Genomic DNA, 72,089 nt, shown 5'->3' on the forward strand with positions numbered 1-72,089 from the left:
TCGTCACTCTCTATTTTCAGAAACGAACCCCTTTTCTCGCTATCCAGATCTGGACAACTGCGTGCGCTCTCGAGACCAAGGCCCCACGCACGCATACCCCCTTCCACCTATCTCAAGACGCACTCGCATGTACCTGGCATGCTAAGGCGGTCCTACATGTATCTTTAATGCCCCCTCGCGCCCTCATAACTCAACTAAGGCAATCGTGACCGATTCTATTTAGGGTGTGATTCTAACCAATCTAAAGTTTCAACGCCGTCGTTATCTAACTTATTCCGTGCGCAATACAAAACGGTCAAATGCCTTAATTTTACTGAACACAAATTATTCAGAACGTACTTTTCAATTTCTTATAATAGGACTATCATACAAATTAATTTTATTTTATTTTTGTGGTAGAAAATGCTAGAAATAATTATCGTGATATATTATTACTAACAATAAAAAATATTTGGTTGGCAAATAAATAATACTGATAGGCTCAAAAATTGTATAATGACTCGTGTTTATCACCCGTTTCCCAACCAATATCTGTAGCTTTGGCATTTTTGAAATGTTGTAAAAGCTTATGATCAATTCTACTCTCGATGTATTCTTGATGAGATTAAACTTGTTGTATGGTTTTTAACGAATTTGTTTCATCAGAAATACTTTGATTGTTTTCGTGGTCTTTCGTTTCAACACACTTATTATAATCAACTTAATTCGCTTCAAACGGATATAAACCGCAAGCTTTAACACTAGAAAGACGGGAGCTTAGTATATACCTATATTGCCTGAAAGCAGTCAAAATGACTGCATTGTGAAAAAATAACTAATGCGCAAAGAAATTTGTTTAACAGTAATTTTTAATATATTTTATATCACTAACAGTCATATAACAAGTTATTAATAAGTATTAACAATAAAAAAAATGTATTTCAGTTCGAAAAAAAATAATTTATACATTATCTGGACATTTTAAGCAAATAAAAGTGCAAATCTTCTTGGATGTACATCTTCCGCAAACATACTTTTTACATTTTTGACAAATATTATTTGTTTTGTTATTGTGGCAAAGTCGTATTTGACAAATTTTTCGTTTGGTAGAATCTGTTGTATTTGAAGATGTTGCAGTTGATACTTGTGGGTCTTCCTGTTGTGATGAATGTTTCTCTCTTTCAGTTGTGTAATCGGCGGAAAGCTGTTCTGCTAATTGAAACAGGAACTGTTTTCGTTCTATTTGTATTCCGGTCACTTCTTTATAAAGGATCCAAGCATTTATTGCAGCCAAATCTAAAATGTTAAAAAATATTTGGAGGGGCCATCTACAAGAACTAGATTTCACCGTATATTTTCTGGCCATTTGATCTGTCATATCAACTCCAAATTTTGTTTTATTATAAAACTGAATAAAATCTGGTAACATTTTTCTATTACTTTTATCAATTTTAACAAATTCATGCCTGGAACTTAGAACAGCTATTCTTGTTCGGTTTGCTTTTATATATTGTAAGGACACAATTTTCTGATCTATATAGGAGAGTGGAAAAACGAGGCATGTTATCCTTCGATTGTTTGGCTGCTTTGGGTAATTCTCTTTTATTTCCTCTAATAGTTTCAACTAATGTAGTTTTTTTGTCCAATAATTTCGTCGCTAGTGACATGCTCGTAAAAAAGTTGTCGGTCGTGACACTTCTTCCACAGCCTGTATATGGTTCGACAAGTTTCAGAACAACGTATTCGCTTAGAAGAATTGACGATGATCGTTGTTCATCTTTCCCCAAGTAAGCAAAACCATTCAACACGTACTTGCTAGTAACGTCTGATGCAAGCCAGAATTTGATGCCAAATTTATTCGGTTTATTAGGCATATATTGTATAAACTTGCACCTAGCTTTTGTTCGAGATAATTGTTCGTGAACTGTTATGTTTTGCCTTGGTTGATAGCAAGCTTGACTTTTTTCAATAAACTTGTCCCATATTTCTGAAACCAAGGCAAATTTATTTGTTCGGATGCGTGTACTTCTTTCAGTCGGTTTGTCAAAACGAATAAATCGTAGAATTTGCTTGAACTTATCTCGGGACACAGTTCTTCTGAAAAATTCGGGACCCAACTTGACTGACCATAAAAAACTTAGTTATGAACCAATTACGAACTGGTCTTTTCCAAGCAGTAAAAATGACTGCTTTTCGGCAATATAGGTATAACACACATATATACCAGAAGTGAAGGAGGGGGGGGGCAACAACAATGATTAATTAACCCATTTATATGTTGTAGAAAAAGTAACAAAATTATAAGAAGCTGTGTCATTATTTAAATAATTATTTTTTTAATTGAAATACAAAAGCAGTCAAAATGACTTGCTTAGGCAATCTAGTGTTAAATCCATTCTTAATATAGTAGTCGTAAAATCTTCTTCAGTAATAAGTTTATGTAAAAAAACTGGAACGGTATGTTTCTGAACATCAACATTATTATTTTGTATACGCCAGTTTTTAATCAAATTTTTCCATCGTTGTTTCCAAGGAAAAAAAACGTCCTATGGTTGTAAAATATGCGTGGAGTGAAGAAGAAAACAACACAAGATAATCTGTTTTTCCTTACAAAATTTGCTCAGATGAATAGACATATGAGAAACATGGCCTACCAAGAAAACTATCACGAGAAGTTGAATTTTATTGTTCAGAAGGAATGGATAGAAAACATTAGTAAAATATTCGTAAAAAGATTCACTTGTCATCCACCCATTCTCGGATTTTTTTATGCCCTAATCTTTTGGAGCTGAGTCAGCGCAAATCTAGTAGTCGTTCATACTTAAAAGTAGTCAGTGATAGAGCAAATTCTCTCGCAGCGTTTACATTCAAAAGTGTACTAACATTTTCTTTCTCGTTTCCAGCAACATTATAAACAGCTTTGCCCCTTTCTGCAGACTAGACCACCTTTTGGTGACAGATGTACCGCCGTTTCGCGGTACAACGCATAAAAAATAATTTTTTATTACTACGTTATCTTTTCTAGTCTATTTATCTTAATTATTTGAATATTGAAAATTAAAAAACATACGTTTGGACATCTTAATAAATTAAATGAATAAAGACGATGGCCAAAACTGGATTGTTTATGCACCATTTGTGGCCATGGTATAGCCAGAAATAGTACTTACATGTTTTTGTTGTACCACTTGTGACCATGAGGTATTTTATTAATATTTGAGGTTATTATAAGTTAATAAATTATTTTTAATAAACTATAATACATTATCTAACTACTATATAACTTAAAATTTTGAAGAATATTAACACTAGATTGCCTAAGCAAGTCATTTTGACTGCTTTTGAATTTCGATTAAAAAAATAATTATTTAAATAATGACTTTTTCTACAACATATAAATGGGTTAATTAATTACTTCTGTTTTGATCCCTCTTTTTTCTACAAACTTCTTCCTATCAGTTAAATACTCCAGTTTTCCCACTTCATTAAATAACTCTTTGACATTTTGAAGTGAGTCCCTGTCTATTCTATCTGATATAAAGTTTGGTAAGCCTGTAGCTATGAGATCTATCAATGTGCCAGTATCAATCTCTTTTCTAATTTCTAGGAGCAGTCTTTCTTTCTTTACAGCATATTCTACAAGAGATCCTGTTTGGTACTTAAATGACATTGCATATCTAATATAACTCCATCCTTTAATCGCATAAGTTTCAATAAAATTTTCCTTCCATATATTCCAATCTGAATTTATGGTTTGTTTCATCAACATACTGCCATACCAATCTAAACAGGTTTTTTCTAGAAATATTTTAAAAATTTCAATCTTTTTTTCATCTCGATTTACCTCAAAACGTTCGCATTCATTTTCAAAGTCTTGTATCCATTGGTGTACATTATAGCTTTTTGTTGAAATATGATAATTATCATATAGACGTGTGTTCATGTACATACAAGTTTATAATCCACTAGAGAATCTCGATCGTTTTTATCGGTTTCGCTTATTTATCTTTCTATTCCATTTGTTTCTCACTCTATTTTTCTTGAAAATATATTTCAAAAATCGATATGTATTTATCTATAGAAAGATCATTACCCATCAAACTGACCCCTTCGGAAAAATAAAAAATAACTCGTATATATTATCAAAAGTGTTGTTTAATTTTGGTATACAATGTTTTAAATAATACAATATAATACAATCAATATAAAGTTATATTTTATATAAAACAACTATAAAATTTTCTACATGAAAAATAAGTTAAAAGTTAAAAGGTAAAAAAAAAAACAAAGGTAAAAAGTTAAAATAAAAGTTAATTGAGTACATTATAAACTATATCCGGATAAGGATAATGAATTCCCATGGCTTCGTATCTGTCATGGAGTTCCATTTCTTTTGCAATATCTAGCATTTCTTCCGCATTTAATTCCTGCAGTCTCCATAATACAGATTGAATCAATTCATTTCTTAAACCGTTACAAAATTGTATTTTTATGGCAGCCTCTCTAAGACGTCCAAAATTACAATTATTGCACATAATTTCAAGCGTGTAAAGAAAACTTGATGTCGATTCGTTCTCTCTTTGCTTTCGGTTTCTGAACGTTCTTCTATACAACTCGTATACCGGAACTTCTTTGAAAGTATCTTGTAATATATGTGCAAGATCTTTGTACGAGGAATTACTTAGTTCTGTAAGACTTAATCCTGTTTCTTTCTCGACGTCGGTAAAAACATGAGGTTCAATCAGTTTTAATAGGAAAGATACTTTCATGTCATCCGGTAGCTCAATTCTACGCGTGGTTCTATTAAATTTTTGCTCCCAACAAATAAATTCATTGTTACTTGGATCGAACTTGGCAATTAGTTAATAGCTTTAGATACGAAGTATTCCAAATCTTCTTTGACAGTGGTATCCTTCATTTTGTCGAATATATTTCTAAAACAAATTGAAAATTATTCGTTAGATCTTTTGTTTCACTTTCAGCAACGAACACTATGTCCTTATCTCGTACGTAAGATAGAGATTTTTCGTGTAATTATTAAAATACCTTACCTCGTTGATTAAGAAAAATAAGAACACGAGCACGAGCACGAGCACGAGCACGAGGAAGTTGCACGTTGGATGATTCTTCGTTAAACGAAGAAACGAATTTGATGTATCACTTAGGATTCCCAAATGAAAATCGATGGAGCTCGAACAACTCAACTCGAGCAACTTAAACTTGAACAAGGCAAGAACGTTTCTTGGCAAGAACGACTATTAGCTTCGATGGGCAAGACAGTAATAAGGAAAAACTTTTTGGGAAGAGGCTTTTATAGGGTTCCAGGTTCAGGAGGTATCAGGAGAGGGGTTAAAAATTGAATGAATTTTGAATTCATGGAGGTGGAAACCTTGACCAAAACAATATGCGTCCATTGTAAAAAAGGGAAAGTTTTACGGGAAAGTTCCTAATTGTTTTGATCCTGCACGTGCAGGGCACATGCATTGGTGAAGGAAGAATAGGAAGAATAAGGAAGCAAAAGGTTTCTGTTTTTTCTGTCCTTTACTGTAAAAAGTATCGAAAAGGGACAAAACCAATTGTTGGTCTTCCTTTTGTCGCTATTGATAATTACGATTGAAAGAAAATTAAATGATATTTTAATCCTCAGGTATGAACTTTTTAATTCAGGAAGAGGAGAAACACAAAGAATAATTTCCCTTTAGGAGGGTTTACCACCGTGCAAGAGTACTTCCAAATTTGTCAAGCTAAAGATTTTGTTGATTTTTCAAAGAAAAATTTTTCTTACTTTTGGAATGTCTGTTTGAAAGGAAATGGAAATATAAGAGTAACCTTGAAATATCAATGTGTTCATTTATTTTAGGATACAATGAACGTATCCAAATGTTTTGTAATCTTTCATTTTCTCTATCGAAATGATCGAAAGATAAATTCGAGTATGATTTTTCTTTTGATTGTAAGATTTCTCTAACACACGTGCAGAGGGTGACTCGTAATAGTAATAATACTCGTAATAGTAATACACGAATAATCTAGCTTCGTAGATTTTCTTTTCTACTAAATTTCTACGACTACGACGCACTAAGCTTTTTCTCGAGAACTAACGTTGGGATACTCGTACGAAAGTCACGATAGAACGTAACGTGGACAAGTAGATTCTAACGATACCATGGAAGCAAAAATTTCAGAATAGCTTCCGGCTATTTTCATGTGTATGTAAATATAAAAATATCGTGTAACATTATGAAAATAAAAGTAATCGATAAAATTCCGTTCTTCTTTGTATTATTCATAGAACAAATTTACCAAAATTTTACCATTTATTCTTTTTTTTTCATTGATTTAATGAATTTAATGTATTATTAGTATTATTAGTCTATTGTTAGTTTAGTAGTCAACATATGTTCATTATAAATCAATTCGTTGTTTCAATATCGTATTAGTACTGTATTAGATATCTATTCAAATATTGAATTTGGGAGAAACTTTTTCGTATTTTCCCGATAGGAAGTTTTGCTATCGCATAATTCTGGTAATATTAATCGGATCTGGTAATAAATGAATGAATTTGAAAGGTGACATAGCATAAAGTAATTAACTTCAAAAATAAAAAACAAAAAAGTTGTGTTATTCATTTATTAGATAAAAACTTATTGTCACTTGAAAATGAGTGAATATAAAGAAGAAATTCGATCTTTCTTGAAATTTTTGTACAAAAAGAAAAAACTGATGCAGTTACTGACATGATGCTGTTTTTTTTCTGTTTTTTACAAAACAACAAAGCACAGCTAATTACTATAACTAAGGTCAGAGTGAAGGCGTGAGGGCAAAGCCCTCCTAGTTTTCATAGGGACCAGAGATTCTGTCGTGGAGGGGATTGTCCTTTCTCCACCCTTTTGGCGCAAGCCAACCCAAGCCTTCCTGATGCACCACAGCTTCTAGAACATTCTTGTGAAGGCTCACATATTTTCATTAACATTACGTAGATAATTAATACAGTTTCTTAAAATCTAAGTCTTATTTAATATTTCCTTTACATATTTCCATCGTTTATCCTTATAACATGCAGTCATTTTCCTTCCTTTAACATTCGAATCTTATTTAATTAATTTCGACGATATTCATATAATAATCCTTTTTTAATTATTCATTAATAATATTTCTATAATTCCTTTTTCATTTATTCTTTCGTCGTACGAGTATACATAGAAGATTCGTATTTCAGCAATTGTTTTAGTATTTCTGTGCTTCGAGGATTCAAGTCTAAGATATTTGAGGATCTTCCATATTTTTCCATTAAAATCATTCGAGAAAGTTCTACGCATTTCTTTTAGTTCATAATTGTTTAAGTTTAGTCTATCGGTCGGGTGATGATTAGTTTTAGTTTAATATTTATGTCTTTCATGGCGAGGATTCTAACAGAGATTTCTTTATTAAGTGAATGGCAATGTATTCATGGCGACAATGGGGTCCCGGAGACAATAGGAGAACGTTGGTCCTTTCGATCTTAGATTTCACGTTCTCCGATCCTCCTGGCCACGCGGCCTACGGTATTTTATGATTAGCACGTGTTTACGAACAAGGGTTGATGGTAGGGGGCAGGCACATGGCTTATCGAATTTTTGGGCATTTTCCAATGATTTATCGTGGTTGCTTTTGTATCGTTAGAAGACATATGTTTTAATAAAATCAACTAGGTTTCGAGAACAATTGTTACGTGCATTTTATAAATTGGTTATGATAAGTTAATCCTTTATCAATACTACTGTTGTAATTGTTTTCGGTACTTACTACTAAAAATGGTTTCGGTTGAAATTTATATAAATCACTGTAATAATGTCTCTGTTAGTTAATATTATTCTACTGTGGAAAAATTGAAGAAGATATGCGTGGCGGGACGTCACAATATTGTATAAGTATATAAAACAGATTTGAAAAAAGAAAGTAAAGTAATAACTTTTATTAAGATTCGATTTAAATATAAGACAATTTTAGATCACGTTCGAGTTCTGGTATCGATAATATTCAACAAAAAAAAATCATTGAACCAAAGTCGAACTTTTTTATCAATCGATAAACACTTCGTGATAAAACCTTTAGCGAGGATTGTTAAATCATTTATTACGTATTTACGTAAAAATAACAGAGAAATATGTTATCTAATTTTAGTAACGGAGTAAAGAAGATTTTATAGAAAGAACAATTAATTAGGAAGCTAACCAATTAATTAGTATATCCAAATAATATTAATATACATAGACACGTATGGCAGAAGAAGGACAGATAGATAGAATTAAGATTTCCATAAACTTGAGCTGTATCTTGGAAGTTGGTATGTGTTATATATATATATATATATATGTCTTATTTATTGTGCAGGTTATGGGTAGATAATAGGTAGAATTGTTTCTCTCTAATAACAAAGATTTTATTTTATTTTGAAAAAATAATAATGTAGCAACTTAGACTAATTATTTATCCTACCTGTAATAACAAAGAAACAACATTCAATGCTAATATCTACACCGTTGTTTCTTGATTAATTTTCTTACATATATCTCTTAATCTCTGTATCTTTTCACTCCTGCTTTCTTTGTAGCACTAACGCCACCTGTTTTATTCCCTAACCTATTTACGCGCTAAATTCAATATAGCTCAAATTACTGTCCTTACATATATATATATATGTAAAATACATAGTACTTTTTGAATCATCCCGCGCACTTGCGTAGCGTGGGTAAGGTAGATTGTTACATTACTTAATAACTTGAAGTTAATTAGAAATGGATAGATCATGATGACGAAGCAGTGACATGTTAATTATCATAGTTACGAATTAAATTGTTAAAAATTTGTAATTAGAGAAGGGGCATTGTGAATAATTGACATTTAATGTCGTTTCTCTTTTTACAGGTGAGTTAAATAAAATAATGTAAATATTTGTAAAATAGTCATTTTCACAGTAAATTAAATTCCTCTTTTTACATGAGAAACTCAGATTTGTGATTATTCAATCCTGATTCTAATAATTATTGATAACAAACCTTATAAAACGACATTATCGTCAAATACCCAATCATGGATAAACTTAAATTTGAATTCGAAGTGAAAGGGGCAGAGGACGGAAAAGCTAATAAAATTTTTCTAACCTCAATTACGACACAAGAAAATAAATGTTACATAATACCACTAGAATATCAGAGTATGAATCTACACAACATTCTTGAAAGAACGAAGGATTATGCTAGAATAAGAAACACTCTTAGAAAAAGACACCAAAAAAGGAGTGTGTGGATAACTTTATCTGAAGATTTGAAACTAATATACCTGGATGAGGAAGAAAATCTTATTTTCGATGAGTTTTATTTAGAAGTGTTTGTAGAATATAAGACTGTAAGCGTTTCGATATTAATGTCGTGAGTTCGGTTATTTCGACGCATGAATGAGTGAGATAGGGAAGGATAGATAAATCAATTAACACAATTTTACGCGGTATGAAACACTTGCTTCGGCATAAAAACTCTCACGAAGTTGAGAGAAAAGCCGGGGCAAGCTATGACTTTATTTAATCCTATAATACAGTAAATAGTAGTCTCTTATTTCTTCTCTGACTAGAGAACTCTCTTACCTTCGTCTCCACTACAAATATGTAACTTATCGTAGCCTACTTAGATGCGTTATCCGGTCTTCAAAACACGTTAATCTCGCTGCCAACACCTTCCACGTGGGGTAGCCTTTTCCTTCACAAATTTATCCTCGGCAGGTCGACTGGTAAACACTGTAATAGGCACCGTGTCTGTCGGTGACAAGCGTAGTTGTGCCTTTTGCACAACTCCTTCAAAGCGAAGTAACAGTGCGGTCGTGTGCTAGCACGACCCCATCGAACTTAATAATGAGCGCGGTTGAGTCTATGCAAAACCCCTTCTACTTGGCCAAGTGCATGGTTGTGTCTATGCACAACCCCCTCCTACTTAGTAAAAACTCGGTTGCGGCTATGCCCAACCCTTTCAAACTTACCAGTCGACAACTCGAAAGAACGCCACAAGAAACAGCTCTTACTTCAAAGAAACCAATATGGCGCCACTGTACCTTATCAGCAAACGAATAGTCCTTTTCAATATCCAGAATCGGTCTGTCGCTTGCGCTCTCGAGCCAGGGCCTACGCACCCATCTCCCCTCTCCCAAGTACCTCAAGACCCACGCGCACGTACCTTGCCGGCTAAAGGCGGTCCTACATGTATCTCTAATGTCCCCTCGCGCCCTCATAACTCAACTAAGGCAACCGTACCCGATCCTATTTAGAATGTAATTTTAACCAATTTAATATCCCAACGCCGTCGCTATCTAACCTATTCGGCGCGCAATACGAATTGGTCAAATTCCCTAATTTCACCGAACATCCCGCCCGCCTTCGTCAAACTGACGAACCAAAACTAGCTGTTCTCCAATGAGTATCTTACGTGGGAGTATCTCTGTTACTCTGCATAAGGACTATTTTGAGGGGGGTATCGGTCGTCGCGCACTGACACAAGCTGACCTACTGTGGAGATCTCGTAAGGATCCCTCCATTTTTCTCGACATTGCAAGTGCACCAAACACTCGCTTGACCAACGTTTCCAGAAATTGTTTCTAATGCGTTGAAGAAGTTGAAATCTACTTAACCGTTTCTCAGGCAATTTTGGTAAATCGGCATCCTGAATCAAAGTAGAAACTCTCCCTCATTGGGAAAATGAGAAGGAGTGAGCTCCCGCCGATCGTCGGTTTCCGAGCTTAGCGGCCATAGAGGACGAGAATTGAGACAAGCATCGATTTCCACGAGAGCTGTGGATAACTCCTCAAAGGTGAGCGTATGCTCCCCTATGACTCTCTTTAAATGGTGCTTTACTGATTTGACTCCAGCTTCCCACAACCCACCATAATGTGGAGCACTGGGTGGGATGAACTTCCAGTTCGTTCCATCGTTGGCAAGAAGAAATGTCACTTTCTGATAAAACTCCGAAGCACGGTTGAACATAATCCTAAGCTCTTTATCAGCTCCTTGGAAATTAGTAGCATTGTCACTATAAAGAGTCTGAGAAATACCTCGTCTACCTACAAATCGACGATACGCGGCTATGACGGAATCAGAGGTTAAGTCGCTAACAAGCTCGAATAGCCGATTTAACTAGCCGGTTTCTGCTTAATATCCAACTTGGGACATCAGATAACTCGAGGTCAAGGTTGGACCTCCATGGAGACACTGGTGGTGTGCATGTCGCACAAACAATTGACTAAGGTATGAATTCTGGGGCAAAATTGGCGGATGTTTCCGATCGAAAGCTAAGTAAGAACTGGCCAAACGACCTCCTACTCGTAATAGACCGTCATCCTCATTCAAGAAGGGATTTAACTTAGTAAGGCGGTTGCCTTCCGGCAATCTCTTGCCTGCCGTCAGGATTCCTATCTCCGTCGCGAACACTGTTGCCCGAACTAGACGAATGACCATCACTCGAGCGTCAGATATCTCAACACTGATAATAAAATGAGGTAAAGAACTTGTATCTACTGGTTGACGATTTCTTACCCGGAGAATTGGGCGCCTGCAGTATGCAAAAGGATCTTAGAAGTTTAGTTAAGGAAGAGAATCGAGTCAGGATCTCGGGCTCATTTAAGCTATGACGGACATGATGCACTCAAACGGCTTCGTTCGAGTGCGACCACTGGACGGAGGACATGGAAAGCCATGCCGGGCCCTGCCCCCAAAGAGCGCTCCTAGCTAACTCATCCGGTAGAACACCTTGCGATGCCAAATCGACAGGATTTTTCTTAGTCGGAACATGGGACTACGTTGCTGAAGGCAGTTGAATCTAAATGAGCGAAACGCGATTGGCGACAAAGGTTTTCCAATGGCACGGCTGCTTACGAAGCCAATTAAGCACGATTTGACTATCTGACCAGGCAAAATTGGACATCTCTGAAGAAGGTCCAGGCTAGTTAGATGAAGAATAAGCTTAACGAGAAGAGCCGCTCAGCAAAGTTCTAGATTAGGAATACTCACAGTCTTAACAGGAGCTACCTTTAATTTAGAAGCTAACAACGACACGCGAAACTTCCCATGACCCTCGTCAATACGCAAATATACTGCTGCGGCGTACGCAGGCGAAGAGGCATCCGCGAAACGGTGTATCTGGCAAAATGATTCCGCGCGATATTTGATAAAACCGATCTTCTAGTATGGGCGGCAGCCATGTCAGCCATACTAGCAGCATCGAACCTAAATTCGTCCTGTTCCGGAACCCAGCGCACGCATAGTATTTTAATCGTTCGATCATTCTCGATCGAACTCCGCGACCTGTCTTACTGAATCTGGAAGTACTTCTGGATAATTCGCAGCCGACTTATCTAGCTGGATACCAGCAGAAACTAATAGCTCAACAAATTCAATCCTTTTTCTAATCTAAAACTATTACCGAACACGCCCACCAGTCCCTTCCGTCGCCTATTTATACTCAACATCCCCTCCATCGTCTCCCGTTGTTTCTCGTCATTCCTTCCGGAAACTTCCCGATAATTCCTAATCACGTATAAAGGCTATTCCTGCATTCCAACATCACATCAGGAGATAACCCTGCCACTTTGCGCCATGCTACTGTACGTACCAGTTGAGATAGAACGATCATTCTTTTCCAACATTATCCTTAATTCTTCTTTTAATTGTGAATAAGATGTTATCATTGACTGGAGTGACTTTCCTCCTACTACTTGTTTTGTCCCTTCTGCCAGATGATCAAAGAATGCGTCGCTAAATTTTCTTTTTACTCTTCCACTGAAGCATGGCAGTGACGTCATCTGTGTGTAAGAGGATGTGAGTAACCCAGTCTGATTTGCTTGTGAAAGTTTACAACACGAGAATTATACTAACCCTTCGTACCGGTTGTCTTTCGTATGACAGTCATTACTGTTGTGATGAGAGAAAATCTCACGCTATTGCGCAAGCGCCAAGACCGAAATTTCAAATTTGCGCAGGCGCAAAGAGCGAAATTTTAAACTTGATGAACTAATTCGAAGTGATATAATTCTATTATATTTTACTAGAGTATTTTATTTTTCTAAATAAAAATGATCATTTTGGGTAAATAAATAATAATCACAAAATTTTTTTATTATGCAATTAATTTATTGTATTAACACAAATTGAAAGAAACATATTCTCAACAGATTAGTAATGATTTTTTTGAAAACATTGGACATAAATTTTTTTTTTTAATAAATAATAATAATTAACGTTTCTTAGTTTAAAATTACGCTAAATGTTATCAACAATCAGTAAACAAACTTTAGTCATAAGTAAATCACAATGTTTTGAGAATTGTAACATTTTAATTAAGCACTAAGTAATATATTTTCATAATTACGTATAGTTCTTTAGCTTAAATAACAAAGTTTAAGTCAACTTTAAAAAAAAATTCTAATGACATAAACAAACAAATAATTTTCTAAAGAAAACTGCGTTTCATAAATAGAAATTAAGTTGACATAAAATTTTTTCTTCATAAATTATAATTAAATTATATTTGTCTACTAATAACCGTAATAATATCAGACTTTGTCTTTTAATTAAAGTTTAATTTCAACATTTTAAGTAAGAAAATAGGGTCAATGTTTTAAACATTGTTACATTTTAAGTACTTAGCAATATTCTTTGGTAATGACGCATCATTTTTTGGTAAAAGTGACCAGATTTATATAATATTGCATTTTTACCTAAAAACTAAATTACAAGTCATCCTTGGAAATCAGATTCAAATCACAATCAGTACAATATCTCACTGTATGTTGATTGCACAGTGGTGTATTGCAAGATGAGCAGCTTTTAGTTGTGTAACTATTAGCTCTGCGTGGACAATAACAGCACAAACGACGACTAGACACATGCGTTTTTTTTTCTGGTTTAATATTACCAATTTTTAAAATAGCAGATCGTAATTCTAACTTCAAATTAGGCAACTTACTACGAAGGACTAACTGTGGTTGCACTAGTTGAAAAAACAGTTGACGTAAAAATTCTCTTCGAACAATTTTCTTCCCCACATTTTCTTCGTAAATAATTCTTGAGTTTATCCCAGCAATGTTCAAGATTGCGTAAAATACAACCATTGGCCATCGACGCGTGTCACGAGCAACGTTGTAATCTCCTTGAAGCTGATCAACAACATCTACGCCAGCTTTTGTCTTATTATAAAAGGTGATAATCTCTGGCTTCATTTTTTCTCCAGTACTATTGTCAATGCTCGCTGAATTATGCATGGTGGAATACATCAAAACATTTTTTGATTTTTTTGGTATGTACGAAACTACCATGCTATTGTCAGTAAATACAAATTTACTGCTACATATACTCCGATTCTTAATTTCTAACAATTCTCGTGGGAGTTCACGCTTGTTGCGTCGAATCGTTCCAACAATAGTTGTTTTGTTTTTCAACAAATAATTAGCGAGAGGTACGGAGGTAAAATAGTTATCACATGTGATATTTCTTCCTGTATTAAGTATCGGAGCAGTTAGTCTTTTGACAACATCAATCGCAGAGTTAGATTTTACATGTGGACCTGGTAGCTGTTTACCACAGTAAATTTCCATGTTGTACGTGTAGAATCGTTTAGAGTCAGCCATGGAATAAATTTTTATTCCATATCGTGCAGGCTTATTCGCAATATATTGACGAAATTTACATCTACCACGGAAAGCTTGAAGCATCTCATCAATGGTCAAGTATTCACCTGGAGTATAATTCTGCTGGCAACGCTCAATGAAACTATCTGAAAATTCTCGAATTGGTGCTAAATTGTCCACTTTTTTGCGTTCCTCGCGGTCATTGATATCATCAAATTTTAATACTTACAAAGTATTAATACTTAACAAAGTGCAGAATCGAGATATAGACATTACAGCACGATAACAATCAGGAGCCGTCCCATCAGTGGCCCAAAGCTCTTCCAAATTAACACGAGAATCTTTGTGAACACCAAGCATATATAACAATCCAATCATAGCATTAATTTCTACACAAGACGTTGGTTGAATATCAGTTTTATTTTTCTTCGACGAGCGTAGTTTTTCCAAAAAAATGTTGGTATGAGCAACAATTTGTTCGATAGTTTCAGCCGGTAAAAATAAATTCCAACAATCTTTTGGTGTTTTTGAATTTTTTGTCAGTTTTGTAGGTCCAGGCAAACCAGTGACAATATTATGTTTTTGAGTCCGAACCTTCGGATTAGGAGGATCACTGAACCACCGAGTACTTTTATCCTTGCCGAGAACATATTTGGTATTGACAGCTTTATTTTTTACTGACTTATTGTTATTCGTATCTGTATCTGTATCACTGTCATCATCGGAGTCTGCTGCTGATTGTTCTGTTTCAGAATTATGTTCACTGTGTTCTGACTCACCATCAGACATAATATCGAGATCAGAAAGATTTTCCTCTTCAGACAGTTCGTCGTCAGAATCAAAAGAGAATCGGCCCATGTTTCTTAGCTTTGCACCTGTCAAAAGAAAAAAATAAATTTTTTTAATTTAATACATAAATTATATTAATAAATGTAAGAATAAAAGATAAAAAAAATTTTGATTTGATTTTTATGAAAAGCGAAAAAAACAATAAATTATATTTCTAAAGTGCTATAATTACATTTTTTGATATTTTTTGTACATTAAAATATTTAAACATCCTTATTATTTATAAAAAAATCATCAACACACGTTTGTAGGTTACATATGTTTACATGTCAAAGTAATCAATTAATTCATGTGAAAAAAATAAATTTTTAAATTTACTTACTTATTTAATGCTTAAAGAAGATTGTGTCACTTAAAATTAATTACAATTATAATTAATTATTACATTTTTATATTTTGAAAATATTAAAACAATAACAACAACAGCAGCATAAAAAACACGAAGTATTTATACACATATATATCTAATTTCAAAGATGGCGACTAAAAACTACGGAAATAACCGAAGTATAACGAAGCCATCCGAATAGCGTTTTTTTTTATCAACGACTTGACTGAAGTGATGAGAGAAATTCTCACAGCTATTAATAAATATTTTTATTTTATTTATACTTTTGAGTTTTTAATAAAGTTTTTTTGGTTATCCTGTAAAGCATAAAATTCTGTGAAGGTAAAAAAATTTTCAAATGGTCATTCCATTTGAAATTAAAAAGAAAAAAAAGTTTTAAAATGAGCGTGAGAGATTCTCTCTACGCAACTGGTACGAAGGGCTAAAGACGTTTAAGAGAAAAAATCGAACTGAACCCAGCTGATAATCGTGACGAAGTAAACACTATATGGCTGAAACTAAAAACAAACATAAAAAGCGCGGCCATAGAGGCATTGGGAACCAAGAAATGTAAAAAACGAGGCGTCGCAAAAAATAAAACTCCATGGTTCTGCGAAGAGATAAAAGAACAATGTAAGAAGAAAAAACAAGCCTACCTTAAATATCTAACAACTAGAACTGCCGAGTCTTACAACGCATACAAAAACATCAGGAACGAAACTGGGTACGCTAGTAAGAAGAATGAAGGACATGCACTGGGAAAAGTTCTCAAAACAACTAGGGAAGGACTTTTACGGTCTCCAAAAACAAATGTGGAGATTCATTAGAAACCAGAAGAAAGAAATTACGGAATTAATACCAGTAAGCCAAATTGATAAGGAAACATGGACCGCATATCTAAAAGACCTATACAAGGATGACCAACCTAACACAACACAAGGTGTCCCAAATATCATGATAAATAATAACATCTCTATCGACGAAGCTGACATGAGAAAAGCACTATATGGATTGAAAAACAGGAAGAGCCCTGGTCAAGACGGCATCGCAAATGAACTCCTCAAATACGGTGGAGAAAGATTGGTTCAGGAGTTGACTATTCTCACACAAAGGATCCTCGAACAACAAAAAATTCCGGACGAATGGAGAACAAGCATAATGATTTTACTCTTTAAAAAAGGAGATAAAAAACAGCCCGGGAACTATAGAGGAATAAATCTGCTATGCACTACCTTGAAATTAGTCACCAAAGTAATCTCAAATCTTATCAGTGAAAGAATAACACTAGCTGACGAGCAACAAGGGTTCAAACCTGGACGATCATGTACAGATGCAGCATTCGTCGTCAGACAAATAACGGAAAAGTCGATAGAATATAATAAACCAGCGTTCTTCTGCTTTATAGACCTAAAAAAAGCGTTCGATAGGATACGACTAACTGATGTAGTTCATCTCCTCTATAACAGACAAATACCAAACAACATCATAAAAACAATAGAAGATATATACCAGAACAACAACATACAGGCAAAGATAGATAACGAACTAACAGAACCCATAACACTGGTGGGAAGAGGCATTAGACAGGGAGACTCACTGAGCCCGCTACTATTCAATATTATCATGGATGAAATTATAAAAAAAGTCTGTATACAGAGAGGTTATAGAATGGGAGATAAAGAACTGAAAATCATATGCTATGCAGACGACGCAGTTTTAATAGCGGAAAATGAAGACGATCTGCAGAGACTTCTACATGAGTTCAACACAATAGCTCAATCTCTTGGGATGGTAATATCTACATCCAAAACTAAGTGCATGACCACATCCAAGATACCCCTTAGATGTAAATTGGTGGTTGATGGGAGCATTATACAACAAGTGATGAAGTTTGACTACTTAAGCATAGAAATTTCCAGCTTTGGTGAAATAGAAACGGAAGTAAGAACACAAGTGGTTAAGGCAACAAGAGCTGCGGCACAACTCAATGACACCATATTCCGCAACAAACATCTCAGAATAGACACAAAAAGCCGTATTTACAAGGCCACTATAAGACCCATACTAACATATGCGGCGGAAACAAGACCCGAGACATCTAAAACCCGCCAGATGATGGAGGCAGCGGAAATGAAAATAATCCGGAGAATAACCGAAAAATCTCTATGGGATAGACAAAGAAGTGAAGCCCTCAGAAGAACATGCCAAATCGACAACATCAATGATTGGGTAATGGGGAGGAAAATTCAGTGGAACGATCACATAACCCGAATGACAGGAGACCGAATTGTGAAGATCGCTAGGGATAGATCACCATTAGGGAAACGAAGCCCAGGAAGACCACGAAAACGATGGGCGGACGATATTATACCTACAAGAAGCGAGTTGCGATGAAGAACAGGCAATATGCCTATTTGGACGCTGGAAGAAGAAGAAGAAGAAGATTACAAAGTACTTTTTTTTTTAGACACCCTATGTATTTTAAATACTTTTGCATAACATCATGTTATTGGGCATTAAAAAAACTTTAAAATTGCAATTTTAAAACATTTTGAAATAAGTTAGACTTTGAGAAATTAAAATTTATGTGTAAGCTTGTTTCTTTTTTTTTTAGAAAACCTATAAGTTTTAAATACTTAAGTTTAGCATAAGATTTTAAAGCATATAAAGAGCTTTAAATTGACAATATAAAAACATTTTTAAAATTGCTTGTTATCGAGTAATTGAAGTTTTTGTGTACAGATTCCTTCTTTTTTTTTTAAAAAACCCTATATATTTTAAATACTTAAGTTTTAAATTAGGTATTAGAGCATTAAAAGAGCTTTAAAATGACAATGTTATAACATTTTAGAATTTGTTAGTTTTCGAGTAATTAATGTTTTTGAGTACAAAGTAATCTTCTTCTTCTTTATAGAAGTAGATTATTTCAATAAGTAATTGTAATATTAAGCGAGCCTGCCTTCGGCAGGCTCGCTCAATATTAATTATAACGATAGCTTCGTTCGAAGAGATCACTCTGTAGTACCGTTCATGTACGCTATTCATACCACATATTTTAGAATAAACAAAAGCAAAGCGTCATCTTAGCAACGCGTCGTTTATCAGTCATTTAGTTCAGTTGAGTTCTGTAAAGTGAAGAGATCACAGGGTGGGAATAAAAATAATATGCAATGCTGGGAGGGAGTGATCTCTTCGAACGAAGCTATCGTTATAATTAATATTTCGTTCTCAGGATCACTCTGTAGATGTTCAGAGCAACAATGAACATTATCAACAATATGATTAAAATTGAAATAGACTTTATCTAGATGTAAAAAATAGAGAATTATTAGTATTTATTTATTTATTATTTTATAAAATTGTTAACATAACTATTTAATTATTAAGACAAAATTGAATTTGCAAAAACATTTTTATCGGCGATGATTGGTCGATTATAAGATCTTTCAAAAGTCTTTGAATTTTCCGACCAACCAGCTAAATTTTTAATAATTTTTAAATCTACCCCTTTTTTAAGGGCAGAAGAGGTAGACGCATGTCTTAAACTATGGGAAGAAAAATTATTACCAATACAATCTTGTAAGAAAGCTCGAATCCACCTACTCACAGTGTCTTTTGAAGCATTCTTATAAGGTTTAACAGTTGTTAGAAATAAATTATCTGGATTTTTAACCAGTAAAGAAGTTTTTTCTAAATAAAAATCTAAAGTTGATACAACACATAAATTTAAATTATTATGGTATTTTGGTAATAATAATAAAGGTTGTAAAGCACCTTGCTTAGAAGTTTTAATTTTATCCGGGATTTCAATTTCAAAATTATCATTATTTTTAATAATATTAGATCTTTTGATAAAAGCAATTGTTTGTACTCGGTGTACAGTGACAAAAGCTAGTAAAACAGCTAATTTAGTTGTAAGTTGAGGTAGATCAAGCTCATTTAAAGGGCTTAAAGCTTCCAATTTTTTTAATATTGGATCTAAACTATAGATTCGGTCATAACGAGGTTTAGCAGGCTTAAAATTATATGCACCTTTCAAAAGACGGGAAACCAAAGGGTTTTTTCCCTATATTAATATCGCAGACAAGTGACAGGGCAGAGCGAGCAGTGTTGAGAGTACTGTAATTAGCACCCTCATTAAATTTATGTGTTAAGAAACAAATAACATCATTTTCTTGAGGATGAAAAACATTAATATCTTTTGAGGAACAATAAGAAACCCAATCCTTAATTGGTTTGGAATATTGTCGTAGAGTAGAGCTTGCAATTGAATTAATAAATAATTCAATAGCGTCATCATTCACACCTCGTTGCTTGAAAGCTTGCCGGATAATCGCGCAGCCATTAGAGACATTTTTTGAGCCAGAGGATGTTGAATCTTCCTACAAGGAGATCGAAGAAGATTAACATCTGGATGGAAAATAATTGGCTCTGAGTCTAATAATGATAGCCATAAAGGATACCATGGCTGACCACACCAATTGGGAACAACCAAAATTCCACAAGCCTGGTCCGTTTGAATTTTCTTTAAAGTTTTTAAAATTAAAGAAAAAGGAGGGAAAGCATAAAAGTAGTACTCGTTCCAGTCAACAGTAAAAGCGTCAATACAGAAAGCTAATGAATCTCGGTGCCAGGAGCAGTATTTCTCACATTTATTATTGGAATTGGAAGCAAAGAGATCAATTTCTGGTTGGTTGAATTTGTAAACAATGTTTTGAAAGGCAAAGGGAGATAATTCCCATTCTGTATCTATATTATCGATACGTGAAGCCTCGTCTGCCTCATTATCCTTGGAAGGAATATATGAAGCAAAAAGCCAGAGATTTCTTTGCTCACACCATTCCCAAATTTCGTAAGTAAGATCATTTAAGTATTCGTATTTTGTTCCACCCATTTTATTTATATGCTATTGCAGTAGAATTATCAACGCGTAATAAAATTTCACAATCAAATAAATTAGATGCAAAAGTTTTTAAACCATTAAAAACAGCTAAAAGCTCTAAATAATTGATGTGAAAAGATTTTTCATCATTATTCCAGTGTCCAAATACTACTAGACCATCGCAAGTAGCTCCCCATCCAGTGGATGACGCATCAGAAAATATAGTTATTGAAAATTTAGAACTTCTGATTGGATTATTTGAAATAAAAATATTATTTAACCACCAATTAAATTCAGGGGTTAAAGAAGAAGAGATTTTCATGACACAATCATAATTGTCGTTAGCTTTCAATAATTCGAGGTAACGTTGACGTTCGAATTTTTTAGAGTGAAGCCAACCGTAATTAATTGCTGGACAAGCTGCAGTTATATTACCCACTAATTGTGAAAATTCCCTGATTGAACAATAAGTAAGATTTTTAAACTTTAAAAATAAATCGTGAAGATTATTTCTTTTTTCCTTAGTTAATTCAATAGTCATTTGCTGTGAATTGAAAATGAAGCCAAGGAATTTACAAGATGTTGAGGGATCAAGATTACTCTTTTTTAAATTTAATATAAAACCCAAAGATTCTAAAAATTCTCGCGAAACCTTTATGTTTTGCGAACAGAGATATCTTAAAGTCCCAACAAGCCACCAGTCGTCTAAATAAACAACAGATAACCAACCTAAAAGACGTAAGTGACTAATTACAGGCTTCATAATTTTCGTAAATACCCATGGAGCAGTACTTAAGCCAAAGGGTAAACAAATAAATTCATAGAGATGACCTTGCCAATAAAATCTTAAAAATTTCCAAAAATCTTTATGGATTGGAATCATTAGATAAGCATCTTGTAAATCAAAACTAGCCATAAAACATCCTTTTGAAATAAGTTTAAGTACAGTACGAAAATCTTCCATTTTAAAATGGATTGTCTCTATAAATTTATTTAAATTTTTTAAATTAAGAATAAATCTCATTTTAACCATTTTTTTTGGGAACGAGGAAGATACTAGACAAAAATTGTCCATCTTCCTCAACACACTCTTGTACAGCTCCTATGGATAAGAGATCATCAATAGCTTTCTGCATTTTAATATTGTCATCGTCAGAAAAATTATCATTCATAGGTATAAAAGACTGTGTCGGAATAGAAGTAAAAGGGATTTTATAACCTGATATTGACTCCAAAATAAATGGATCAGAGGTTATATTAGACCAGGCGTGTAAAAAATTTTTTAAACGACCGGCGATGACACTCACTTCTACTTCGTGGTCGATGGCGGATTCGGTTGAGCTGAATGAGACTGAGTCTGAGACCGAGCTCGTGAGCGGGTCGAAACTTGGTTCGTCTTGTTGGAAGCTGGTGCCGCAGGTTGGAAACGGTGGAAGCCCGCCTGACTGTGGTTCCCGCGTGTCGCAGACGGGCCTTTCCAATTTAAAAGATTTTTTGACGCAGGAAAACTTTTCTTTGGAGTTTTAATTGATAAACCAGTTTTTTCAACAGCAACAGAATTCTTGATGCGTTTACCAAGATCCTTACCAAAAAGGAAATCATCGGTGATTGAATCTTCGAGTACAGGTTTCCGCTTTTCATCAACGCAAGGATAAATCTGCGAGCGTCTTGACTTGCCAATTTGATAAAAGGATTCACACAACAAACTGCTGGAATCACAAAGAATCTGTAGCAAATCATTTTTATCAATGGGATCTATGTCATCATTGAATATCATGGAAATAGCTTGTCCCAAGCCAACGAGACTACGACCGCATAGATCTTGATTCGATGATAAATATTTATCTCGAGTTTTAGCCGTCTTGTGTAAGAGTGGGGTTAACCCTTTCCCTTACGACCGAATTTCCAACTGTGCGGGCCTAAAGCGACACCAGTCGGTCGCGCGCAGCGACATAAACACAAGCTTGGCTCAGCTCTCGAAACTGTACTAATCTGAAACTTCCTATGATTTGTATATACACGTGCGCGGTACAATTAACTTTGCAAGATGTTTGATAAATAATTACGGTTAGTTGGTTATTAAACAAAAAAAGACTTATTGTTGCAAATTGAATAATCCATTATTAATAACATTTTTATTTTAATACAAAAATTTAGTAATCTTTAATACTATGATATCTCTCAAAACATGTTGGTACATGTAATGCAATTTTACACTTTTTGCATTCCCACGTTGTCTCACTGCGTTTTTTATGCTTTGTGCAAACTATACATCTTCGTTTTGGGTGTTGGTTCGACGGCGTTGGATCTATATGTTTAGGAAAATGACTCCACTGTTGAGTTTGCAATCTTAGTGGTAAATTTTCACTTGACAACTGTCCTTTACGGTTGTATTTCGGTAATGGTGTATTTTCAATAATAATTCGGCTATTTTAATCTTATATTCTGCATATCCCTGTCTTTTTTCAATATTTATCATGTTATGCAAAATGAAACAGTTAAATAAAGCCATGTCAAACAGGTAAAAGAAAATTTTGCGATACCCCTTCATACACTTTCTCATCAGAGGGAAGTACGCTAACATTTGATCTTGTCGATCAACTCCTACCATTCCTTTGTTGTATTCGATGATACACTTTGGTTTCCAAGTAGGATTGTGTTGCTTTTTAATTTGCTCAGTCATTTCTACTGTTGTATGTTTTGTAGATAAAATAAAAACGTCTCGTTTATCTTTCCATTTTATTGCCAGTAATCCATTACAGCTTCTCATTTCATATTCCCCTATTTTTAATTTTTTTTTCAAGAAATCTTTTGGCATATTTTTTCTGTTTGCGCGCACTGTTCCAATGACATTAGTTTTACTGTTGAGTAGAGTTACAAAAAGATTTGGTGAAGAATACCAATTGTCCAAATATAATGTGTGTCCTTTGTGTAAAATTGGCTTTGATAATTCTTTGACCACAGTTTCAGATGCATTTTCTGTAGTATATATTTTGTCACAGCCAGTGTATATTTTGAAATTATAACAGTAACCTGAACTGGACTCACATAATTTATAAACTTTTATACCAAATCTCGCTCTTTCTGACGGATTGTATTGTTTATAGGATAAGCGTCCTTTAAATTTTATCAATGATTCGTCAATTGTAATGTTCTCTTGCATAGTATATATTTCTTGGAATTTTTGATTAAGATAATTTATTACGGGTTTTATTTTGCTTAATTTATCACTTCTGTTGACCACCTTATTATTTGCAAAATGCAAAAATCTACTTATTTGTAAAAATCTTCTGTACGGCATCGTTTGTCTAAATATTGGGGTTTCAATAACGGATCTCTTAGACCAATACATTTGAACTGAAGATTTCTTCACATCACCCATAATTATACATAGGGCAATATATATTTTTAGTTCATCACAGTCAATAGGAAACCAAGCTTCATCTATTTTTCTTCTTTTATTTCCATTGTTTATCACTTGTTTCGCGTATAGATTTGTCTCCGTCACAAGATTTTCCCAAAATATACTATTGTAAACGTCTTATGCAGATTCGTGTACGTTGGCGCCTGCACTGGTGTGAGTGCGTGCGGATGTTTATTTAGGATATCGGTGTTCTTAAGATTAAGTGTGAGGAACAGAGGATGTATGCGTCACCCGTGGAGGGAGGCCGATGCTTCGTTGTTCGATGGAAAAGTATAAAAGGGCAGTCGGACAATACGGGTGGTAGTAGGAAGTTGGTTAATCTTATGTTCTTATGTGCTGAGTAGTAGGAAGTAGCAGTTAGTTAGTCTTATGTTCTTATGTGCTGAGGAGTTTACAAATTTCAGAAGTGGGATTCAAACTCGCTAAATTAGAAATTCGCGATTCACGCGTGTGTTATGAAAAGTGGGATAAGATTCACGTTCAGTTTCGAGTTAAGACTTAAGGTCAAGTTTAAGATCCTCTAAGTTTTATGGACGTTCGGTAATTTTACGATTTATTGTGTTACGCGTCGTGTGTGAATTAGAGGTCTGTTAGTGAATTCGGGATCAAAGGATACTGGACGAAAACATTAAGATGAGTACACTGAAAGTGAACCAGCTTAAGGACATGCTCAGTGCAAAGAATTTAAGTACGACCGGAAATAAGACCGAGTTGGTTAAGCGGTTATTAGAGGCAGGAACGCCTGCTGCAGATTTATGTTTAACGTCGGGAGGCACTTGTGAAGAATCGGACGAGCAGACCGAAGTCATGTCGGTACAAGGTTTGAATTACGTACCACCCCCTAACCCCGCATCTACGGAAATGGAATTGTTACGGCGGGCACGGGATTTAGCTGAGCGAGAAGCTGATCTCTTACGTAGGGAGTTGGAATTTTTAAGAAGGACGCCTCAGTCAGTGATAAGTGAAACGGAAAGATCCAGGGTGAAGAAGTGGCAAGATATTAAGGAGTTAATCGGTGAATTCGACGGCAGTGATATCGAATTCGACCGATGGGAGAAGCAGGTCAAAGGACTGCTTGCCAGTTACGATCTGGATGCACCTAGTTCTAAGGCCCTAGTTTGTAGCCGACTAAGAGGAAAGGCCTTAAAATGGTATCACTCGCGAGTGGATTGCGTTGATTTGAGTAGCAACGACCTTTTGCGCGAGCTTAGGAAGATGTTTGGGCAGCAAGTTGATCCCCTAATTTTACGGCGCAAACTCGAGGCGAGAGTGTGGAAGCCTACCGAGAGTTTTACGGATTATGTGCATGACAAGGTGACATTAGCTAATCGCATCCCGATTGGTGAAAAAGAAATAATTAGCTACGTGATCGACGGTATCCCAAGCCAGGAGTTACGCACTCAGGCCAAGGTGCAATGTTATGCATCGTTGGAATCTATGATAACAGCATTCGCAAGTGTGTCGGCACCGAGGGAGACGCTTCATCGGCGGCCGACGGGAGAAGGAAAAGGAAAACCGATCGACCATAAGAGGCCGTCGGGGGAAAATTATGCCAGATGCTTCAACTGTGGAGAGACAGGACATTTTGCGGGGAACTGCCCCCGTCCGAAGAGGGAAAGAGGCAGCTGCTACAAGTGCGGTAAACATGGACATCTTAGACCAGAATGCCCGGAGAAGGGTGGCGAAGTCCACAGCGTCACCAGGAACTTGACCACCGATGACGACTACATCAGGAAGATAACTTATGATATCGATTCAGGCAATATACACTACATCTTAGTTTTAGACACCTTATTGGATTCCGGCAGCCCCGTGAGTTTCATAAAGAAAGGGTTAGTGATGGGACCGATCAACTCTGCGCCGGAACTCGGAAGTGAATATTATGGTATTAATCATAGTCGTCTGCAAGTACACGGCTCGATACAAGTTAGTTTAAAATTAGATGACGGCGAAAGGGTTGACACTCGTCTGTTGGTAGTACCGGATACTACAATGGTGAACTCCGTTATTTTAGGTCGCGACGCATTAAAAAAATGTGGATTAGTTTTTAGCAGAAAAGATAAGCGCTCCGAAGGGGAGGTAGTGATAGATCAGGTTATGAATATAGAAATAGATGATTCCACCGATAATCAAATTACCGAATTAGACATTAATCCCAAAATCGCGGTGGAAAAACAAAATGAATTAAAGGAAATCTTAAAGGTAAATTACTTAGATGCACCTCGTCCGGAAAAGCCTAGAATAAGCATGGAGCCGAAATTAACATTACAAGAGCATAAGCCATTTCATTTATCTCTCCGTCGCTTATCGTTTGTCGAGAAAAACCAAGTTAGGGAAATAATAGGAGATTTGCTAGAAAGAGGAATAATTCGACCGAGCGAATCGGATTACGCGTCCCCTATTGTGTTAGTCAAAAAGAAAAACGGTAAGAATAGGATGTGCGTCGATTACCGCGTGTTAAATAAAGTCACAATAAGCGAACGCGATTTAAAAGCAATTAGGAATAAGGCCGAAGATAGAATGGCTGAGAAGCAAAATTATAACAAGAGGTATTATGATAAACGCCATCATAAGATACGGTCAGAATTTAATGTTGGTGATTATGTGGTGGTAAGGAATTTTGATAGCACTGTAGGGATTGGAAGGAAACTGATACCAAAATTTAGGGGTCCGTACGAAGTTATAAAGAAATTACGAAACGATAGATATGTAGTTGCCGATATAAGAGGCTTCCAAATATCTCAAAGACCGTATCAGGGAACATGGGAATATTGTAACATGCGTCCCTGGCGAGGAACAGAACAGGCCAAAGAATAAATATTATTTTAGTTATTGATTAGATCGAAAAGAAAAAAAAAAAAAGAAATATTGTATCCGAGTGATTTTATTTCTTATGTATGCGTTTATTTAATCTTCAGACCCTTTTATATCAGCATTTTTAGGACGTTTTATACTAGCCTTGCGCTTGTGTTTATTTTGTAATTGTATTTCTTATGTATGGATTATCTTATATTTTTATTCTTTCAGATTATTACTTTTATTTATGTATTAATTTTTGATTGTATTCTTATGTTTGTATTCATGTACTTCTTATGTATGTATTAACCTTATGTTCATGTTCATTTTACGTTGCGCCTTTATGTATGTGTGATGGTCTAGTGACCGAGGGCGGTCACCGTCAGGACTGGCCGATTGTAAACGTCTTATGCAGATTCGTGTACGTTGGCGCCTGCACTGGTGTGAGTGCGTGCGGATGTTTATTTAGGATATCGGTGTTCTTAAGATTAAGTGTGAGGAACAGAGGCTGTATGCGTCACCCGTGGAGGGAGGCCGATGCTTCGTTGTTCGATGGAAAAGTATAAAAGGGCAGTCGGACAATACGGGTGGTAGAAGGAAGTAGTAGGAAGTTAGTTAATCTTATGTTCTTATGTACTGAGTAGTGGGAGGTAGCAGTTAGTCAATCTTATGTTCTTATGTTCTTATGAGTTAGTTAGTCTTATGTTATTATGTGTTTGGGAGTTTACAAATTTCAGGAGTGGGATGTTTACACTATTAAACATTATATTAAAAACGCCCACTTCCTTTTTGCTTGTACTCAACTGATCTAATGTTGCCTCTTTTATTCCGGGAATTTCCATATATTGCCATATTTTTGGTTGGTTCTCGTTTTTTTTCCAGACCCACAACTCAGGTGGTTGATAATAATCTTCATTATCGGACTCATCGCTAATCACCAGTTGCTTAGTAGTTTTTCGTACTAAACGTACAATGTCACTACCATTGTCGCTACTACTGGTAGCAATGTCATCACTATACTCAATACTAATTTTTCTTTTGGAAGACATAATGGGTGATTTTATAATACTTCTTACATAAGATGTAACGTCAAATGCGAATGACAAGAAACTGAACGTCGCGTCTCTGGAATGTCTCTGTGACCTATTATATTCATGTAGGATTGGAAAAAATAAAAGCAAGAAACATGAAGATATGAATATTCGAAAACGATCGTTGCTAATAACAAGATTTAAGATTGTAAGATTAGATTGTAACTTATATTCTGAAATGTTTTGTTTTTTCGCCCGGTAGACTTACGACGCCTCTGAGGCGTCTTATTCGTTTTTGGTCCGATAACCTTGTGACGCCTCTGAGGCGTCATTGTAAGCTAAAGGGTTAATTCAGGGTTAAGGATGGGAGGTGACAAGGAACAATTTCCTTTGTTAGGATATTTTTCAATCAAGGAAGTTTTGACATCCTTTCTAAGCCTGATGAAACAATATTATTCCAGCAAGCAGCCAGTTCGGAATGGATTTTGTAAGTCTTATCTTTCGAAAGACGTTTCTCCTTACCGAGCATCTTGAGTATGGAATTACTGAGGATGGGATCTTCAGAACCCTGCGTCTCAACAGACTCGTCTGACGCCTTAGAAACGGATGGTGGGAAGTTTTTAGTATCAGGATCAGAGAGATCAGACTGCTCTTGGTCGTCATCAATAGAGTCTGTAAGAGCAAAAAGAGCTAGGTTAAGAAAAGCGACCAGTAAATGATAAATTTACTGATGCAAAAGTGAAAGGAAGGATTACAAAATCCAACATCACTTAAATTTTAATTCTTAACCCAGTCAAAAAAGGTACAACAAAATCAATGAAGATTTGTTGCCCAAAAAATGTGTTAAAGAAAATAAATAATTACTCTCAGAAGAAGAGTCATTGCCAGAAAGGTCATTTGACTTTTTTGAAGCTAATTCAATATCAATTAATGCTTGATATTTTTTTAACTTCTTTTGAAGTTCATCAAGAGATAAAACGTTTTCATTTTTACGTTTATTATTCATTTTTAAATTGATTAATTGATAAATTTTACAAGATTGATAAATTCAGTAGTTTACTTAAAGCGCACAAAAAACGTAATGACTGATAAACGAGGCGTTGCTAAGATGACGCTTTGCTTTTGTTTATTCTAAAATATGTAATATGAATAGCGTACATGAACGGTACTACAGAGTGATCCTGAGAACGAAGCTTGAGTTATAATTATTATTATTATTTATTTAAGTAATCGTTCTTCTGCTTTATAGACCTAAAAAAAGCGTTCGATAGGATACGACTAACTGATGTAGTTCATCTCCTCTATAACAGACAAATACCAAACAACATCATAAAAACAATAGAAGATATATACCAGAACAACAACATACAGGCAAAGATAGATAACGAACTAACAGAACCCATAACACTGGTGGGAAGAGGCATTAGACAGGGAGACTCACTGAGCCCGCTACTATTCAATATTATCATGGATGAAATTATAAAAAAAGTCTGTATACAGAGAGGTTATAGAATGGGAGATAAAGAACTGAAAATCATATGCTATGCAGACGACGCAGTTTTAATAGCGGAAAATGAAGACGATCTGCAGAGACTTCTACATGAGTTCAACACAATAGCTCAATCTCTTGGGATGGTAATATCTACATCCAAAACTAAGTGCATGACCACATCCAAGATACCCCTTAGATGTAAATTGGTGGTTGATGGGAGCATTATACAACAAGTGATGAAGTTTGACTACTTAAGCATAGAAATTTCCAGCTTTGGTGAAATAGAAACGGAAGTAAGAACACAAGTGGTTAAGGCAACAAGAGCTGCGGCACAACTCAATGACACCATATTCCGCAACAAACATCTCAGAATAGACACAAAAAGCCGTATTTACAAGGCCACTATAAGACCCATACTAACTAATATAATATGCGGCGGAAACAAGACCCGAGACATCTAAAACCCGCCAGATGATGGAGGCAGCGGAAATGAAAATAATGGAGAATAACCGAAAAATCTCTATGGGATAGACAAAGAAGTGAAGCCCTCAGAAGAACATGCCAAATCGACAACATCAATGATTGGGTAATGGGGAGGAAAATTCAGTGGAACGATCACATAACCCGAATGACAGGAGACCGAATTGTGAAGATCGCTAGGGATAGATCACCATTAGGGAAACGAAGCCCAGGAAGACCACGAAAACGATGGGCGGACGATATTATACCTACAAGAAGCGAGTTGCGATGAAGAACAGGCAATATGCCTATTTGGACGCTGGAAGAAGAAGAAGAAGAAACATTATCGAAAAATATTCTCAATAATGAATGGAATATCTCTCACGAGGACATTATAAATACTTTTGAGAATAGAATTGCAAGTCCGTGATATCTCTTTGGGTGTGTAAGGATAACTGCAAAAGCACGAGATCCAGGCGTATTTTACGTAACGATTCTCTTGAGAATTTCTTGAGAATTCCGAGACAAAGTCCTTTTCATCGCATAAGGGGGGGCGGGCTAGGGTAATTCGGTCGAAAAATGGCATTTTTTTCTGAGTTTTTATTGAAGAAATGGTTAATATAAATGATTTTATTCTAATGGGGTATTGTCAAGTCACATTTCAAGAATACTCTGTGAAATCTTCGTGAGAAAATATAAAGATTTGAGCCAGTGGCAGCAACTTTTATCAGGCGACGCGGAAAAAACGCGTTTTGCGGTGAACTTCAGAACTGAAGACTGGATCATTGAAAACAAAAAAACCCCAATTTTGTTAGTTTATAAATTTATCTCGGTATCCCAGTCGAGACAAAAATGTTTTTTACATTTTTTGATTTTTGGTAGCATTCTAAAGTCAAAAACCCGATTTTCGACCAAAAAACCAACATTTCAGCTCCTATAAAAAATACTTAAAATTGTAAACTCCTCATAACACATAAGAACATAAGACTAACTAACTCCTCAATACATAAGAACATAAGATTAACTAACTGCTACTTCCTATTACTCAGCACATAAGAACATAAGATTAACTAACTCCTACTTCCTACTACTCAGCACATAAGAACATAAGATTAACTAACTTCCAACTTCCACCCATAATGTCCGACTGCTCTTTTATACTTTTCCGTCGAACAACGAAGCATCGGCCTCCCTCCACGGGTGACGCATACAGCCTCTGTTCCTCACACTTAATCTTAAGAATATCGATATGCTAAAAAAACATCCGCACGCACTCACACTAGTGCAGGCGCCAACGTGCACGAACCTGCATGAGACGTTTACAATCGGCCAGTCCTGACGGTGACCGCCCTCGGTCACTAGACCATCACACATACATAAAGGCGCAACGTAAAATGAACATAAACATAAGGTTAATACATACATAAGAAGTACATGAATATAAACATAAGAATACAATCAAAAATTAATACATAAATAAAAGTAATAATCTGAAAGAATAAAAATATAAGATAATCCATACATAAGAAATACAATCACAAAATAAACACAAGCGCAAGGCTAGTATAAAACGTCTTAAAAATGCTGATATAAAAGGGTATAAAGGTTAAATAAACGCATACATAAGAAATAAAATCACTCGGATACAATATTTCTTTTTCTTTTTTTTTTCTTTTCGATCTAATCAATAACTAAAATAATATTTATTCTTTGGCCCGTTCCGTTCCTCGCCAGGGACGCATGTTACAATATTCCCATGTTCCCTGATACGGTCTTTGAGATATTTGGAAGCCTCTTATATCGGCAACTACATATCTATCGTTTCGTAATTTCTTTATAACCTCGTACGGACCCCTAAATTTTGGTATCAGTTTTTTTCCAATCCCTACAGTGCTATCAAAATTTCTTACCACCACATAATCACCGACATTAAATTCTGACCGTATCTTATGATGGCGTTTATCATAATACCTCTTGTTATAATTTTGCTTCTCAGCCATTCTATCTTCTGCCTTATTCCTAATTGCTTTTAAATCGCGTTCGCTTATTGTGACTTTATTTAACGCGCGGTAATCGACGCACATCCCATTCTTACCGTTTTTCTTTTTGACTAACACAATAGGGGACGCGTAATCCGATTCGCTCAGTCGAATTATTCCTCTTTCTAGCAAATCTCCTATTATTTCCCTAACTTGGTTTTTCTCGACAAACGATAAGCGACGGAGAGATAAATGAAATGGCTTATGCTCTTGTAATGTTAATTTCGGCTCCATGCTTATTCTAGGCTTTTCCGGACGAGGTGCATCTAAGTAATTTACCTTTAAGATTTCCTTTAATTCATTTTGTTTTTCCACCGCGATTTCGGGATTAATGTCTAATTCGGTAGTTTGATTATCGGTGGAATCACTTATTTCTATATTCATAATTGATCTATCACTACCTCTTCTTCGGAGCGCTTATCTTTTCTGCTAAAAACTAGTCCACATCTTTTTAATGCGTCGCGACCTAAAATAACGGAGTTCACCATTGTAGTATCCGGTACTACCAACAGACGAGTGTCAACCCTCTCGCCGTCATCTAATTTTAAACTAACTTGTATCGAGCCGTGTACTTGCAGACGACTATGATTAATACCATAATATTCACTTCCGAGTTCCGGCGCAGAGTTGATCGGTCCCATCACTAACCCTTTCTTTATGAAACTCACGGGGCTGCCGGAATCCAATAAGGTGTCTAAAACTAAGATGTAGTGTATATTGCCTGAATCGACATCATAAGTTATCTTCCTGATGTAGTCGTCATCGGTGGTCACGTTCCTGGTGACGCTGTGGACTTCGCCACCCTTCTCCGGGCATTCTGGTCTAAGATGTCCATGTTTACCGCACTTGTAGCAGCTGCCTCTTTCCCTCTTCGGACGGGGGCAGTTCCCCGCAAAATGTCCTGTCTCTCCACAGTTGAAGCATCTGGCATAATTTTCCCCCGACGGCCTCTTATGGTCGATCGGTTTTCCTTTTCCTTCTCCCGTCGGCCGCCGATGAAGCGTCTCCCTCGGTGCCGACACACTTGCGAATGCTGTTATCATGGATTCCAACGATGCATAACATTGCACCTTGGCCTGAGTGCGTAACTCCTGGCTTGGGATACCGTCGATCACGTAGCTAATTATTTCTTTTTCATCAATCGGGATGCGATTAGCTAATGTCACCTTGTCATGCACATAATCCGTAAAACTCTCGGTAGGCTTCCACACTCTCGCCTCGAGTTTGCGCCGTAAAATTAGGGGATCAACTTGCTGCCCAAACATCTTCCTAAGCTCGCGCAAAAGGTCGTTGCTACTCAAATCAACGCAATCCACTCGCGAGTGATACCATTTTAAGGCCTTTCCTCTTAGTCGGCTACAAACTAGGGCCTTAGAACTAGGTGCATCCAGATCGTAACTGGCAAGCAGTCCTTTGACCTGCTTCTCCCATCGGTCGAATTCGATATCACTGCCGTCGAATTCACCGATTAACTCCTTAATATCTTGCCACTTCTTCACCCTGGATCTTTCCGTTTCACTTATCACTGACTGAGGCGTCCTTCTTAAAAACTCCAACTCCCTACGTAAGAGATCAGCTTCTCGCTCAGCTAAATCCCGTGCCCGCCGTAACAATTCCATTTCCGTAGATGCGGGGTTAGGGGGTGGTACGTAATTCAAACCTTGTACCGACATGACTTCGGTCTGCTCGTCCGATTCTTCACAAGTGCCTCCCGACGTTAAACATAAATCTGCAGCAGGCGTTCCTGCCTCTAATAACCGCTTAACCAACTCGGTCTTATTTCCGGTCGTACTTAAATTCTTTGCACTGAGCATGTCCTTAAGCTGGTTCACTTTCAGTGTACTCATCTTAATGTTTTCGTCCAGTATCCTTTGATCCCGAATTCACTAACAGACCTCTAATTCACACACGACGCGTAACACAATAAATCGTAAAATTACCGAACGTCCATAAAACTTAGAGGATCTTAAACTTGACCTTAAGTCTTAACTCGAAACTGAACGTGAATCTTATCCCACTTTTCATAACACACGCGTGAATCGCGAATTTCTAATTTAGCGAGTTTGAATCCCACTTCTGAAATTTGTAAACATCCCACTTCTGAAATTTGTAAACATCCCACTTCTGAAATTTGTAAACTCCCAAACACATAAGAACATAAGATTAACTCACTCCTACTTCCTACCACCCAGCACATAAGAACATAAGATTAACTAACTCATAAGAACATAAGATTAACTAACTCCTACTTCCTACTACTCAGCACATAAGAACATAAGATTAACTAACTTCCTACTTCCACCCATAATGTCCGACTGCTCTTTTTATACTTTTCCGTCGAACAACGAAGCATCGGCCTCCCTCCACGGGTGACGCATACAGCCTCGGTTCCCTGCACTTAATCTTAAGAGTACCGATATCCTAAGTAAACATCCGCACGCACTCACACTAGTGCAGGCGCCAACGTGCACGAACCTGCATGAGACGTTTACAAAATTAAAAAAAAACTTGACAGCGCTACCTCTCTAAATATGTGAAGAAGAAGTGTGCCAAAAATAAATCGATCGGTTCCATAGATTTTAAGTGATAGTGTCCACCGACTTTTAAAAAGCAAGTTCTGGGAAAATCAATATAAAGTTTGACATTGAGAAATTTTAAAATTCATCGTAAATAAAGAGGTTTTTTTTTTACGTTCATAGAATCGTCAATTCCGGGTCTGTACATTATGGAACTGTCATCAGAGGTGTCTAGAATACATTGTTGCTCTTGTCTATGTCTAACCCGATTAATCAGCTCGATTAATCCTTTTTTTTATAATATAAAGCATACTAAAAATGCTGTATCTCCATCAATTTTTCTCGGATCGACTTGAAATTTTCACAAAATATTCCTGAAATATGGTACTTTAACTTCAAACATTTTTAAAAAATCGAAAAAAAAAATTAGTATCCTTCCCCCCCTAAAAATAAATAGATGTATGTCAAGTATGAGCATTAATATAAGTAGTTAGCTAAGTACGATAACAACACGCCATGATAATAAGAAAAATTTTAACTTATATTACAAGAAAACTTCGGATAAAAGCGTTTTAAGGTTACTAAAAAATACTATGTTATATAATAATACGAATAAATGATACAAGAAGACGGTTGGTTCCCTAAAATTAAATAACAATTTTTTTGTATTCTTATAGTTAAAGAAACATTATTATTAAAGCAATTTTTGCAAGCTAGTTAGTCAGTTGATGAATGATAAAGTATTTTTCATTACTATACTACAAATCTAAGTAGAAAAATGTTTATATTTGTACATACATATACAATAGAACTAGATTAAGGGGTTATACGCAGTTGCGAGGCTCGAAAAAGACGTATTTTCATGAATTTTTTCTAGAAACAGTTTTTATTTCTCAAAAAAAATTGTTGGTAATTCAAATAGAGTGAACTTTTGAGAATACAATAGCGCGTCGATCATGTCAAAATATTAATCTGCACCGCTCCTGTAGATGATTTCCTGAACGTCCTCTAAAAAAAGACGTTTGGCGGTGATCTCTATTTTGGCGGTTTGGATTATTCGAAATTAAAAAATATGGTGGATTCTTTTAAAGGATAGATTAATGCAGGTATTAAAACCAAGGAATAATAAAAATTTTGATTTTTGACAAAATGGCGTCTATTTGAAAAAAAGTTGTTGTTTTTGACTAAAATTTTCGCTCTAAATTGTTACAAAAAAATAGTAATAAATTTTTTTTAAAATTTTTCCTTATACTTAATACCTGAGGAATATATCTAAGAAGATTGTGTGAAAATTTGAAACCGATCGGTTAAGCCGTTTTTGAAAAATCGAGATCACCGACTCTGAAAATACCGTTTTGAGAAAAACGCGTTTAAAGTTTCAAAGAGACGTTTACACATAGTTAAAAATTTTTGTTTGAGGCTTACATGAAGTGAAGAATATTTGTCGGATCGATTTGAAATTTTCAGAGAATATACTTAAATATATGTACATTCCGAAAATGCAAAAAAAAAATCGATTTTTTGAAAATCCTAACTGCGTATAACCCCTTAACAAGTTTGCGTTTATCCGACGTCTTTTTAACCAAGATCATGGTTATTTGCTCTCTTATCCTTGTTGATTTCTTGATTGGGTATATTTGCACAAATACGACTTTATAAAAAAACTGATTTCCCTAAATTTAAGATATCTCTGATTATAAATACATATGTTTTATTTATTTCAACAAACTCAACTTTACTTCTATCTTTTTAAATTACACTAATTATAAAAGATTTCCGTTATTATTTGTTGGAAGTTGTAACAAAACAAGATTCGGTATAAAAAAAAGTTACATTATATTATGAATAAGATTAGTATAAATGAAAAGTTTGCGTAAAAATGCATTTTTAAGTGGTAAATAAATAAAGAAATAAAAATGCAAACAGATAACAATATTCTGATAAAAATAAGAAAATATAGATATTATTTTTTATTAAATACATATACAAAATATACATATTTTATATATAATTGTAGAGATATGTTAAAAGTGGTAGTGAATAATAAAAATTAAAGGTGGTTTTAATTAGATTACACGGGTATAATGTTATCTTCTCAGATAACAGCCTAATGCAAACTTCGAAAAAAAAAAGTAAAAAATTATTTCAGATACATTTGCCGAGCTAATTTTTTATTTACGCGATTAAACTTGCACTTAAATTGAAAACATGATTAACCGTTAACCCTTTGACTGCGGCGCGTTCTCGGACGAATCCATCAATATGGACGGTGCGTTTTTCTCTTGTCGGTCGCTGCGACTAGTTGTCCACTGACTGATAGACACTGACAGTGACCAAAATAGTACCCGGAAATTTGATGCTATTCTTATGGTTTAAAAAATAATAATGGCAAAAAAATTAAAAATATCAATTTTTTTTTATTTATATTAAGTAACTTTTTAAGCTATTTTTTAATTTACTTAACTTTTGTACATTCCTTTAATAATAATCGGTAAATAAATATAAAAGAAAAAATCCAAAATTTATAATGTAACAAAGAATGTGACAACTTTAACAGGATATTTTGATAATTTTAATATAATAATAATAAAAATAATAAAACCATAATGAACGAATAAAGTGTTATGGCTAAAAAATACAGTGGGCGTATATATACGCCTTTAGCAGTCAAAGGGTTAAATGTTTTAATTCTCTAAGCGTATCCCAGTGTTAACAGACACGAATCGATACTCCGTTTTTTATCCTAACCCGATAAAACTACGTCTTAATTATTTTCTAGTTTGCAAATATAACGAGACAATTTTTGTCTAAATTAATTTTATGTGAATAATTTTTTGATTTAATCAAATAGAAAATGTTTACATTTAATTACGGTTAACTTAATTACGGAGATTTATTTCACATATATTTTTATAGTGTTAATATTGATATTTGATTATGAAGACAATAAAAATCTTATGTTACTATTATTAACATTCCTGTCGGATAATTTATATATGGGCCGTTTATTTTGAAAATGATGCAAGTCTTTTTTCTGTTTCTTAAGGAAATTAAAGGTTTACATATTTTTAAATTAAAAAATATAAGTTAATTATGTCAAGTCTGGCAATGTTTTTACTAATTTATCTCAATATGTAATTTACAGATATAAATTTTTTTTTACGTAATTTTTTTTACAGGCCAATTTTAAATTGGACAAAGCATTGGCATTTTTAAAGGAATTAAACACCAACTAGTTATAAACAAAAAGTTTATGCTAAATTAAATATAAATTACGTGATCTTATTTTTTTTTTAAATGGTGGACTTACACCACTTTCAAAGTAAACTGTCAATATGCGTGTTAAATTAAAATCGTGTAAAAAAAGCTTGTATAAAAACAACATCGGGTGTAAATTTATCTTGGAACTAAGTAATTATCCATTAAGTTGAAAACCTCTGATAATTAGATTTTAAAAAGTATACATTATAACCCGCTTTGTACAAAGTTATCTTAGAGCTATAAGAGAAAACTTTTTTTCATCTGATATCCGAAAAACTGGCCAGAAAGATAACAAATGTAATGTAAAGATCTCTTATGCGCCGTTTTTGACGTCGGTAAGAGCTCTAAAACCTGATATACAATAGTTAACATTAATAAGATGGAATTCGGAGGTTATTTAAGATATTTTTTTTTTTTATTGAATAAAGTAATATTTCATATTTTAATAATTTCTTTTTCTTATAGTTGATACATTAGTAGAATAGCTTATATTGAAATAATAATTATTATAATTAAATTCAAAAATATAATAACTTTAAAAATATACTATAATTATAAAAACTATAATATAAAAATATATACTATATTTTAGTTACTATAAGCTACTCGTATAATATATTTTTTTTTTTTTAAATAGAAGAGGTGAAAATAGAATCAACAATAAATTTTATAAATACTTTTCGAATGTTGACAATAAAATCTTTAAATTATTAAATTTCTCTATCTTTTTTCTCTCGTTTTATTTCTTAGTTTCATTTTCTCGCAATAAAGTACATATTTATATATGGATCATATTTATATATGTATCAATTGATTATTTTTAACACGATAAATACAAGTTTCGCTTCTATCGGGCATTTGAAGGCTACACACAGTTTTTTTTGTTTTATATTTTTAATACTTGTAAAATTGTTAAGCCTTACCTCTCTTCGAAAAATTGTTCAAAGTAGCACAATTTTGCGATATATTTAAATAATTAAATAATGTAGAATAAGCGAAGATCTATTGAGCTTTTGATAAAAAAGCTATGATAAGCTCTTTTGTAGTTTTAGAATGTTTCATTAAAGCAAATATAAATCTACTACTTATTTCTCTCTTCTATCTCTTTGTATTTTAGTTTTCAAAGTTCTCCGCTTTGTCTCGTATTACGTTACCTGGTTCAGCAAGCGGTAAAATTGCACTTTACTGTTCACGATTCATTGTGTGATAGTCTTTCATTAATGCATTGCAATTTGTATATTTTATTGGGTTGTCCGTAAAGTTCGGGTCGGTTTATATAAATACATATGTTCGATTTATATTTTCATTATATAAATTAGTTTTTTTTTTCAAAATTATTTTTTTTTTACATATATTATGAATATTTAATTAAAAAAAATTTTTTTCTTATTTTCCCGGTAGAGAGTTGTAAAATCGCATAACTCTGGTAATATTTAATCGAATTTGACAATATTTATGTAGTTTAATAGCTGCCATATCAAAGAGTAATTAAAACATAAAGTTTTGGTATTTGTTTTTCCAATCATAAGTTATTGCGTCTTAAAAATAAATAAGAATTAGTAAAAAAGTCGGGAAATTTTAAAGCTATTTTTGCGGCTCAAGTTGTTCAAGAATTGTGAGTTTTATGGACATGATATAGTATCAGTATATTTGTGAGATAAAGTTGGTTCAAGTGTTTTCAATCTGGAAATTTAGATGTCTAACACTAAACCTTCCGACATTTCATGTATTCCTATTCCTACCATAAGCAGTCAAATGATCGCTTCAAAAGAACATAAGTATCTTAATATAAAAAGAGATTTTGGCCAATTGGATAGTAAACATAATATTTTTCTGGTGCTACAAAAAAAACCCGCTCCCCGCTTTTCTATTTAGAAAGTTTTACTTATGAATTTTTAGCACATTTTTTAAAAATTACAGCATTTTTTATTGAACACTTTTACCATACGTATTTTTTACATTTTATACAAATTTTGTTAGTCTACAATATATTATCGATCAACTCTGCTCTTTACAATATTTCGTTAAGTGTATCCTATCGGTCCTGATATTTCCTTGAAAATATTATAAATCGGTGCTCTTCCGCGATTGGACCCTTCTTTTATTTTTTGCTAGACTGTTCCGTCCATAGCAATTTCAATCCCTTCCTCATTTATATATTCAAAATATTCTCTTCGTCCGTATCGCTGTCAAATAAGTCATAATTATTTTCTGATATATCATCGATAACGGTAACTTCTTGGTCATCTTCTGAACGATCCTCATTGATATTTATTTATTTTGTCTAATAAATTGATATTCCTCGAATGTCTTGACATTTTTAGGGATGAATATACAAATGAAAAGTAAAAACTAAAATATAAAGATATAAATCAAACAAGGCATAAACGTTGAGACCACCGGTGGGTAACACTTTACTGTTCCGTGGGGCGGCATGACCCACTTGTGGATCACTTGTTTTCAGAAAATTAGTCGTTAAGAAAATAAGTTGATTTTATTATCTCTCAACATTACATATAAAAATTAAGTATTATAAACATTAACATTCAATATTTTAAATTGATAACAATTATTAATTTATACCTATGCAACTTTTCAAAATAACGATGTTGCCCCGCTCCACGAAGCGTAAGAAGATAAGACAGTCCCGCCTCACGCGGAAAAACGTAGATTTTCGCCCCGGCGTGAACGTGTTAAATACAGTAAGACCTCTTTTTGTGCGATTTCTTTTGTGCGATTTTCTTTTTGTGCGATTTCTTTTGTGCGATTTTCTTTTTGTGCGATTTCTTTTGTGAGATTTTCTTTTTGTGCGGTATCTAAATCTCAGCAGCGCTGCTACCAGTTTTATGTTTTCTTTCAATGTATGTACATATACATTTGTGGACGAACTCTGATTACATGGTCTCCTTGACGATGATGTATCCGGACTTCGCGACGCTGTTCATCAGATTTAAACAATCTCCTAACAATTGCATACATATTGTCGCTCGACGCGTGAACAGTACATACGTTTCGTATTCAGAGTTTTATCCACAATTTTTGTGATTAAGGATCCATTTTATAGTGAGATTAAAGGTAAATAAATTAGTTACTTTTGTCTCTATTTATACATATGCAGTTTTTATGGTTTTAACTTTATTTTTAGACATAAGTACTTCTTTAAAATGAATTATAGCAAAAAGAAAGTAAAAAGACAGACAATTCCATTAGAAACAAAAATTCTAATATTAAATAGACTAGCAGATGGTAAAGGATCCACAGCTGTTGCTAATGAATTTAAATTAGGTGAATCCACGATCAGAGCAATACACAAACGTTCGAGTTAAATATATGAATCTCTTAATAATACAACAAACGACAGTAGTAAAAGAGCATCATATTCGAGAAATATTGTAAAAGAGAAGACGGAAAAGGCTCTCGTCTTGTGGATTAAAGATTTAACTAAAAAACGACTCCCCATTCACAAGGAATTAATTCAAGAAAAAGCTAGACTGTATTTCAACCAACTAAAGGTTTTAGAACCAAGTTCGACATCCTGTTCGCAAAACGTAAATTTTTCTGCGAGCAATGGGTGGTTTACTAGATTTTTAAAACGATACGGACTTCACAATGTGAAGATACAAGACGAGGCAGCGTCCGCTGATGAAACAGCTGCTATGAATTATCGGGAAGTATTAGCAAAAATCATTGATGATGGTGGATATTGCCCAGATCAAGTATTTAATGCAGATGAGACTGGGCTATTCTGGAAAAAGATGCCCAGCCGAACATTCATTGCGAAATCTGAGAAAACTGCAAGTGGTTTTAAAGCGGCAAAGGATCGAATCACACTTCTTCTTTGCAGTAATGCCTCGGGTGCAAAAATGTTAAAACCCCTTATTATAAATAAAGCTTTGCACCCACGTGCGCTAAAAGGCATAAGTTTAGCTGAGTATCCAATACATTTCATGGCCAATAAAAAAGCATGGGTCACCTCAACTTTATTTGTAACATGGTTCAACGAATCTTTTGTACCAGAAGTTGAAGAATACATGGTAGAGATGGGTCTCCCATTTAAAGTGTTGTTAATTGTTGATAATGCACCCGGCCATCCCTGTATAGAACATCCCAACGTACAAATAGTGTTTTTACCACCGAATACGACTAGCCTTATACAGCCACTAGATCAGGGCATAATCGCAAATTTTAAGAAACATTATGTAATATTAACTTTTAGCTACATTTTGAAACAGATAGAGAACGATAAATTAACTCTGACTGAAGTTTGGAAAAAATTCTCCATATTAGACTGCATAAACAATACTACTGCAGCAATTGGTCAAATAAAACAACACACATTAAATTCGTGCTGGAAAGCGATCTGGCCTAAATGTGTAATAGCACGAAATGTAACCGAAAACGCGTCTAGGTTATTAACTGAAATTACTGCGCTCGCACATAACATCAGCGGAGAAGGATTTGATACTTTCAGCGAAAATGATCTAGACGAAATGATTGAGGACCAACCTGTCAATGATAGTGACATTATTAATAATCTGACAGATTATGAAGATGGACAAGAAGAACTGGAATCTATTACAGCAGACAAAATATATGCAGGCTCCAGATGTCTAAAAAATTGGAAACGCATTTTCTTAAAATAGATTCCAATGCGGAAAGAAGCAAGAAATTCCAAGATGAGCTTAGATCGTGCATGTCTCGCTATCGTGACGTTTACAAAGAATTGACCAATCGACCTTCGTCACAAAAACTGATCACGGACTTTATATTTTTTTACTTATAATATGTAAGTATTTATAAAATTACCGAATATTTTTTGTATGATTTCTTTTATGCGGTCCCTATCCACCGCACAAAAAGAGGTTTTACTGTAAATAGAACCTAAAATAATGAACAAACAAAGATTATTTTTCTTGAATAACAAATTTTTTTAATAACATCTCACTTTAATGAATTTTTTTAAACACGTGAGGTATGCATTAGTTTCCGGCAGATTTAATAGTTCTAATTTTTTCCGAACGCTAATCAAGTAAAATATACTCCTCTATCACTGATTGTATTGTGCGCAAATTTTCCCAACATGGAGTTCTTTAGTGATTGTGATACGCTAATGATCAGGAAAAAGAAAGGTTGAATTAAAATAAGAAATAAAACACGTGATTGAGCCAATAGAAAATAATACATAATATTTTATTAGCTCGTCAGGGAAAAGCCTTGCGGCATATAAATCCTCATTGATAAATTGTTGTATATAATACTGAACAGCGTCCAACTAAAGATTAGGACACGTGGTTCACCTTCTCGCTCGTCTCGCTTCTAGATAGATACAATAATGAATCTCGCCTCTGGCTCGTCTGTAGAGTGTCAAGAGAGTTTAAACACTTCGCTTATTCTCTTCCTCATCGGTTTGCTGCTTTCGCGGTGATGCACCTCTTTCTCTCGTACGTGGAAGTATAAGGGATACACTTATACCTCGCTTATATACAGGGTGATTCACTAACTCTTGCCACCAAGATAGCTCCGAGAATGTGACAGTAGCAGGAAAGTTTATACAATAAAAATTGCAAGAAAAATTCAGGAGTATAATATGACGTCAGTTTTTTTGCTAGGTTTAGTCGCTTTTAAGATTTAAGAGGCAAGTTTGTTTTTTTAAATGGAATGCTATGTTTTGGTACTTATTTTTTGATAACGGCAGTCGTAGTGAATCCAACGATGTGTAACATTAAATACAGTAAATATTTATTAAATATGACGTACTCATTGTACGGCACTAAGTAACGTTGATACCTTTTTTTATATATATTTGCATTTATTTTATATTTATTATACTTTAACGGAAATGAAAATCTGTTGTACATTTCACATTTACATATAATCTAACTATAACATTAACGTAATCTATAAGTAAATAGAGGGTTAGTCTATAACAATTATGAGCTGGTAATATAACCTAATTATTTTTTATTTTACGAAAAAAATGCTTAGGACAATGTTACACTATTTTAAAGGCTGTATTTGATAGGAGACATTTTCTCTTAAAATAAATTTTTTTACATGATTTTAAAGTCATTAGTATTTTTTTATTTAAATTATACTTAATTGTATTTTTTTTAATCCTTTCGTAACACTAAATGGTAAAGTGTTAGGATACAATGTTAAAAGCTAATTTGTTTAGAAGGAACACAATTCTATTTCTTTTAAATGTTGTACATATGCCTTATAACATTTGTTAAAAATATGATCGTAAATATGTATATCATTCAATTTTTTATTCCAAAAATTTCTGTTTTAAATTCAACCAAAAAATTAAAGTCGCGCGAATTACGAGATATTTTTTTCACCATACTTTCGTGTACCAATAACTTTTTGATATTGAATCTTGATATTTTCCTCCTGTCTCAGGATTTATAATAGTTATTTAGAGAAAGGTTCTATTCATTTTCACTGAAATTGTGTCAATGATTCTGCTTCTATAAGCTTAAGAATTGTTTAAGTAGAAAAAGAGGTAGCGAGCTGGACTCGTGGGAATAAATAATCCGTTATAAAAATTATTAAATAATTATCACTGTCATAAAATTATAATTTTATATCAAGTGCTGGTAATTTTTTTCTTTTTTCTCTTATGCATGAATTACTTTCTGTAGTAAGGGCCAATTTGTGGCATTGTGTACTTAAATACTACAAATTTAGTGTAACTAAGGGAGAGAGAATATTTTCACCTTTCCTCTTCTCTTTTCTCCCCCCTCCCCCATTGAATAAAGATGCCAAATAAAATTCAAATTAATTTACAGAGTTTCTGATATAAGTTAATTTCCTTAAAGAAATTGATTTATTGTAATTATTTCATCGCTCAAAATACAGACTTAATAATTACTATCGGTTTCACTAAATACAGGATATGGATTTAATAACTAATCAAAAACTGGATTTATAGGGTATTTGTTCTTGTCGGGTTATCCAATTAAATTGAGATACGCAGTATCGTTGAAAAAGATATTTATTTAACATAACTGTGAAATATATATAATATTGCAACTCAACACGTGGCTACTTAATATACCGCGTCGCGCTAACTCTACTCTATTGCACCATCTGCCAACTTACTAAAAACTAAGTGGTTTGGTACCACTGTATCGGAGACGCCTGAGATACCAAGATAGGCAACTCGCTTTATTTTTCCAACACTCCCCCTTATCTAGGCGTCGTAGATTCCCTCAACATAAACGTAATAGTTTCACACAGGTATTATGCTTGTTACTCGCTAAGGCTTTGGTTAATATATCGGCGGTCATCTTCTCCGTACTTAAATAGTTCACAATAATATCACCCCGCTCTTGCGCTTCGCGTGAAAAATGATACCTTATATCTATATGTTTGCTACGGCCATGGTAAACGCTATTCTTACATAGTTCTATGGCACTTTGGTTATCACAATAAACTTTGGTTGGTTGCTTTAACAATTCATAGGCCTTCATATGTTTTAATAAGTTTCTAACGTATATAATCTCTTTTGTAACTTCTGAAAGGCTCATATATTCAGCTTCCATAGTGGAAAGGGCAACTGACTTCTGCTTCTTACTGTTCCAGCTAACTGGACCCCCTGCAATGTGTACACTGTACCCTGAACACGATCGTCTATCACTAGTATCTCCTGCCCAATCTGCGTCTACATACCCTAATAAACCGATTTCGTCTTTGGTATAAGTTATCCCATAGTCTGCAGTTCCCTTTAAATATCGTAAAACTCTTTTCGCCATTTTCCAATGGATTGTTTTCGGATTTGAGCAGAAACGACTTAATAAACTAGCTGCGAACGCTATGTCAGGTCTAGTTGCATTCGCGAGATAAATCAAGCAACCCACTAATTCTCTATATGGTTCATCAATTCTGTTTTCATCTTCATTTCTTACTTGTAACATCAAATCATTTATATTTATGCTCGTCTCTAACGGTGTACTAACTGGATTACATTCCGTTAGATTAAATTTCTCCAAAACATCTTGGATGTATTTCTTCTGCGTTATTTTAATCTTTCCAAGATCTTCATCTCTGTCTACGTGTATTCTTAAAATGTCCTTAACTTTTCCTAGATCTTTCATTTTAAACTTTTGTTTCAGCAAACTTTTGATTTCACCTACGCGCGATAAGTCTGCTGACGCTACTAATAAGTCGTCGACATAGATGACTATTATCGTATCATTATTTTCTCTCGAATCAACGTAAACGCAAGGATTCACTGCTGTGTTACTAAAACCTAACTGAATCAAATAATTGTTTAATTTACGGTACCATTCACGCCCTGCTTGTTTTAATCCATACAATGGTCTCATTAGTTTACAGACTTTGTCATCCCTGCCTGGTATTACAAAGTTCTCGGGTTGTTCCATATATATATCATCTGTAAGATCCCCCTGGACGTAAGCAGTAACAACGTCTAATTGATGTATGTACATATTTTTTATTACACTGATCCCTAACAGGCTACGTATGGTTTCAAGTCTAGCTACAGGTGCGAATACCTCGTCAAAATCTATTCCTTCGCATTGTTGATCGCCCCTCGCAACTAACCTTGCTTTAAATCTATCAATAGACCCGTCTTCATTTTTCTTTATTTTAAATACCCATTTACATTTCAATACCTTTTTGTTTTTCGGTCTATTCACTAGTGTCCACGTGTTATTTTCTATTAAAGCGTCGTATTCCGATCTCATTGCCACTAGTCATTGTTCATCTTCTGAGCTGTTCAAGGCTTCTCTAACGGTTTGTGGTTCTTCTGGAATAGGTCTCGTCTGATAAAGTTTGCGTGGCCTTCCACGTTTTCCAATCCTCTCAATTCTTGGACGTCCCGGCGCCCGATAAAGATGAGGAGTTTCAATTTGATCTATGCTGGTTCCTTGAATATTTTTAGCTTCCTCTTCGTCACCTGATGACGTCCTCACCACGATTTCTTTTTCTTCAACAGCTATTGGCTCCAAAGGTACTTCGAATAGTTGTGGTTCGTCTCCACATATGCTCACATTTTGGTCTTCGATGAATCGAACGTCTCTACACTTGATGACTGTTCTAGTTCCTCGTTCCCATAGGCGATATGCTTTCGCCTCATCCGAATATCCTACCAATACGTATTCTTTGCCTTTGGCCTCGAACTTATTTCGACGTTTTCCTTTTTCTAGAGCTATTACTCTACTTCCAAATTTTCTCATAAATCCCACATATGGTTTCTCACCTGACCAATCTTCGTGTGGTGTGACTTCTTCATTTGCCCTTGTAGGACATCTGTTCCTGATATATGCTCCTGTCGAAATCGCTTCAGCCCACAAGGAAGTAGGTAACTGTGCTTGCATGAGCATACACCGTGCCATTTCAACGAGCGTACGATTTGCTCTTTCTGACACTCCATTTTGCTGAGGTGTGTATTGCACAGTGAGCTCTCTTCCTATACCTTGTGCTCTTAAATAATCATTGAATTCTTTCGAGCAATATTCCTTTCCATTGTCAGTTCTCAATTTCTTTATTCTATGACCTGTTTGATTTTCCACGTAGGCTTTGTATGCCTTGAATGCATCCAACACATCTGAGCGCTTGTTTAATGTCTTAATTTGGATGTAACGAGTTTTATCATCAATAAACGTTACAAAGTACTTCGCTCCCCCTAAAGATGTTGTGCTGAATGGGCCACAAATATCACTATGCACCAACCCTAGTACATTTTTCTCTCTTCGGGTTGATGTCTTGAAAGGCAGTTGATGAATTTTGCCCTTTTGGCAAACCTCGCACACTGGATTTGAACTATCCAAGTTATCATTCATACCTACCACTAATTGTTTATTTTTCATCTTACGTATATCATTGAAGTTTAGATGCCCGAGTCTCTGGTGCCATTTAATTAATCCGCTGCAATTTTCTTTTTGTATCATAGCGCTGTGTTTATCAGCTTCTTTGACTACGTACAAGCCATTTTCTTCCTTCGCAGTCATTGCTACAGATCCATCTTTACGTCTTATTTTTGCACCGTCATTGTAGAACGTCACCGTATACCCATTCTTGGTAATTTGAGATACTGATAGGAGATTGCTTTTGAAACTCGTGGCTAACATAACGTCCTTTAATTTTACTGGATTTTCTTCTTTCCCTATATTTACTTTAATTTCAATCGTTCCTCTTCCAGTCGAGTTTACGCTTTCTTCGGTGGCTGTATAAATCTTTGTGCGGTGGTCATCCAGGTTCACAAATTTATCTTTCTCGTTGCTTACATGTGTAGTTGCACCACTATCTAGATACCAAACGTTTGGTTTTCTAGAATCATTCTTAAGCACAGTTGCTGCCAAGGCATCATTTTGTTTTTGACTTGTGTTTGCATTTTTACATCGACAATCACTGGCCCGATGCCCATATTTCTTGCATATGTAGCAATTACCACTGAATCTAAACCTTCTTTCCTTATTCTTCACGCTCTCACCTTGTTTGTGTTTTGTGTAATTATTTTGTTTATTCTTAGTCACTAAAGCATTATCATAGCTTGTTTCTCCAGATACTGTGTAAACTTCCCCTCTCCGTGCTTCTTCTTCAATGAGCTTAACTTTCAAACTCTCTAGATCGGGTAATTCATCTCGTGACTCTATAGCGATAGTGAAGTTTTCGTATTCAGCTGGCATTGAACTTAATAACATTATCGACACAAGTTAATCTGGAATAGAAATTCCCACTTCTTTTAATTGCTCAACCTTACACTGAAATTCATTTACATACTGCGACATAGTTTGATCAGTGCCTTTTTTCATTCTGTATAATTGTTTATACAAAGCAGCTCTTCGCACGGGACCTCTGGATTCATGAACTTTCTTTAAATTTTCCCATGCCTCATTAGATGTCGCAGCTCTCTTTATATGATTAAGTTGGGTTTCTTCAACACTTAGCAATATTACGGCTAGCGCTTTTTCATCCTTTTTTGTCCATTCAGTTGCATTCTCCCTGGTTTTCGGTTCATTTCCACTCACGTAATGCCATAGTTCATTATATATTAATAAGCTTTTCAATTGAATTTTCCATGATTCGTAATTTTTCTCACCAAGCTTTTGTACTTGATTAAGATTTAATGTAGCCATTTTCACTTTTCTCGGCACTCGTCTTTCCACGCACTTATTTTTACTTATTACTTGTTATTTCTACTGCACGTGGTAAACTAACCTCAAATTTTATTTTAGCCGCGTTATGCTAATCAAATTCTTTTTCCTTTACCAAAATGATACTGGGCCCATAACCTGTCGGGTTATCCAATTAAATTGAAATACGCAGTATCGTTGAAAAAGATATTTATTTAACATAACTGTGAAATATATATAATATTGCAACTCAACACGTGGCTACCTCCTATACCGCGTCGCGCTAACTCTGCTCTATTACACTATCTGCCAACTTACTAAAAAACTAAGTGGTTTGGTACCACTGTATCGGAGATGCCTGAGATACCAAGATAGGCAACTCGCTTTATTTTTCCAACAGTTCGGAAACGCAAAACGTTAAACTTTATTAATTAACGTCTGTTTTGGACACTCTGCGTACACCGAGTATAGCCGGGACCAGGCAGGCTCCTCTTTCTCAAAGTTTCAATAATGGTAAAATTAGAGAATAAAGTTTGAGTATAGGTAAATTACAAGAGGAATGAGGAATAAATCAAAGGATTTATTAGTGGTGAATGCCAATTCCTGTTCACCAGTGCTCTAGTTCTAAAGATATTTATGTTAGAAACAGTTACTTACAAAGAATGCGTCCTTAAACTTAGTTAGTAGCTTATTTTTACAGATTGTCTTACGAGTATCGTGTTTCTGGAGATTCTTCTTTTGTTTCTCAGTCAATCGAGTATTGCCAAAACTGATTGGTATTCGCAACCATTGAGCAGCACGCTAGCACACACACACACACACACATACATACTTCAAAATACAAACTTACAATTATTCGGATAACAATTATTAATAATTAATAGTGGAATGATTAATAATAAAAATGATGAATGAAATATAATAGAAGAAATACTTCTGACTAAAGAATCAAACAAAAAAAATGAACTGACTGATTTTTGACTGAACCTCTGAATCTGAACTAGATTTAAAAAATTATAGATTTATATATGAGACGTAGGGCCAAAAAAAGGCTCCTTAAATAGGCCGAATATTTACCTTGTAAGGGTTCTCTTTTCACCCATTCCCGCGGGCGAACTCCGTCATCTTAAACAAAATCCGCGAGCATCAAAATGGAGGATAGCTACACGTGCATTATCCGCCCAACAGCAGCTCGTAATCCAGCTTTTTTCTTTCGCAGGAAATTCATTTCTTGGCAACGGTTCCGGTTTTTTCTTGTGCGTTCATCCGCCCTTCTTTCTGGTGAAGGTTTGTTTGCACAATTTCGCAAGCATTCCAATAAATCACAACAGCGGAGGTTACACTTGTGTTATTCACGCAGTGGCAACAATTAGTAAGTTTTATATTTACTTCCTGGCAACGGTTCCGGTATTGTCTTGTGCATTCACCTGCCCTTCTTATTCCAACGCCCAGCGGATGTGATTACAAGATTACAACTAGACCAAACTTTTCGAATGTTCGTGTACCGCCGTAGAGGACAAACGGGTCGCACACCCGTGTGTATTCCCGATATGAGTTGAAAAGTATTAAGAAAGATTAAGTAATTCAAAAGAATAAAAATAATATCGAGAAATTATAAGCGTAGCGGGACCTCGCAATGTATATATATATATATATAGCATTTTTATATATTTTAATAAAAATTGATGGTAAACATATTCTTAATATTCTAGCAATTAATTTTTCGATATTACTTTTAATTGAATATTTTCTTTTATATTTATATATTTGATTAGACTATTAAGTCTTACAACAATGGATCTCAAGTTTTGTAATAGTATATTTCCGATTAAAATTCGATTAATTCTAATTCCGATTTAAATTTAGAGTTTGAATTAAAAAAAAAAACAAATAAAAAATTAGACACACGTGGAATAAATAAAACAAAGTCGTTCTAAAAAGTGTCGAATCATCGCTAATAAAAACCGAGTAAAATTTTAAACTTGGCATAATTTTTAATGTTAAAATTAACACTTATACGATTGAGATTATTTCGTAACGCAAAAAAATTATTGGCGATTTATATTATATATATATTAAAGTTCGTTAGTATTTGAATTTTACGTGTTTTTCAAAAAATTAAAATAAAAATCAATATATATATATGTAGATTAAATAAATAAGAGATAAAAATGTAATTAAAAGAAGAAGAAAAAAATAATCTAGACACTAACTATCATATTTGTCCGGATATAGAAAAATTGCACTAAATGTACACTTGGTGAAAGTTTAAATGTATAATATTATTTATATCTCCTCCATTGAAAGTTTCATTTTTAGTCGCCTGTTACGACAAGCAGGGATTACTGAGGGGGTATTATTACGCCCACCCTACGTGTGTTATTATTATTATTTATATTACATAATGATCTATTAATATCAAATTTTGTTTGTCTGATTTAAATAAATGTAATTTCATTATTTCGAATGATATTTTTTTTCGTAAAACAATTTAAGAGAATAAAAATTAGAGAAATGGAAACAAAATATTATTTGTTTCAGATTATTTTTAATCTTATCAGTTGCGGAACATATTTTTTTTAACAAAGTATAATGTTTATAGAAATAACGAAGCGAAAAACGATGAATCATTGAAAATTTTAATATTTTGTAATCAAAATTACCACGTGTCGGTAATCAAACTAATATTTTCAAGGAAATTCGTATAATAAAAAATAAAATATAATAAAAATAAAAAACGTGCTACGAAAAATTGGAACCACGTAAAAATCTAAAATTAAATTTAACGTTTTCTTTAACACATGATAACGCTTTAAACAATAAAATAATATTGTACTTTCTAAGATATAAATACGATGTTTAATAGTGCAAAAGCAGATATTCGAGCAACTCAACTGCATCGATTTAGAATAAAACATTTCGCTATAAAAAAAATAGAAAGAATAACTTCGAGTTTTCTGTTCTTTTGGACCATCTTAGTTCACGTAAGTATCGCAATAATTTAATGCTAATAACGAAAATTAAATGATTTCATTAAACTTTTCTCACATCACTTAGAGAGACTTAGAGAGAATTAACTGATTAATTTAATAATATTTTAAAGATGAAACAACAAGTGAATAATTTTTTCTAAAGTAAAAAATATTGTTTTTTTGTAATTTTTTAGGGAAATAATCAACATGCGTTTTCTTTCAATAATTTGCGTATTTTTAATATTCACCATTTTGTCAACAAACATGGTCGACGGTTATGCTACTGGTTCGAGCTCTGCAGAACCTAAAGGCTCGATCATTAATCCTCCACCACGGAAATGTCCTGAAGGATACAAACTAGATCGTCGCTTTGGATGTAGAAAAGTTATTAAGGTTTAATAACTTATAGTATTAATAAAATTATAAATAATGTAACATAAGTGGAGAATAAATGTTAAATTAAAAATTGAAAGAAAAAATAAATATTAAAAGTACCTTTTCCTATTATATTTTTAATTTGTAAATTATATACTTCGATATAATATTAAATATAAAAATTATATTGTTGCAAGAGAAAAAATGTAAAAAACCAATTTTTAAAATACAATAATCATTGCATTGAAATAATAAACATTTTTTTTGTTAAAGATATTACTACCTAATATCGAATAACAATTAACGTACGTGCTTTCAACGTTCAGTATTAAATTTGTTATTCGTTTAGAGAAAATAGTAGTGTTTAGTCCGAGAATGTTTTCTCTTTTCTTTTTTTTTTTACTTATTACGTTCAATATTTCTTTTGGCAAAGGCTTATGTAAAGTATCCCGATATAATTTTATTACCGAAACTAACAAAACAAATTACGAAAATTTTCTAGGCTCGTGCTGTATCGTGGTCGTCTTTGGTACAATTCTCTTATTGATTCATCGTTTAACAGTTCTATGTTTAGTTTTTCTAATGTTTTCCTTTTTGATTTAATTTTGATGTTAAGCGTGTTTTTCCTTATTTTCGCAAGAACCAGGTTTTGGTTTGTACCCGTATTTGCAGACCGTATTGGCACTCTGACGTCCAGTATTTCTGTGGGGTGTATATTCCTATTGGTTATTATGTAGTCTATTGTTGATTTTTATCCTCTAGTGTTTTCAAAGATGAATTTATGCTATGGTTTATTTGGATAAAATGTGTTGTTGATCCGTAGCTCATTCCTGGCGCAGAAATTAATCAGCGTGTCCCCGTTGTCGTTCAAGTTGTCTTCGTTGAAACGAATTTTGTTACATTATTTATTGATCTTACCTTGCGGCCAATTTTGTTTAATTCATTTTTTATTTTAATTATGTTGGACTTGGGATAAAGTCCTCGAATAACGATTTTATAGCTCTTCTCGTTTTTTTCTTGATACGTGTGGTATCCCGCGTTTTTAGTTTTTAGTGCATTTATTATCTTTCTGAACGTATCTGGTGTGGTAGTTTGTACTTTCACTTGGTTGTCTTTAAGTTGTTTTATTACATAGTTATTTTGTCCAGTTATTTCATCCAGTAACTCGAGCAGAGGGTCGATAATTTCCCCGTCGATGTATATTGGTGGTGGTTTTACTGCTTTTTTTCCTTCCAATTTTTCTGTAGTATTTTATGGTTCTGTTGACTTGTCGAGTAGATCATATGAGCTGCTAACGGGTATGTCTTGAAGCTATTTGGTTAGTAATTGTGCGGAAGAGTTATTATTGTTGTTTTTTGGTTCACCCATCCTCCGGTTTTTTAAACCCTGTAATTTGGTCGATTTAGCGGGAATCCAGTTTTGCGAATCTTCCGAGTCTGTATCCATTTCACTTTCCATACACGAGTTTCTATTATCTATTTTGATTATTCTCTTTTCTGTACGAGCAAGGTTAGAGTATTGTTTTGTTTCCATCGACGGTTTTCCTATTTCGGTATTAGCTCTTGTTCGAATAATATAACTGCTGCCGTTATTAACTATTTTAAGAGGTGGGGTGTTGTTAATTTCCATGGTCAAAGCCTTTTTGCCATAGGCTTGAACACGCGGTTATTCGTGTGGTTGCAGTATTACATCGCTAGGAGACTGGTCACTTTACCCTTGTGTCTGCGATGTAAAACAAACGTACGTTCCACTGTATCTCAACGTAATTATTATTTAAATACTTATATTCTCAGGAGCGGTAAATAAATACGTCCGTATTTACTAACGATTGAACGAAGAATGTGAAGACTTTTAAATCTTATTTCAGGACCCCACAAATATCCGATAATTGGAAATATGTATCATTTTCAAGTTGACGTTGGTGTAAGGAATATTATAATATTTTTATTTAGAAATTATACTGAAAACTGTGATTTTTCCCAGTCCATATAAAGTTTTCACTTAATATTAATTCTTTTTCCAATAATACAGAACATTTACTTAAGAAATTTTGGAGAATAAGTAATAAATATTATCCAATTCACAAGGTCTGCAGCTTCTTTATTTCTTCGATAACTTTATTTGATCCAGATAATATTCAGGTAAATTATTATAAAATAAAAATAATTATAAATTATTTTTTATTTAATTTGACTTGAATTCTACAAAAATTAAAAAAATATATTATTAATTTATAAACCTATCGCCATCTTTGTTAGACCCCGTTTCGTAAGTTGTGCTTTGCAGTGACCATTAGAACATCTTACTGGATCATCCAAAAAAACAAAAAAAACTAGTTTGTGTACTTTTGTACGCACGTAAGAAATTATAATTCTTTAGCGTAACAAAAGATTTATTTTCGCAACCTATATGCCTTACAACGTTCCACGTTTGTTTGTGATGGAAACTTCCTTTTAGATACATTTTTACAATGATAGTAATAGGCATTAAGCTTTTCTGAATTAGTTTTAGAAATCTCAAAAACTGAAACCAAAATTTAAATGTATACTGATATTGGTCAAAAAGCTATAAGAGATTATAGTTTAATAAGAATTATTGTAGAAAATAATTTATAAATAACTAAGATGTATTCATTTTAGAATTTTTCTGATAGAATATTAATGCACATGACTTCTTCCTAGTGTGAATAAAAAGAAGACGGTGTTTTCAATACTCTTTCATAATTTCAGTATCGTCGGCTTCTTCTAACCGTTGTTGAAAATAATGCCCTGTCTCTTCCAGTAAAATGATTGATCATCTATGCGGAGAGAATAAGTTTTTTAATGCTTTGAATAAATATTTTTCAAGAGAATTGTAATATTTGTTTCTTAAAGAAGCAAGATTATTATTTTTACCTTTTAACAGATTCATATCTTGCTTATTCCTTGTAACTGTGCTCGACTTTTGTGTGATTCGTACAGTTCAATTTTTAATATTTTCAAATAAAATTAATTGAGTCTTGAAATGCAATCGCCGGATAAGTGTCAGTTAAAGTTTTTGCTATTTCAACTTACAACCAACCATTATAATATTTCATAAGTACTTAAAAATACCTTCTAGTATATGCACAACTCAATATTCTCTCTGAACTCTCTTAATGTGTTCCCTCGTCGCTCGTTTTTCGAAAATTGTTCTTTGATCATCTAGACTTACTATCTGATGCATTCTTTACTATTTTTTCCAGAACGCACAATCAGGTAAAGCAATATGCACAAACATAAAATAATCTTTAACAATATCGCATCAAAATGTTAAACGTTTTTGATGACGTTCTCCAGGGTTGTAGGAGTATTTCATGTTCTGCTTATTAACATATCCATTAATATGGAAATCTGCTTCGTCAGTAAACCATAAATGTTACCAAGGGTTTATGGTGAACGAAAACGTTTCAACATCGTTCTCGCTGAGGTTTCTCGTAAGGATTAGTCATTTTCGTTGAGATATTACACGATTAGCATTTTGTATGAGTGAAACTGTAGTCTTTTTTTATAATTACGTACACTGTTTGTTCTTTTATTACCGTAAAGGCTGCAATTTTCCTTATAGATTTACGTCGATTGCACATATTTTCACGTTGTACTTGATCCATGCATTCTGGTGTCGCTACTGATGTTAGTGGTCCTGGATACGTCTGGTTAACCATTGTCCCTATTTGTTTGAACCTTTGAACCCATGAACAGATAAGTTGCGTGCTCGGCCCATCACTTATTCGTCGAATATTAAAATGAGTTTAAAAAGTGCCATGCGCACGAACCAACGATTTACCGCAATTGAGATATTGCTCAAGCGCAAATGTGTGATGCGTTCCCGACCAGTGACTCATTGCGTATGGTAAATTCGCAAAGCACACGCATCGAACTGTACCTCTCTTACTTACTTCAACCCATTAGTTTACGCGCAATGACAATTTGTTAAAATTGAAAGTTATTTCATATGTGATCTTTAAATATTAGGTTATCAACTATAAGTGAGTGCGGTTATTTTAATAATAATCTATAGACAAAATCCGTATTTATTTCGTTTCCAACCAAATAGATATATATATTTATAAAATATTAAATTGTTGTATTTTGAACATTAAAATATATTACCCACTTATACAGTGTAAATTAAAATTTCATTTTATTCTCTATCAATATCTACCGATTACGAATAAATTATCTAAAACTGTATTTGCATTTATATTATTTTTTTAAGGACAATATATATAAATATACCTATGCAATAGGTATAAACTTTACTCGAAGAGGTTTAGACGAGGTCAGAGTGGCATCTGCCACAAATGTAACGTCGTCTAGTTCATCCACCGGTTCCAACTTAAAATTGTACAATATAAATGCTACAAACAGTTTAAGCTCAAGCATTGCGAATCTTTGACCTGCAAAATGAGGAAAAGACGAATATAAAAAAGCAATTTTAGGGTAATTTTAGATTTCATTTCTGCATGAAACATTTACCAATACAGTTTCTCGGTCCCGCACTAAATGGTATGTAGGAGTAGGGATGTCGCCCTTTAATATTTTCCGGTAAAAATCTGTCGGGATCGAAAACATTTGGATTTGGCCAATATTCTGGATTTCTGTGCACGCCGTAAATATTTACAATACACATAGTTTTAGATGGAATTAAATAATGTTCTACAAAATTAATACGATTACATAATGAATAAAATAAAGAATCAATAGGATACGAACGAAATTAACGTAAAGACATAATGAATTTATTTTCATACTCAGCTGCATATCCTTAGAAATATACCGAGATATTAAATGGACGCTTGGATACAAACGAAGCGATTCCTTTAAACATCTCTCTAAATACGAAAGTTCTTGGAACGACGATATCGTCAAATTATTATCTTCTCCCATAATCGATTTAACCTCGTCTCTTATATTTTCCTAAAAATAAATACATCATTTATTATTCATCGTATGAACTGTTTAAATCGCAAAACCTAAAAACATTGTAAATTTTAATAATTTTTGCTAGAATTCGAGTACTGACGAAACTTTTTATTTAAAGTTAATATCACTATTAATTAGTATTAGAAACAAGTTACTAAAATTAGTGTTACAATTAATTGATTATTCTTTGTAAATGTATTAAATGTAAAATATTGTTTCTTTTGCTAATAATTTCTACTTATAATTGTTGTTGGAAACATTACCTGGATGTCTTTGTGCTTAGCAAAAAGACTCAAAGCAAAGTTCAGTGCACTTGCAGTAGTGTCGTGACCCTAGAAAATGTTACTGCGTAGAATGTTTCTCCTCTTTTGTTTTCTAAATGAATACATTTACAAATACATACTTCAAACATGAAAGTATCAACTTCTTCACGAATTCCTTCCTCATCTATTTGATTATCTTTCCAAAACGCGGCTATAAGCAGATCTAGCAAAGAAAGTCTTTTTTTGTTTTGCCTATCTGTAACATAAAAATTTTATTGACCTTGCTTCTTTAATTTAATTTTATTCTTATTTAAAAAATGCGAATACTTTCATTGTCCTTCTCCTTCTCTTTATTAAAAGTGTCATCTTCCTCAATATTCTCATAGATTTGCAAATATTTTCCATTAGTTTGTTTATGAAAACGTTTCCTTTCCGCAATTATCTGAAAAAAAAGTAACATTTTCCTAATCTAAATATTTTCGAAAAACGTACTTATAAATGATTATTATGAAAGACGTACATTTCTCGAAAAATTGTGCAAGGTTTTCAACGTTTCTTTTTGTACTCTACCGAGTGGTGTAAATGCAAATATTTTATCGTAGAAGTACCAAGGTCTTACGAGTCTAGAGAACAATAAATCACATTCTTTATTGGATCGACTTCGTTTCTTAAGGGGTTATATCCACTTGCGAGGCAGAAAAAACGCGTTTTTTTGTGAATTTTTTCCAAAGAGGCATTTAATCTTATACATTAATGGAAAAAATGTACTTAAACAGAATTTAATGTACTTTAACAATCAGCGGTTTATTTAAAAAAATATTGGATCCCCTAGCTCCTGTAGATGATCTGCGGAGAGACCTCCAAAAAAAAGTGCTTGGCGGTGAACAAGATATCTCTGGTCCAAATTATCTGAAAACCAAAAACCAAAAATATTTAGTTTTGTAATAAATAAATACAGGTAATGATCGAAGGTCTAGTCAAAATTTTGATTTTTGACAAAATGGCGGCTGTTCAAAAAAAAAATTCAGTTTTTCATGAAAATTTTTCACTTCAAAGTGGCTTAAAAAATCGAAATTATTGTCCAAAACCTTATTCCTTCGATCATTACCTGAAAAATATATCTGAGTAAATCGTGTGAAAATTTCAAACCGATCGGTTTAGCGGTTTCGGAGAAATTTTGTTCACCGACTCTGAAAACACGGTTTCGAGATAAACGCGTTTAAAGTTTCGGGAATGATTTACACTAAATTAAAAATTTTTTTTTTCAACTTACATCGTGTCATCTATTCCAGCACCATAAGAGGAACCCTCTGCTTCGTCGTTTGCCTCCAAAATGTTTAGTTGTTGTTGTCTACGAGCCATTCTCCCCTCGCGCGTCGACCCTTGCGCTCTTGCGTCCGAAATTGAGATGCGCTCTGCCTCCTCTTTACTCACGAAGGAATGAGCATTGGGTCCAAGTGATAATCCCATAGCACTCATATAATAAAGAAGAGATGTTTTACCTTCATTAAAGACCCCGGCTGCAATGTTTGCAGCTATTTCCACAATTTTAGAGCCAGCTGGAATAATTTTTGGAGTTATTTTCCATATCAGCTGATTATAACTTTCATTATTGTTCTTGGTAAAACCACCAACGCATCGTTCCAATAATTTTTTGTTACTTAGATCTTCGTAAATTGGAAAAATAGCTGTTGCAACATCAGGTGGTAAGGCCTCATAATCAAACTGCTATCATCATATTCCACGGTTTTCGGATTAAACACGTTCTTCCGTTTATTTCTTCGAGACAACTGTTCACTGGAAGTTCTACGAGTTTCTCTGCTAATTTTACGAGGCATTTTTTACTTTAATTAATTAAACTATACACACTGAGAAATACACAAACTGAGCAAAAACACAACTTGTCCACGTGGAAGATCACTTTTAACTGATGAGTTCACATATTTTTAACTTAAAATTCCTCAACATAGGTTTCACGTATAAACTAGACCTTTTGTATTATTATCTTAGGGTCCCAAACACAATATAAGTCGAGATCAAAAGTATAGCGGCTACCAGAAACAGCTGCTACTCCGGCTCGTGCTCCGCCTACTTTCGAACGCTCGGAGACGTTCTTACTAATACGCTCATATCTCCGAAACTAATTGTCGGATCGATTTGAAATTTTCAGAGAACATTCTTGATTATATTTACATTCAAAAAATGAAAAAAAAAAAAAAATTTTTTTTGAAAATCACAAGTGGATATAACCCCTTAACAAAACATTATTCAATTACCTATATGAAGCAACTTTATTATAAACATGGACCGCATTACGATATTCAGATTCCAGCTTGCTTTTTCCTGTCAATTTTGTACCGAAAGCTGTTTCTACAAAAGAGACTTGGCAATTAAAAAATCATTACTATTATTATTAATTATGTATACAAAAAATTGTTTTTTTCACTAACGGCATATTGCGTTGAGAGTGTACTGGCTGATAAATGTTCGTAAATCTTTGAGAACAGGGTCTCCATCTCCCTCCTTTTTAAGAGATTCGACAAGATTTCGTGATTCCTCATTTAAATTATTAAAGTAATAATTAATCATTTTGAAGTGAAATGCAGGTGTTAACATTTTCCGTCGTAAGTGCCATTTTTTACCTGTCAAATTAGGATATATTTAAAATATTATTTAATCTATTCAAATATTTTAGGGCAAATTGCGTCTTATTCTCTTTTTATTATAAGGATCTTTCCTTTTTTAATCGTTATTAAGTACAAACTTGTCTACATACCGCTTTCGAGTATATACAAGTATTCAAATAGTATATACGTTGAGGTATAGTTTAACGTACCTTAAGTTTACGTCGCTTATACAAGGGTTAAATGACCAATGTCCTTGTGAGGAAAAACGGTGCACTCTCTTGGCTAATCGCGTGTGCAAGTTTATGGCTTAACTCATTGAACATTGAAATAAACTATATTTAACCTATTAAAATCGTTAATAACGCCCATAGTTTCATTATTCGAACAATAGCTGATACCGAAACAAATCAACCGACTATGGAACCAAAACGATCATCTAACCTTGTATTAGGTTGGTTTATACGAAATTTTGGATTTTAAAGTTAATATATAAAACTGCACATGTCTTTTTTAAAAATCTATTTATTTAATTAAAATAAATTCTATTTATTTCTAAATACACTTTTCCCAAAGAGATTTTAATGCATAGATGCCTGTCATATTTGATAAAATTAAAGTCTATTAGCGAAAAGATCCGGTGAATAAGTTGGGTGCTGCACAATTTCATATATAAATTCATTTGTAAAAATCGGGTTAGGAATGATAGGCATACGTTCAACCGATCCAACTTATTTCATTCGGTTAGTTCGTTCGATGCTCACTTATAAATTTTATTAAACTTGCCAATTTCAGAAAGATTTCGCAATATTGTTGTATGGTCGACTTTTTTCTGGAAGCATGTTTTTTCGAAAATACAGTAAGATTTTTTTCCATGAATGCTTTATGAGTATCATTTTTCATGGACATTACGGGACTTTTTTCGCGGTTTTTTTTTAGGGAAAATTCAGCAGACTGAAATTTTTTCAACCAACGTTTGTCAACAGTATTTTTCCCAAATGCCTGATTTATATTGCGTGCAGCCTTTGTAGTATTATTACCCAGTTTATACTCATAAGAAAATTGCACGAATATATCGGTTGAATTCAAGTCTTTATGAAATTTAAAAAAAATTATTAGATTTAACATTTTTTAGAAAATCTGCTTTGTTGAAATGTGACTCTAACAATGAACAATACGACTATAAACGAAGTAGTACAAAAACAAAAGAATAATGCAAACCAAGAGACAGACGTTCGCATGTAAAGAAAATCCGACATTTTATATGAACCAATTTAATATATACACAAAAGAGACTAATCAAACTCGATAATAGAAACTCGTCTATAGAAGGCGATATGCAAACGGATTCGGAAACTTCGCAAAATTGGAAACCCGCCAAGTCTTCAAAAATTTTAAAGTCAAAAAAGCGTAAGATTAATGGACCGAAAAACAACAACAATAACTATTACATATCATTTGCAACACAATGGTTTCAAGACATTCCCCTAAGTAATATTTCCGATCTACTCGACTATTCAACAGAATCTTAAAACACAAAAGACAATTTAGAAAAAGAAAAAGCATTGAAACCACCACCAATATACATCTACGCGAAAATCAAGGACTCTCTGCTCGAGTTATTGGATAAAACCAATTTTGTGGGTAGACTCGTTCTAGTATATCCGGGCGGTTCGTGTTTTGTGTGCTACAGTTGCAATACGAAGGTTAAAAGGTACCTCGAGACGTATTTGCGTTATTTCTTTCTCTATCTAGTCTATCTTCATACTAATATTTATTTATATTATTTCCTTCTGCAATAAAGCATTCACTTGTCTCGGCTTTTCTCTCAATTCCGTGAGAGTTTTTATGACGAGGCAAATTGTTTTATTAACGAGTAAATTGGAGTATATCGATTTACGTAACCTTCCCTATCTCAATCATTCCTACGATAAAACTATTGCATATTTTGCCGACTCGTGGCTTTGATAATTAGTTATTTCTTTCTTTTACTTTTTTTAAGGTAGTAGTCTGGTAACTTATGCCTATTTTCATGACTTTTTTGGAGGGTGGTTTTTTATAGGAAAATGAAAATGAATTATCTTGAATATTTAGAGTGTTTTTATTTACATATTGAAAATATAAAAAAAAATTTATTTGAAAAAATTTAATAGTTTATAACTATTATTATAGGATTCGTGAAAAAATTGGGCCGTTGGACAGACTGGACCGGGACTCGAACCCGGATCTTCCGCTTTCCGGGCGACTGCTCTTTAACCAATTGAGCTATCCAGGGCCCACCGTCCAATCTCCTCACGAATGCCTATTTAAGTGTTTGGCTTGGAGGTGCTCGCATCCCACATTATTGTCACTCGAAGTTGGAACCTCAAAAAAAATGCACATGGGTGGCCCGGGTGATTTTGGCTCTTGATGTCATCTGAAATCAAATATTCTTGATTATTCTTAATCTATAGAATATAGAATATACATCTCATTCTGGTCGGATCTACCGAAGTTAAATTTCAAGCGTAAATCACAAAATGGCGGACTTTGAAAAAAAAAGTCCTTTTATTTTAGCAAAGAAAGGGTTGTAAAATAAAAAGTTAGGGGTGGAAAAAATTCTCTTTAGTACCGACGAGAACTATACGTGTGTAGAACAGCCTGTTAAAATTTGAAAGCAATCGGTTCAGTAGAAAAAAAGTTAGGACCCGGGCCGACCAGAAAAACAATGTTTTGAGAAAAACGCGTTTAAAGTTCAACAACAAATTTTCCTAAGTAAACTTATACTTACGTCAATCGTCGATGCCTGGAGCGTATAATATGCCTTCATCCTCTTCATAGGCATCATTCTCTGCAACTTTGTCCGCTCTTCGACTCTTTCGGGCTTCTTTCGATGACATTGCTGTGGCATTTTCCGCTTTTGCAATCCGAGATTTATTGTAGGATTTTGCAAACGCGACAGCGCACGGGCCGAGCGTAACGTCCATGACTTCCAATATTTTTAGTACTGGGAAAAATCCTTCGTTAAATATACATGCTGCAGTGAATGCAGCAATTTCTAAAGTTTTTTGGCCTACAAAAATATGTTTTGGTGCAAAACTCCAAACACAATGATTAAAAGCCTCGTTATTATTCTGTGTGTTTCTTCCTAAACATCTTTCCAAAAGATCATCTGATGACAGATCTTCGTAAATTGGTTCCAAAAGATTTGCAGTGTCATTATCGAAAGCAGGTGGATGAACAAACGTATATATATGAACGAAACTGTTATTTCATCTGCAATATTTCCTTCTTGCTCATTTTCTTTTTTTTCTTCTTGTGCTGCTTTACGAAATAAAACTTTAGCAACACTTTTAACAGCAATATGTATTGTATCAAGGATACTGTAGTATCCGCTCTTACTTAACCCTGGTCCCAAATCCATCATGGCACAAAAAATGTTTATACCCGATAAACCAACACCGAGTAGTCGCATAACAAAAGTAAGACGTCTGTTGACCTCAAACGCATTCCTCACTTTTGGGCAAGAATTAATAGTAGTGAATTCATCGCACTTACACTTTATACACAAGTTAAATCCCAATCCAACTTGAGATTTTTTAAGAAATTTTATATCACTCTTGCAAGCTTTACAAATCAGAACACTTTCTAAAGCACTGAATACTAAAGTAAAACTTAAAAGAGCGTAAGTTGAGCTCTCATCAATGGCTACTTCAATATCTTCTTCATTTTTTAATTTTTCAGCAGACTTGCTCACACATGTTACATCTTTTTCAGCAGTGTATCTATTACCGTGAAATTTTCGCTTGATGCCTGGATCTCCAGGACTTTTCGTACCACGTTTTTTTCCTTTCCTATCCATCTTAGATGCTTACGTGTCAACGCACGATCAAATACTAACGAGTACTGTGAATTTTGAGTTGAATATACTTTAAAGTATATATATATAATAGAATAACAGAGTCAACCCAGGTATAAAAATGCGCGCAAACAAAAGAAGGGTCCAAGCGGTTGCAGCTGTTGGTCAACTTGAAAGGTTGGACTCCGAGGCGCTCTAAGAAACTCGTTATAACTCCCGAAATACTTCGAATTTCTGTCTGAAATTTTCACAGTATATTCTCAAGACATTGCACTTTCAAATTAAGCAAAAAAAAAATTTTCGATTTTTTGAACTCAAGTTACCAGACTACTACCTTAAACATTGCTGGACAAGATAATTATATAATAGAATACCTGAATGATATCCAAGTCAAAGTAAAAACTATCATTTCAGAAACGCTCAGAAAGATAATTATAACCAATGCACTAAACATTTAAGACGGAAGATAACACATGTATCAACAAAAAAACGAAAAGAGTTACAAAAATTACTGAAATCTAAATCCAGCCTGTGTCAAATTCGCACAGAAGTGTCTTACAATACTTTTTCCCCAAAAGGGCAGAAATAAAAACGTCAGTTGCCTAAGTTGTAATGGTAGCCACTCAGAAAAATATAAAAGATTTCTCAGGACAGGCTTAAAAGAATCAGCCCTAAAGACCTAATAAAATATTAAATCTGCGGAAAATAAATGACAACAGCGACACTCGCTCATTGGAGATGCCTTCCAAGTGCTGTATTTCTTACTTGTCTAACAATTTACCAGATGTCTACGGACGAATTGTAAAGAAGTAAGGAGATAAATAAAAACAAAAATAAAAAAAATTGTAAAAATTGTAATTAAGAAATATCTCCAGTTTACTGATTATTACGACATTTGGCTTGCACTGTTAAAAGATAAATAACTGATCCGGAAAAGCTGCTCCTATGCCAAGCAAGCTTACATCGAAGATAGAGTACTGATGAAACTTTCTCGAATATGTGTTATAATTATTAAAATCGAAAACTCTAATTGTAATAGAAACGGATTGAAATGTCGAAAAAAGGAAAAAGTGCTACGAACTCTCTTTGTAAGACACAAACAAATATAGACGTATTACTAACGTGCCCTTTTTCATTTTATTATTTAGTATATTTTATTTTAAATATACAATAAAAAGATTATTTTTATTCGTTTAAATTACTTACCGCTGCTAGTTAATAATCCATAGGAAAGCCAGGGCTTAAGATATTTGTAAAAGGCTGCTTTCTTAATATGTTCATTGCTCTTTAATAGTTCCTACGATGAAAATTCATATTTTTTAACTTATATGAATTGATAATTTTCGATTTACATTTAATTCTTTGAAGCAAGACATTTTACTCTTATAAATATCCAAGTTTTTTTTATCATTATCTGAGAATTTTTATTCCATAAAATGAATTAGCGAAAATTAACAATAAACTTTAGTTATGTAGCAGTAGAAAGATACATAGGTAATCCTGCTATGCTATTTTAAAGTAATGTTAAATTTTCGTGCTGGTTTGAAGAATATTTGACTATGTATTTTTTATAATGAATGAAATTTATAATAAAATTTACCTTAACGTCCTCGGGATCAAGTAGAACTACTAAAGGAAAAATAAGGATCCAAAGCTTATAAATTGGATAATACCATTACTTAATCTCCAGAATTTCTCAAGTAAATGTTCTATTATTGGTAATAAGTTATTAGTAAGTGACAACTTTATCGACTGAGAAAAATCACAGTTTACTGTATAATTTCTAAGTCAAAATATTTTAATATTCCTTACCATTTTCAATTCGAAAGTGATACAAATTCCCAATTATCGGATATTCGTGAGGTCCTGGAATTAGACTTATAAGTCTTCCCACTCTTCTATATCTTATAAAACAATGTAATGCAAATAGAAATAAAATTGTACCTAAAAAGATTGCGAGCATCATTCTATCTGGAACATAGAAAAAGTAAAAATTGAACTATGAATTTGGCAAAAGTATTTTACGTATTAATCATTATTTTAAACTTTAATTTTTCTAAAGATTATGTGCTTGTTAATGATTAATCCCTTTACAAATTAAATAGTTTTATTATTCGTTTCTTTTCTATTAGTTTTTGGCACACAGATACATACAAACGATTATAATAGTAAAATGTCAAGAGAATATGTTTAACAATATCTACAAGATTTGTTTTTCCTGTGTTTTGTATAAAATATAATTTCTAGCGCATTTATGAGAAATTTGCTAAATCGTTAGACTACTAGAACGTTAAATGAAGAATTCCCGAAAAAGAAACGATAATATTTGACAAAATATTAGCGACATGTAGTTATAAACTATTTAATTAGTCCAATAAACATTATGAGATATTGTCCTTTATTTCGATACCAAAGCTATCTTATAAAATCAACAATTATTTTAGAGGTTCCAACTTGATATTAGCGTTTTAAAATGTTAATAAATTAGTGCAACATGCAAAAAAATTAAACAAAATTCCGGTATTTGTAAAACAATAAACTGAAGTAGTATATAAAATACAATACAGTTGTAAAACAAAACAGTGTTAAGGATCTATGATATAAAAGTACACGAACGATTTTGAAATAAGTAATTCGATATATCTCTCTTATATTTAGTGTGGACTGATATCTAAATTTTGATTTTTTTTTATTCTTTCTTATATGTATATATTAACAAGGAAAATTAAAAAGGTATAAGAAAAATTAATAATGTTAATAATAATAATAAAAATAATTATTATTATTTTTTTTTTTTTAAGTTATTTTTTTTCTTTGAAGTTATTTTTTTGAAGTTATTTTTGAGTTTATTGAGGTTATATTCGTTTTGGTACGCCAAGAATTATAACTTCTTACGTGCGTACATAAGTATACACATTAGTTTTTTTTAAAGTTTTTCTCTGGTATCTTTCTCTTTGTGAATACGATCAGAATTATCCGTTGCGATAAATTCTTTTAAATGTTCCGGCAAATGACGGAACAATGTATGTATCAATTCTTCTTTCGTATCTGCAGATTGTATTTATATGTTTTTTCAATGTTAGTTTGGAATTTAGATATAGTCCCAAATACTCTCTCTTGACCGTCGTTACTTGCGAAATTTCTGTATTATATAGTTGTAGTTTCGGTATATTTGGTTTTTCCTCAATGCAAATGTGATATGTTTACACTTAGTAGAGTTTACCTTGATTTTCCTATTACGTAACCTTTTTCGAAAGAGTTCATTTGGTTTTATAACGACTCATTTGCTTGTTGCGGGTCTTTGTTTATGATATGCATTGCTGTGGCGTCTGCAAATGTTTGCAGAAAAATATATTTTCCCGTTTTTTTTCAATTTTTTTTAAGTTGAGTACTCAGAAAAAACTTATCCATAATTATAAAGTGTTACGTCCAACCAAGACTCTATAATATTAGTATAATTTTTATCTGGCATACTATTTCAAATAATAGATTTCTCACTATTGTGAAATTAAATAAATATTTGAAATAGGAATTAAAATTTTAGTAAATAAAATATTGTAAAGCCAGAGACGACGTTCACCGATTTCAAATCCCGTAAACGTGTACGAAAGTAAAAGATGTAGTTTAATTTCGTTGAAAGTTGTACCTCATATATATAAAGCGTTTCGAGATCGCTGATTACGAGTTTAATATTATTTTGTTAAAAAACAGAATTGCGGACAAAAATTTAAAGATAAATCAATAATTATGATGATTTTTTAATTTCTTTTTCATTTTTTATGTTTTAATAAAATTTTTTTCTTTAAAATTATCTCTTTATATTACATTCGCTTGTAATTTTTTTTATTTACAATTACACAAAATGGTGAAAAAAATATAAAGTCATTACGGTTGTGCAATATCGTAAAAAGCCCTACATAACATCTGAAAATACAACTAAAATCACCTAATTTTTTAATATAGGTTTTTTTTAGAGGTTCAATGAACATTTAACAATAACGGAGAGTGCGAATTGCGGCAGTATACGTAACTATAAGCTCGTTTGAAAACATTTTTCTCATATTGCATCAGTTAGTGACTATTATCTTTTTTTATGTAAATTTCTAAGTAATAAATATAATTAAGTCTATATTTATATGTTGAAATCGGACAAATATTAACTACACTATGCGCGTTTTAATAGACCGTAATTTTCGGGGCGCAGCAAATCGTAAATGCGTTTATACTGTAAAATTACTAGCGTGCATAGTCATTTACTTATTAAAAACCGATGATAAAGACATTAAGAGGTCCACCATAGATATTTCCATGGTTAAAACTCTAAAGAAAACTTGATTTTTTGACTTTCTCCACGTTTTCAGGATTTGAGACCAATATGCATCGCCTAAATAGTTTTACATAAAAAGAAACACATGCACGAACTAATGACGATTATTAATAGGATAATACAAAGACGAATTAAAGAAACAAAAAGAAAAACAAGATATTGAAAATTGAGGGAGATATCTTTTACTCACTTCATATTAAAATAAACATATTACGAGAAAGAGGAAAACGTACGAAAAAATAAATAAATTTGATACTTACGAGCACTCGTTTTATTGCACAATGGCAATAAAAATTGCAATAATAATAATATTATTGTTGCACAATGAAGTATACGTCGATGCGTCCTGTAATTTGTGTTAATCACTGGATCACTTTGAGTAAGAGAATAGAAAAATGAAACAATTAAGATGAAGTAACTTAGAAGAATGTTATTCCAAAAATAATAATTTGTTGAGCTCAACGCCTAACAAACTGAACGCAGAACATATAATTAACCTTTATTGATGTGAATAACCAAACCGGTTCTTCTTCTTTATTCGCATATTTATTAAGTTTTTGTGAATGAGAAATGAGATATAAGGTCGGATAAGCGCGTTTTTATTTTATAACTCCATACATCTTTACAATTTGTCCGTAGACATTTGATAAATTGTTATATAAGTGAAAAAGATAAACGAAGAAACGAATAAATTATAGTGTTAACTCTATAACTTTATATTCTTATTAGTTTTGTTATTAATTCTGTTGCTTAGTGAAAATAATATTAAATTTTATATCGACTTGATAAAAATATAAATAAATTTACCTTTATTGAGATTCGAAAAAAAGATAAACAGATTTCAAAGTATCATTGATATGCATTTGAACACGTAGAGTTAGATTGCCCAAGTTGTACCCTATAAAAAATTAAGCGTATGAAATATGTAATTTTAAATATAGATAGGAAATATTTGTATTATTCGTTACTAATCTTATTACCGATTTTATTTATTTTAATGAAGTTCTAAATATCGACACGCTCTTACATAAAATTGATAAATATTGATAAATAAATATGGCACAATAAGAGGAATCAGTTTGCTAAATCGTACACTATCTAGTAATACCTAAGAATAAAATATAACTAACCAAAGGTATTTATATAAAGGAATTTATATAAATATTTATTGATATTCATTGAGTAGTTTTTACAATTACCATGAAAATATTTCTAACAAGGAGAGGCTAGAGGGCTAGAGGCTCAGATATTTTTTCAAACTTTGAACACTTGTGGTACTCCATTAGAATTGTCACTGGGAAATCTGTCAGGAGACGTTCCTCGATATCATATTGTTCAAATACCCAAAATAAAATATACAATTTACTAATATATGTCTACGTTATCTTTGGTAGTGCCTTGTTCGTAGCCTCTAGATAACGAGAATTTCGACAACAAGGCCCTAAAGCCCTGGAACCAATAATCCCTTCTCAAGAGAGCCTCGGTTTTTCCGACAAAAAAATGCCTGTTCTCGTGCACTCGGCATATGAGTTGTGATTGTAAGGTTTTCGGCACGACAAGTCGTATATCGTCGTCTACAATCTTGTATAGAAGTCCGTTTCTTGTTAAATATCCGTCTATCGTCTTCTCCGCTAAATCAAAAATTCGTCGCACCTTCTCGTCATCAAAGATAAATTAATAAATTTTCGTTACATGTATAATTCAAATTCGTTATCTTGCTTCGATATGCAAGTTTATCATGATTTTTTAAATCTTTAGCTATTATTGTACATAAAATTATATAAAACTTAATGATGGAAAAATCATAGGTTAAAATAGTTGAGATTTTGACGCTTTTACTTATGCATTTATCAAATAAATATATTAGCAGAAATCAGCGCTGTGGCTCAGTTGGTTAAAGCGCCTGTCTAATAAACAGGAGATCGAGGGTTCGAATCCCTCCGGGGCCTACTGTGTAAACCAAATCGGGTTGACAAATATATATCAGCAGAAAATTATCTTCATATTTGTATATGTTAGTAAAATCTCGGATTTTTCAATATTATCATTTCATCAACGGAAGTTGTTCATTTAACATTCAACGGACGTAACAAAGGTGAGGAATATTATAATATTTTTTATTTAGAAATTATACTGAAAACTGTGATTTTTCCCAGTCCATATAAAGTTTTCACTTAATATTAACTCTTTTTCCAATAATACAGAACATTTACTTAAAAAATTCTGGAGAATAAGTAATAAATATTATCCAATTTACAAAGTCTGAAGTTTCTTTATTTCTTCGATAGCTTTATTTGATCCGGATAATATTCAGGTAAATTATTATAAAATAAAAATAATAATCAATTGTTTTTTATTTAATTTTAATTTTTAAGGAACAGAAAAGCTAAAAATGTATTCCATTCCATTCATCACAAAAAATGCATATGGTAATATTTTTTAAACTACCACGAAAATTTAAAATTACTTTATACAAAGCATGGCTTGTCAATCTATGTATCTTATACAACTTTAGTTTAAAAAGACTATTTAAAATTTTTTTTCTTTCATTTTATGTAATACAAATTCTCAGATTATAAAAAAAAAATTTCGATAGATTTATAAGCATAAAATTTCGTGCTTTAAAGAATTAAAACGTAAATCGAAAAATCAATTTATATGATTTAAAAAATATGAATTTTCATCGTAGGAACTACTGAAGAGCAAGGAACATATTGAAAAAAGAGTTATTTACTAACCTCTTAGGCCCTGGCTTTCTTATGGATTACTAACTAGCGGCGGTAAGTAATTTTAATTACTAAACAAAATTTTATAAACAATATATCTAAAATTAAGGTTTCTAATTGATGCAGTAAAATCACGCGCAGTATAAATACATCTGTGTTCTTTTGAGTCTTACAAAGAGGTATACGTTTTTTTCTTCATTTTTCTACATTCCCATCTGTTTTTCTTATAATTAGAGTTTTTGATTTTTATTACTGTGACAATTATTTCGAGAAAGTTCGATCTGTATCTTATCCTCGAAGTAAGCTTGCTTGACATAGGACCAACTTTCCCGGATCGGTTATTTATCTTCTAACAGTGCCAGCAAAATTTTATAACAATAAAAAAAAAAAAAAAAAATAAATAAGCACATAAACATCAAGGATGCATTTTATCCTATATATCAGTGGTGGCGAATCTGTAATTTGCGCACATCTTTGAACTGACCTACGCGCCGATAATGATCAGACATTGAAAATTGAAAATATTATATGAAATCTATGAGAATATTTAGCAAATAATTTCAATTCAATGAAGAAACTTGCTCTTTTAACGGCAACTAAGTGATTGTGGATTTTGTCGATAGATGGTTTTTGTACTTTCTTTTGTTGCGTTTACGTGTTCAAAGACCCTAACCTATATTTTTTTCTTATTGTTTGGACTTCTACCCCTTTAATTTAGTAATAAAATTATATCAATTTATTCTTTAGTTTTGTGTTTAACTCAATTTAAAAATGGAAAAACAAAACGGTTACTTCAGACATATTTTATTGTATTATTGAAATAATAAAAATATAATTATACGCTTTTTTATACATTATTCAGCGCCTGGCGATAGGCAATACGTTCGTACACTCATGTGATAAGTGACAATCTACTAAAAATCGAAGCTTTTAGAAAAAATTACCGAGCACCATTGGTAATGATACATTCGACACATTATTACAAAGTTGATGAACATTCATGAATATCTATATTTGTTCTATTTGTAAAACATACAGTCTTGTTGCAGTCAGCTTAAGAGAGGAGATGCTGTCAGAGGCGTGAAAAAAGGAGAATTCTGAATGATTTTTTGTTATAATAATTAAGTTTATTCTATAAAACTAATTACACAGCGTTTTTATATTATTTTTTAATTTGACTTCTACAAAATAAAAAAAAAGAATAATTATTATTT

The 72,089-nt window shown here is 33.3% G+C and overlaps 4 protein-coding genes, 2 long non-coding RNA genes and 1 other non-coding gene across 7 annotated transcripts; 2 read left to right on the forward strand and 5 right to left on the reverse strand.

The window, feature by feature from the left end:
• Window positions 1-20,700: 20,700 nt before the first annotated feature.
• Window positions 20,701-22,464, reverse strand: LOC122519008. Its single transcript, XM_043638172.1, has 4 exons — window positions 22,263-22,464; window positions 21,745-22,200; window positions 21,264-21,668; window positions 20,701-21,125 (listed from the first exon to the last, which is right to left on the reverse strand). The coding sequence occupies exons 1-4, from the start codon at window positions 22,462-22,464 to the stop codon at window positions 20,701-20,703; spliced, it is 1,488 nt and encodes a 495-aa protein (XP_043494107.1).
• Window positions 22,465-22,840: 376 nt separating this feature from the next.
• Window positions 22,841-24,069, reverse strand: LOC122519009 (piggyBac transposable element-derived protein 4-like). The gene is made up of 2 exons (XM_043638174.1): window positions 23,231-24,069; window positions 22,841-23,114 (listed from the first exon to the last, which is right to left on the reverse strand). The coding sequence occupies exons 1-2, from the start codon at window positions 24,067-24,069 to the stop codon at window positions 22,841-22,843; spliced, it is 1,113 nt and encodes a 370-aa protein (XP_043494109.1).
• Window positions 24,070-40,869: 16,800 nt separating this feature from the next.
• LOC122519010 (tigger transposable element-derived protein 1-like) lies at window positions 40,870-42,348 on the forward strand. Its single transcript, XM_043638175.1, has 2 exons — window positions 40,870-40,990; window positions 41,105-42,348. The coding sequence occupies exons 1-2, from the start codon at window positions 40,870-40,872 to the stop codon at window positions 42,346-42,348; spliced, it is 1,365 nt and encodes a 454-aa protein (XP_043494110.1).
• Window positions 42,349-56,338: 13,990 nt separating this feature from the next.
• On the reverse strand, window positions 56,339-65,489 carry LOC122519011 (cytochrome P450 4C1-like). The gene is made up of 11 exons (XM_043638176.1): window positions 65,423-65,489; window positions 65,029-65,119; window positions 59,811-60,002; window positions 59,637-59,730; window positions 57,881-57,983; window positions 57,683-57,802; window positions 57,501-57,617; window positions 57,361-57,429; window positions 56,926-57,091; window positions 56,651-56,830; window positions 56,339-56,571 (listed from the first exon to the last, which is right to left on the reverse strand). Exons 3-11 carry the CDS (start codon window positions 59,974-59,976, stop codon window positions 56,411-56,413), a joined length of 1,176 nt encoding a protein of 391 aa, XP_043494111.1. The 5' UTR covers window positions 59,977-60,002; window positions 65,029-65,119; window positions 65,423-65,489; the 3' UTR covers window positions 56,339-56,410.
• LOC122519028 lies at window positions 58,025-59,615 on the reverse strand. Its single transcript, XR_006304226.1, has 2 exons — window positions 58,634-59,615; window positions 58,025-58,269 (listed from the first exon to the last, which is right to left on the reverse strand). It is a non-coding gene; the product is annotated as an uncharacterized LOC122519028 (long non-coding RNA).
• A 5-nt stretch (window positions 65,490-65,494) lies between the features above and the next one.
• On the reverse strand, window positions 65,495-68,527 carry LOC122519029. Its single transcript, XR_006304227.1, has 3 exons — window positions 68,410-68,527; window positions 65,635-65,793; window positions 65,495-65,531 (listed from the first exon to the last, which is right to left on the reverse strand). It is a non-coding gene; the product is annotated as an uncharacterized LOC122519029 (long non-coding RNA).
• Window positions 68,528-70,024: 1,497 nt separating this feature from the next.
• Trnai-aau lies at window positions 70,025-70,098 on the forward strand. Its single transcript has one exon. It is a non-coding gene; the product is annotated as a tRNA-Ile (tRNA).
• Window positions 70,099-72,089: the final 1,991 nt, after the last annotated feature.

This window comes from Polistes fuscatus, unplaced genomic scaffold (assembly GCF_010416935.1).
Source record: "Polistes fuscatus isolate 324 unplaced genomic scaffold, CU_Pfus_HIC Scaffold28, whole genome shotgun sequence".
Taxonomy (NCBI): domain Eukaryota; kingdom Metazoa; phylum Arthropoda; class Insecta; order Hymenoptera; family Vespidae; genus Polistes; species Polistes fuscatus.

Bases quoted from the DNA above. Each gene is read 5' to 3' on its own strand.
- LOC122519008 (XM_043638172.1), bottom strand. From the start codon at position 22,464: ATGATATTCAATGATGACATAGATCCCATTGATAAAAATGATTTGCTA. The intron at 22,201-22,262 runs GTAAACGCATCA...AAAACTCCAAAG, and splicing joins CCTTTTTGGTAAGGATCTTG to AAAAGTTTTCCTGCGTCAAA. The intron at 21,126-21,263 runs GTAAATTCCTTG...TTTCACAATTAG, and splicing joins TCTTGATCCCTCAACATCTT to TGGGTAATATAACTGCAGCT.
- LOC122519009 (XM_043638174.1), bottom strand. From the start codon at position 24,069: ATGGGTGATGTGAAGAAATCTTCAGTTCAAATGTATTGGTCTAAGAGA. The intron at 23,115-23,230 runs GTATCGCAAAAT...AGATTAAAATAG, and splicing joins ATGAGAAAGTGTATGAAGGG to CCGAATTATTATTGAAAATA.
- LOC122519010 (XM_043638175.1), top strand. From the start codon at position 40,870: ATGAATTATAGCAAAAAGAAAGTAAAAAGACAGACAATTCCATTAGAA. The intron at 40,991-41,104 runs GTGAATCCACGA...ATATTGTAAAAG, and splicing joins TGCTAATGAATTTAAATTAG to AGAAGACGGAAAAGGCTCTC.
- LOC122519011 (XM_043638176.1), bottom strand. From the start codon at position 59,976: ATGTTAACACCTGCATTTCACTTCAAAATGATTAATTATTACTTTAAT. The intron at 57,092-57,360 runs GTAATGTTTCCA...ATTTATTTTTAG, and splicing joins CTAAGCACAAAGACATCCAG to GAAAATATAAGAGACGAGGT. The intron at 56,572-56,650 runs GTAAATGTTTCA...CTCATTTTGCAG, and splicing joins GGGACCGAGAAACTGTATTG to GTCAAAGATTCGCAATGCTT.